The sequence below is a fragment of the Carcharhinus amblyrhynchos genome, chromosome 14 (genome assembly GCF_965287045.1).
Source record: "Carcharhinus amblyrhynchos chromosome 14, sCarAmb.v2.hapA, whole genome shotgun sequence".
NCBI lineage: Eukaryota > Metazoa > Chordata > Chondrichthyes > Carcharhiniformes > Carcharhinidae > Carcharhinus > Carcharhinus amblyrhynchos.
The window spans coordinates 50,505,328-50,576,528 of NC_137337.1; the positions used below are offsets into that span (position 1 = coordinate 50,505,328).

A 71,201-nucleotide genomic window follows, 5' to 3' on the forward strand; every position below is an offset into this window, starting at 1 on the left:
GTCATGCTCTGTGGACCCAGATTTGAATCCCACAATGGTAGATGAAGAATTCAATAAAAATTTGAAATTAAACCTATTTTCAATTCTTGCAAAATTCCATCTGATTCACTAATGTCCTTACCTGGTCTGGCATATAGAATAGAATCAAACTCGTACAGTGCTGAAAGAGGCCATTCGACCCATTGAGTCTACACCAACCACAATGTCACCTAGGCCCTATCCCTGTAACCCTCAGTATTTACCCTGCTCGTCTGACTTACACTCAAGGGGCAATTTGACATGGCCAATCCACCTAATCTGCACACCTTTAGATTGTGGGAGGAACTGGAACACCTGGAGGAAACCCACAGACATGGGGAAAACGTGCAGACATCATCCAGACATATATGTGACTCTGGATACAAAGCATTAAGAGTGGCATAGTGGTTAGCACTACAGCCTCACAGCTCCAGGTATCTGGGTTCAATTCCAACCTCGAGTGACTGTCTGTGTGGAATTTGTACATTCTACCCATGTCTGCATGGGTTTCCTCCAGGTGCTTTGGCTTCCTCCCACAGTCCAAAGATGTGCAAGTTAGGTGGATTTGCTATGCTAAATTGCCCCTCAGTATCAGGGTGATTGGTGTGAACAAAGAACAATGCAGCACAGGAAACAGGCCCTTCGGCCCTCCAAGCCTGCGCCGCTCATGCTTCCAACTAGACTATTTGTTTGTATCCCTCCAATTCCCAGTCTGTTCATGTGGCTGAGTCTTAAACGATCCCAGCGTGTCCACCTCTACCACCTTGCTTGGCAGTACATTCCAGGCCCCCACCACCCTCTGTGTAAAATACATCCCTCTGACATCTGTGTTGAACCTTGCCCCCCTCACCTTGAACCTGTGACCCCTTGTGTTTGTCACCTCTGACCTGGGAAAAAGTTTCCCACTGTTCACCCAATCTATGCCCTTTGTAATTTTATACACCTCTATTAGGACGCCCCCTCATCCTCCATCTTTCCAGGGAGATGTTAACTATGTGCTACAAGGATAGGGCTTGTGTGGGATTATTGTTGGTGTAGGCTCGATGGGCTGTATGGCGTCATTCTGCATTGTAGGGATTCTACAGTTCTTATATCTGGTGACCCTTTGAAACCCTATGGTTTACTCAGAGAGAAAATAAAATCAGTAAACCCTTATAAAACTGGAGTTCATTGAATATGGGGTTGCGATTTGAAGACCTTGGGCTTTCTCTTGATGTTTCCCATCTCGATATGCTGATTTTATTCTACCTTCCATCCTGACCCCAATGAGTTAGTAAAAAAAAATCAGCCATGGTTTCCCATGTGGAAAGCTATGATGCCATTATTATGGTAAAAGATTGTGTGCCACAATAATTACCTCTTTGGCTCAGAATCCAGCAACTCCATTTGTGGGTCAACATTCTCAGTCATCAATCTGATGAAGTTGAAGTAACTCTTACAGATGAAAAACAAAACCATAGTTGCTGCAAGATGTGTTTGATGAATTCCATCAGAATTTCAAATTTGGGTGGAAGAGAAAAATTGTAAGGTTTCACATTGATTGATGGTACATATAGCTATTTGTGAAAGACTTTTGTGCGAAGTTCATGTATCTGTAATGAATCTGATATTAATACATGTGGCAAAATGGCAAGGTTGACTGACTATTGCTACAACATTGAAAGTCTACTAATAAATTCCCAAATGTCTTGAAGCTGCTGCCAATCTTCTTCCATTTGCAATTAGCTGTCACAAAACATCCACCCTTCTTAGGGCAGAATAGGTTAATTCAGCAGAACATCTGAGAATTCAAAAATGTTAAAATTTTGTAATGCTCAAATCCTGCAAAAATAAATAGATCATCAGCTGTGATGAGCTTCAGCTGTCAACAGTCAAGAGCTAATTCTCTGCCAGTTTGAAAAAGGGTGGAGTAAAAGTCCTCAAATGAATGTCATGCTAAATTCTCCCTCAGTTTTAATCTAACAAGCACATAGTCTGTGAATTGTTTCTATTTAACAATCTCTCATTTTAAACACTTTTTTTCAATATCCAATTCAAGAATTTTCCTCTTTGTTTTACCAATTTTGTCGGGACTTAATCTTTGAACCTTACAAGAAGTTTAACCCAAGATCAATCCATCACAGGATTTGTCATAATCATTTCAAATACCCCAAATTTTAAATGATCTCATTCTCACATGTTTGAATTTGTATTCAGATTAAAATTCCCGTATAATTAGAGAAACACCCTGGAATCATGCTTCTAGTCAGTAAACATGGCTTTTGAAAAGAAAGCTTTATACTACAACCTGCGCTTTCACCTATGTACAGTGTGCTTTGTCTGTATTGAGAGCAAGAAACAATACTTTTCACTGTATACCAATAAAATAGTAAATCAAATCTTTATTAATTATACTCCTATTTTATCTGTGACATGGAGATGCCGGTGTTGGACTAGAGTGGGTACAGTAAGAAGTCTCACAACACCAGATTAAAGTTCAACAGGTTTATCTGGAATCATGAGCTTTTGGAGCGCTGATTCACCTGATGAAAGAGTAGCATTCTGAAAGCTCACGATTCCAGATAAACCTGTTGGATTTTAACCTGGTGTTGTGAGACTTCTTACTTCTTTTTAATCCATTCGACTTAATAAAACAAATCTATGAACATGCACATAAAACGAGACACACATGTTCTCACAGCGTGTTTCAAACAATTAATCCTCAACATTCTGTTGCAGCTATGGCTTCTTAAAGCAACAGAGCACTGCAAGCTCACAACCCCTTGATTAAAATAAGAAACAAGATCCGTCATTCTCCCCCATTAAAACCTAACCTTTCATTTTGTCCCATTCAGGCCAATTTCCAAAGTCTAGTTTTATAGGCAAAACACATTCTTTGTTGATTTAAAATCCCAAATATATTCTCACCCACACCATTACCACAGCAATATGCTTGTTCTTTACTTGGGGTTGGATTGACAACACAATAAAATTCTCAAACTTATTTCAAATTCCTCCAGGCTGCGCGTAAATTTCCACATTTAATTGGTTCCCATATATCTGCATTATAAACTAACAGACGCAAGTTGCTAGGCAAATTAAAGCTAATCAACTATCTGCTAAAATGGTTAACTTTTTTAAGGAACCTAAAGGGGAGGGGAGTAAACAGAGAAAATTTGGCACACTATTGTATCATTTTATGTCATTCTAAAAAACTTCACTAACCACACAAATCAAACTCAGTTTTAAACATATTCTATTCATTGTTATATTCCTCAACCTAATTATTTTCATTTTATCATTTTTTGTTAGGGATGGGTAACGTGTTTTTGATTCACTCATTTTTTTGATTTTATATGGGCTCAGGGAATCAAAACGCAGGTTTTATCATCCTTATCCTTCATCTCCTTTCACCACCACTCTGTCTGTTTTGCAGGAGGGTTGTGGGGAATTCCAAGCAGACTTAGTCATCTTATTGTTAAGTTTCTTGTTCTTAGTAGCTAAATGGTGTGTGATGGACGCCTCCGTCCCCACTCCAGCTCTGCTTTTTCACTGGCCATGCTTGGGTAGGATTAGTGATATTAGGATCTACTCTCAGAAGTCTGCTTTTCAGTCCACGTGACTTGGAGTAAACTGTCATTCCACTGTTGGGTTACAAGTCTGTCACAATTCCTATAACAAACTGATGATAAAATACTTCAAAACAATGCCTGATAATACTGCTTAATGAACTACTGAACATAGTTTGTTGATTCGTCAGACCCCCTTTATACAGATTCAGATATCCAAACAACTGAACACCACTGGTCCCAGAATAAGTTTAATTCCAATTTATTATGAGCAAATATAATCACCTGATCCTCTGCCAGTGATGGGTGACTTTTGACATCCTGCCAACTACACCAAGTTGACAGCAAAGAATGACTTAAGATGAATCACTCGACACCCAGGTCTGATCCAATCATCAAATGGATTTATTTTACACTAGTGATGAGAAAGCCACTGGACTCACCTTGCGGATTCTCCATGGTACAAAATAAGTCACACGTTCTCATACATTTACTTCAGCCCTTCCCGACTGGCTACAAACCAATCACTATATTAACTGATTGCAAACATATCCAATCAAGCTAATAATTAGGCATCATGCGGTTGCATGATCAGCTCGTGGGTAGTTCTGAACCATCTCATGAGGTGTACCAGGTTCCTTACATCAACTGTCTTTGGGCCTTCACAATGAATCACTATGTCCAGGTTTTCCTTCTCTCAGACAAATCCTGTCTTATTTCTCCAGCAGTCAGTGCAGCTTCCTGAAGGCCGATAAGAGGGGACCCTTGTGCCTGTACTTGTTGGAGTTAAGAAGAATGAGAGGTGATCATATTGAAACATTTAAGATTCTGATGTGATTTATCAGTGTATATACTAAGAAGCTGTTTCCCCTCTGGGGGCACAGTTTTAAAGCATATTTAATGGTCCCTGGCTGTATTAAGTACTATAAGTCTTGTTTGGTTTACCGCCAGGAGTGACAGAATTGCTCTTTGCTTTGTAGACGTAAGCACACCTCTTGCCCAGGTAAAATTCTGTTTTGTTGTGGCAATAAACACCTTCAATCTTGAGGAAAGCAGTGTGCTCTCTTTGGTTTCGAAGGCCTCGTTTATAGCCAGTAAACACAGTAATCTTCCAGGCATTGCAAGAGGGCTCAGGGTAGCTGGATCGCTGCCCTGGCAACAAAATGGAGGAATTATATTAAGGCAGTCACAGGACTAAGTTGACCACATTCAGGTCCCACATACCTCACATTCAATCTGCATCAAACAATTTGTCAACATCATCTAGGAATTGCAAAACGTTGTGTGAGAGCACAGCAATCAGTCTGTGGCCAAGCATGACTCACAGTACAGAATAAATAATTTCTAACATTCTCAATTGTGACATTGGCATCCAAGAACAAAAAGAACCACTATGACAGTCTAATCTTCCACTAAGGCCCTAAGGCCACAGGAGTGCCTGGGAAATGGAGACGTTTAAACTTAGGGGGAAAGCTTTCCTTCTTGTCACTGATTGCAATATAGTATCACAGCAGAAGCAGTGACCCATTCCCTCCTCAACAGAATTTATGCAAGATGTGACATCCTGTATATTTTAGTGTCCAACAATGGACCACAATTTCCTTATATTTCACAATGTTGCAGATGAAAATGGCTTTATTCATGTACAGTAAGAAGTCTCACAACACCAGGTTAAAGTCCAACAGGTTTATTTGGTAGCACAAGCCACAAGCTTTCGGAGTGCTGCTCCTTCAATTAGGGGCAGTGCTCCAAAAGCCTGTGGCTTGTGCTACCAAATAAACCTGTTGGACTTTAACCTGGTGTTGTGAGACTTCTTACTGTGCTTACCCCAGTTCAATGCCAGCATCCCCATATCTTTGTTCACATAACCAGGTCACCTCACTATGTTCAAGGGAATGGAGAATCTAAGATTAATCAAAGAAAAACCAAGCTCTTCCGAGTTGTTGAACCTCACCACAACAAAATGGTTTTCCATCGTAGTTATTAACAGATTGAGAACACAGAATCTTAATCAAGAACAAAAACTGAAACCCAGTGTCACCACAAATGACCACAAGGGGGTGAACCAGAGTGAGAAATAACAGAGAAGAAGCTGGGCTCAGAACTTCAGTAGCAGGAAAAGAGTACATGTGCTGAAACTCAGCAGAGAGTATGATCTAAGGCCAACAGGAGGAAGGCACAATCATTGAAAAAAACTTCACAATCAAGATCCTCCAGGATTGAGGCAGACCAGCATTCCATAAGGAAAAACCACAGACCCTTAATACCCTTAGAGAGAAAGACTTACTATTCAGATCCTGAAGAAGAAAGACTTACTACACGTTCAACAGTCACCCAGGAGAAGAATCACTCGCACTGACAGAAGGGAGAGTATGAATATCCTCGCCCTGAAAAGGAGATCAAAATAAGATCAAGACACCTCAGAGACTCACCCTGTGAAGTCGGAGACTTTATGAAGAGATGTGAAGATTTTCCGTCAAAATCGTATGTGATATTGATGTAATAGCGATATCAGATCACATGATGGAGAAGTAAGAGATCTGGAAGGACGAGAATTCCAACCTCATGTAGAGATCCAAATCTGGAAATATCAAAATCAAGAGTAATGGTTTTGTGAAATTGTAGACCTGAGCAACATACTTTGGGAGAATAAAGAATCCCTGCTAGATTCCAACTACACCTCAAAACAAATTGTCACCAAATTTGCTGATAATACGAAGATAGGTAGAAATCAAGCTGTGAGGAGGAAACAAAGGGATAAGAACATAAGAACATAAGAACATAAGAAATAGGAGCAGGAGTAGGCCATCTGGCCCTTCGAGCCTGCCCCGCCATTCAATAAGATCATGGCTGATCTGTCGTGGCTCAGTTCCACTTTCCCGCCCTCTCCCCATAACCCTTAATCCCCTCTCTTATCAAAAACCCATCAACCCGCTTCTTAAAAATATTTAGCGAGGCAGCCTCCACCACTTCAACGGGCAGAGAATTCCAGAGATTCACCACCCTTTGAGTGAAGAAGTTCCTCCTCAACTCCGTTCTGAACCGCCCCCCCTTTATCTTGAGGCTGTGCCCCCTAGTCCTACTGTCTTTTTTGAGCGGGAAGAGTCTTTCCACCTCTATCCTATCCATCCCATTCATCATCTTATACGTCTCAATGAGATCTCCCCTCATTCTTCTAAACTCTAACGAGTACAAGCCTAGTTTATTCAGCCTCTCCTCATAGCTCAACCCCCTCAACTCCGGTATCAGCCTAGTAAACCTCCTCTGCACTCCCTCCAGGGCCAAAATATCCTTGCGCAGGTGCGGCGCCCAAAACTGCACACAGTACTCCAGCTGCGGCCTCACCAATGCCCTATACAGCTGCAGCAAGACCTCCCTACTTTTATATTCAATCTTATATCAATTTTATATTCAATAGAGATAGGTTAAGTGAATGGGAAAAAAAACTGCCAGATGGAGTATAATGTGGGAAAATGTGAGGTCATCCACTTTGGCAGGAAGAATAGAAAAACAAAATATTATTCAAAAAGTAGAATGCTGCAGTACAAGGCAATCTGGGAATTTCCAGCCACATTCACCCCAAGACTGGAAAATCCCACCCAAGGTCAATGGACATTTGCATGGCCCGCTACAATTCCCGTGGCAGGAGGGACAGGAAAATTCTGCCCTGGGTGTTTTTGTACATGAATCACAAAAGATTAACATGCAGAAATAGCAAGTAATTGGGAAAACAAATTAAATGTTGGCCTTGATTACAATGAGGATGGGATATAAAATTAGTGAAATCTTGCTGCAATTGTACAGACATTGGTGAGGCCACACCTACAGTACTGCATACAATTTCGGACTTACTCAAGGAAGGATATGTTTTCATTGGAAGCAGGTCAGAGAAGGTTCAGCGAGCTGATTCCTGGGACAAAGGTGTTTTAGGAAATGTGAAATAGATTGGGCCTATACTCATTGGAGTTAAGAAGAATGAGAGGTGATCATATTGAAACATTTAAGATTCTGATGTGACTTATCAGTGACTCTGGGGGCAGTTTTTAAAAAGAATTTCCCATTCTTCTCTCAGAGAGTCATTAGTGTTTGCATTCTCTCCTCCTGTTTATACTGGAGGCTGGGGCACTGAACATATTATTGACCAAGTTAGAAAGATTTTTGACCTACAAGGGAGTTGCGGGGAAAGGCAGGAAGATGGATTTAAGGCCACAAACAAATCAACTGTGCTCTTATTCAATGGTGAAGCAGGCTCGATGGGTTGAATAGCTTACTGCTGCTCCTATTATTTATGGCCTCACCAAGTTCTCCCAGTTATTGAGGTCCAGGAGAGATTTCAAAGGGTGCTAGTTAAAGTGGATTGTTCTATTTCTTCACAGATGCATCACTAATACCGGAGATCCAGATGTGACCATCTTGACTATCCAAACCATTAGCCTGTACAGCTCTTGGAACTCTGAGAATGATTTCCATAGTGGGGCGGGGGGGTGGGGTCATTGGTTTTGGAGGTGTTGCAGGTCTTGGTCAGGGTGTCACTACAATCCATTGCTGTAGTTCGCAGCTAGATATTTGTGAGGATTCATTGGTGATGGGGCAGCTACTTTATCGGATGCATGTACTTCATGTTAGTTATCATGGTACTTTATCCCTCCTTGTTCTATGTGATACCTCTGCTGCCTTTGATACTATCGACCACATCACCTTCCTCTAACTCCTATTCTTCATACCCCAAGGATGTATCAGTGATTTCTTCCTCCCTATCATCCACATATTGTTTCATTGTTTCATCATCTGCAGATACCAGATGCACGTGTACATCAATAATACCCAGCTTTACTTCTCAATCTGTCAGTTTGTTTGTCCTATATCAAGTTTTCAATAAGCCTTAACTCCCTCCAGCTAAACATTAGGATGAAGTGCTCGCCAACAGGAAGGGAACAGTCTTGCCTGGTGATTGTCGAGTGGTGTTCATTCATTCGTTGGGGAGACCATGCAGACACTACGCCAATGTACCATGCCTCGGGACATCCTTTCTTGCAGCATATCAGGTAGACAATGCTGGCTGAGTTGCAAGAGTATATGCTGTGTACCTGGTGGGTGGTGTTCTTCAACAACCAGTTCTTTATCCAGACACACAGAACAGCCATGGGGACCAAATTCACACCTCAATATGCTGACATCTTCATGCATTGGCTCGAACAAGACGTCTTCACCATGCAGGACCTTCAACCGATGCTATACACTAGATACATCGATGACTTTTTCTTCCTTTGGACTCATGGTGAACAATCACTGAAACAACTATATGATGACATCAACAAGTTTCATCCCACCATCAGATTCACCATGGACTATTCTCCAGAATCGATTGCATTCTTGGACACATGCATCTCCATCAAGGAAGGTCACCTCAGCACCTCACTGCACCTCAAGCCCACAAATAACCTCACGATGCTCCACTTCTCCAGCTTTCACCCTAAACACATTAAAGAAGCCATCCCCTACCGACAAGCCCTCTGTATACACAGGATCTGCTCAGATGGGGAGGATCACAACTGACACCTCCAGATGCTGAAAGATGCCCTCAACAGAACAGGATATGGTGCTCGACTCACATTGTCTGCATCTTTAAGAGTTGATTCGCTGTAAAGACTTGCATTCTAATCAGTATTCTGTAATCTGTGTGTGACCAGAGCTATCCATTCACCTGACGAAGGGGCAAACCCCAAAAGCTAGTGGGTTTACTATCAAATAAACTTGTTGGACTTTAACCTGGTGTTGTGAGACTTCTTACTGGAAAAGAAGGAGCAGGTGCCATTCTCTGGAATGGAGGAAAAGATAGTTTGCTCCCCTGTGGAGGAGGGGCAGCACCCTCCCTTTACCCTTCACTCACCAGAGGTTAAACCAGTTCACCACGGCTACCTGTAATTGAGTCAGGCACCCTGGAGACTGAGGATGAAAAGTTCCTTGTGGCTAAACCTCCCTGACAGCTGCCTGACATCTCTGTGGTTCTGCCTGGCCTGACTGGGGACTATGAAATGGAAAGCCCATTCTCTGGGTCACTGGGCAGCGGTAGGGAAAGGACAAAGCCTACTCTATCTTTCTCTGCTTTTTGTGCTGGTTATATTGTTTGTAAATTCAGATCCCACTCCAGAAACACCATGTGATCCAGTAACAGAGCAGGCCCCAAACTGCTACAGCCCTCTGGTCCAGAGCACCTCGAGGTGCCCAGTGAGGGTGCCTTTGTTATTAATTGTGGGTGTGGGATGGTAATGGTGATAAGGCTGGCAAGGACAGACTCGTCCACTGGTCTCAGTTTGATGGGAGACTCAGATGCAGATCCTGAGTTAGGACTATGGCTCTTTTGAGGGTTGTGCTGATGGTTTAGAATCCACCACTGTTGGGGTGGTGGAATCCATTATGACCTCTTCCCACTCAGGCAACACCACCCATTACCCCAATCGAGTCATCCCTTATTCCCCTAGGGGTACTCGATAAGTTTCTGGAAAAAACACCTGGGTGCCCTTGACCAAAAGTTGGAGCTGTTGCTGCTCATCAGATCTGTTAGTTCCACCTTTAAACCCAAAAGACAAAGGCATGAACCAGAGGGAGCAGTACCAGCGGAGATCCTTCCTCACTGTGCTCCTGAGGAAGCAGAGGGCCACAGCTACCCTCACACCTTCTGAACAATAAGCTGTTGGATTGTCCCAGTGTTAAACTCCCTCAGTCTGGGAATGGGAATGTCCCAGTGTTAAACTCCCTCAGTCTGGGAATGGGAATGTCCCAGTGTTAAACTCCCTCAGTCTGGGAATGGGAATGTCACAGTGAGTGTTAAACTCCCTCAGTCTGGGAATGGGAATGTCACAGTGAGTGTTAAACTCCCTCAGTCTGGGAATGGGAATGTCACAGTGAGTGTTAAACTCCCTCAGTCTGGGAATGGGAATGTCACAGTGAGTGTTAAACTCCCTCAGTCTGGGAATGGGAATGTCACAGTGAGTATTAAACTCCCTCCGCCTGGGAATGGGAATGTCACAGTGAGTGTTAAACTCCCTCAGTCTGGGAATGGGAATGTCACAGTGAGTGTTAAACTCCCTCAGTCTGGGAATGGGAATGTCACAGTGAGTGTTAAACTCCCTCAGTCTGGGAATGGGAATGTCACAGTGAGTGTTAAACTCCCTCAGTCTGGGAATGGGAATGTCACAGTGAGTGTTAAACTCCCTCAGTCTGGGAATGGGAATGTCACAGCGAGTGTCAAACTCTCTCAGTCTGGGAATGGGAATGTCACAGCGAGTGTTAAACTCCCTCAGTCTGGGAATGGGAATGTCCCAGTGTTAAACTCCCTGAGTCTGGGAATGGGAATGTCACAGTGAGTGTTAAACTCTCTCAGTCTGGGAATGGGAATGTCACAGTGAGTGTTAAACTCCCTCAGTCTGGGAATGGGAATGTCCCAGTGTTAAATTCCCTCAGTCTGGGAATGGGAATATCACAGCGAGTGTCAAACTCCCTCAGTCTGGGAATGGGAATGTCACAGCGAGTGTTAAACTCTCTCAGTCTGGGAATGGGAATGTCACAGCGAGTGTTAAACTCTCTCAGTCTGGGAATGGGAATGTCACAGCGAGTGTTAAACTCCCTCAGTCTGGGAATGGGAATGTCACAGCGAGTGTTAAACTCCCTCAGTCTGGGAGTGGGAATGTCACAGCGAGTGTTAAACTCCCTCAGTCTGGGAATGGGAATGTCACAGTGAATGTTAAACTCCCTCAGTCTGGGAATGGGAATGTCACAGTGAATGTTAAACTCCCTCAGTCTGGGAATGGGAATGTCACAGTGAATGTTAAACTCCCTCAGTCTGGGAATGGGAATGTCACAGTGAATGTTAAACTCCCTCAGTCTGGGAATGGGAATGTCACAGTGAATGTTAAACTCCCTCAGTCTGGGAATGGGAATGTCACAGTGAATGTTAAACTCCCTCAGTCTGGGAATGGGAATGTCACAGCGAGTGTTAAACTCCCTCAGTCTGGGAATGGGAATGTCACAGTGAGTGTTACACTGTGGTGCTGCGATGTTCCCACTCGTGCCAAAATATTTTTCAAGGCATCCCAGAAATAATGCCCTGGTCAAAGTATTCCCCCTAAATTCAGTGCCCTGATTGGCCATTTCATGAGGATGCTGTGATTGGCCAGTCATGGATTCTATGGAGGAGACGGGGGGTGGGGGAGGGTGGAGAGTCATTTTGGGGGTGAGGAATGGACGAGGGGGTCAGAGTCAGAGGGCAGGGGCAGGGTGGAGGATTGGAGGTGAATCATAAAGCACAGAAACAGGCCCCCCGGCCCAACTACTCTATGCCAACCATGGTGTCTCCCAGCTACTCCCCATTGCCCGCGTTTGGCCCATATCTCTTAATCCTTTCCCATTAATGTACTTATCCAAATGCATTTTTTAAAAAATGTTGCTATTGTACCTGTTTCAACCACTTTCTCTGGCAGCTCATTCCATATTAGCACCACCCTCTGCCTGAAGAAGTTTCCCCTCAGGTCCCTTTTAAATCTTTGCCCTTTCATCTTAAACCTACGTCCTCTAGTTCTCAATTCCCCTTCCCTGGGAAGAAGACTATGTGTGTACATTCTATCTATGCCCCTCATGATTTTATACATCTCAATAAGGTCATCCTCATTTTCTTACATTCCAAGGAATAAAGTCTACCTGTGACACCACTTTCCAAGAACAATGTACTTGTACCCCTAGGTCCCTCTGTTCCTCAACACTCCCCAGGGCTCTACCATTCACTGTGTAAGTCCTACGCTGGTTTGACTTTCCAAAGGGCAGCATGGTGTTTAGCACTGCTGCCTCCCAGTGCCAGAGACCCAGGTGCAATTCCTGGCTTAAGTCACTGTCTGTGTGGAGTCTGCACATTCTTCCCATGTCCACATGGATTTTCTCCAGGTGCTTTTGTTGCCTTCTACAAGTCCGAAAGGCATGCTGGTTAGGTGCATTGGTCATGCTAAATTCTCCCTCAGAGTACAGGAACAGGCGCTGGCATGGCATCTGGGGAACTTTCACAGTAACTTCATTGCTGTGTTAACGTAAGCCAACTTCAGACACTAATAAATAAACTTTAAACACCTTACACTTATCTGTATTGAAATCCATTTGCTAATCCTTCTCTCATTTCCCAATCTGATCAAGATCCCCCTGTAATTTTTGATAACCTTGTTCACCATCAACGACACCTCCTAATTTAGTATTATCCGCAAATTTACTAATCATGCCTTGTACATTTACGTGAATAACGAACAACAAGGGTCCCAACACCAACCCCTGAGGCACACCATTAGTTACAGACTCCAATCAGAGAAACAACCTTCAACCATCACCCTCTGCTTTCTACCATTGAGCAAATTTTGAATCCAATTTGCTAGCTCTGCCTGGATCCCATGCAACCTAATTTTCCAGATCAGCCTGCCATGTGGGACCTTGTCAAAGGCCTTGCTAAAGTGCATGCAGATATCTGCTGCCCCCTACCCTCATCCATCCTCTTGTTTATCTGTTTGAAAAGCTCTAAAAGATTAATCAGATATGATTAATATCTGATTAATATTGGGGCGGCACGGTAGCACAGTGGTTAGCACTGCTGCTTCCCAGCTCCAAGATCCTGGGTTTGATTCCCGGCTCAGGCCACTGTCGGTGTGGAGTTTGCACGTTCTCCTTGTGTCTGCGTGTGTTTCCTCCAGGTACTCCGGTTTCCTCCCACAGTCGAAAGATGTGCAGGTTAGATTTATTGACCATGTTAAGAAATTGCCCCTTAATGTCTAGAGATGTGTAAATTAGAGGGATTAGTGGGTATAATGTGTAGGGATATGGGAGTAGGGCCTGGGTGGGATTGTGTTCGGTGCAGACTCAATGGGCCAAAGGACCTCTTTCTGCACTGTAGAGTTCTATGATTCTATGATGACTTCCCACGTACAAAGCTGTATTGACTGTCCCTAATCAGACCTTGACTATCCAAATGTTGGTAGATCCTGTCCCTCAGAATCCCCTCCAGTAATTTACCCATCACTGATGTCAAGCTCACCAGCTTGCAATTCCCTGATTTGTCTTTGCTACTGTTTTGAAACAATGGAACAACATTAGCCACTCCCCAGTGTTCAGGAACTTCACCAGTGGAAAGAGTTGTTGCAGATATCTCTGCAATTTCTTCCCTATCCTCCCACAGGGGTCAGGAGTCCATTTGGCAGGTGTTGATTATAGGAGTCACTGAGTTTATTTATAGGATAATTATAGTGATAATTTACCCTACATATGACTTGTACATTAACCCCATGGTCATCTGGGGGCGGGGGCGGGGGGGAGGGTGGGGGGAGGTGGGAGGGACCAGTCGCTGGTTGGTAACAGAAGAAAGATAGCGGTGTTGACCAATTGCATGCTGCAGTGGTAACAGTAGTGAAGAGGTAATTGGACTGTGTCCATTGGTAAATCACCAATGTTGAGTTGCTTCATGTTCAACCAATAGAACCATAGAGTCCCTAGTGTGCAGACAGAGGTCATTCAGCTCACTGAGTGAGCATTCCACCCATGCTTTCCCTCCACCATATCGCCATAATACTGTGCATTTACCATGGCTAATCCATCTAACCTACACATCGTAAATACTAAGGGACAATTTAACATGGCCAATCCACCTAACTTGTACATCTTTGGAGAGTGTGACAAAACCGGAGCTCTCAGAGAAACCCACACAGATGCGGGGAGAACATGCAGACTTCACACAGACAGTGACCCAAGGCTGGAATTGAGGTCACTGGCACTATGAGGTAGCAGTGCTAGCCACTACGTTACCCATTGTTCTCAATGAAAGATTGTTTGCTTTCCTGGTTGTGGCTCTGGGTACAAACAAAATCTCCCACATTTGAAGTACATTCGCTAGCTTAAAATCTAAATTCTGACTGAAAATATTGTTAGAACCCAGTGTGCAAATGAAAATAAATGATGCTTTCAAATGGAGATTGGTCTTACCATTGTGTAGAGCTCAGTCAACTGAGTGAGGATAGGGGTTTCTGGCTGGAATCTTGTGATAAACAAAGCCTTGTAAGTGCATGAGTTAGAAATATCATTAAAACTAAAGTGTGTGGTTCCTAACTGCTATCCTCAATGATTGGATACTTCAATAGGCTTGTCTCTAGCTGGATATAGTCTGAGCTGACATCACATGACCTCCTACCCTCAACCTAGACACCTGCCATTGGTGAGCCATCAGGTCAATCATCACCAAGACCTGTCTTCCTAGCACTTCAATGTGTCTTGGTTTTGTGCTCCGATTTCCTCCCACATTCTGAAAGATATGCATTGACCCGAACAGGCACCTGATTGTGGCGGCTAGGGGAATTTGACAGTAACTTCTTTGCAGTGTTAATGTAAGCTTGCTTGTGACTAATAAATAAACTTTAACTTTAATTTAACCTCTTAAGACCTTTTGGAGGACTGTGCCTGGGCAGGTCTGGATCTCCTCCTCCCCTCTAAGAACGATCATCCATAGAAACTGTAACCTCCAAGAGAATGCACCTTGGTAGCACCCGCCCATCCTATATCTCTGAATCTGTTTTTATGGGAAGATAATTTTTCTAAAGCTTCAGTCTCCCTGTCTTTTGCAATTGGAATCATTGGACTGCACTGAAGGATAGTAGTCATGATGTGGAGATGCTGGCGTTGGACTGGGGTAAACACAGTAAGAAGTCTGACAACACCAGGTTGAAGTCCAACCAATTTATTTGATAGTAAACTCACAAGCTTTCGAGGTTTACCTCTTCGTCAGGTGAATGAAAAGTTCTGGCCTACCAGAGTACAGGCCAGAAATCTTCATTCATCTGACGAGGAGGTAAACCTCAAAAGCTTACGAGGTTACTATCAAATAAATCGGTTGGACTTAAACCTGGTGTTGTCAGACTTCTTACTGCATAGAAGGAAGCAGACACCTTTATCAACCCATTCTAAGGGACAAGTAATCATTCACTGTGTAATCCAAGGCTTCTATTGAACTGGCGACTAGGGGTGGGTGTGGCTCACTTGACCTCAATAACAACTCCATCCTTATCAGTGGCAGGATCTGAAAAGGCTGACGCAGGAGTGGCAGGCTCTGCTACTCCCGCTGCTCTTGCAGTCCTGTTTTCTTTCACGCTAATCACCAGAAAAAGCATGGGATGAAGAGATAAATCCATCCCAATGTGTTAATTCAGACAGGCCTGAAAACCAGGGCTGGTTTTGAGAACATTTCAGCCATTATTGCTCTTTGTCAGTTAGGGGAGTTGAAGCCAGGTGAGTGATACCAGCTGAGTTTCAGGAAGGTCAGTCCCCAACAAACACCTGCACCCAGTGTGTGAGAGCAGCTGATTTGGTGTCAATGTCCTTGCACCCACTGAGGGGAACAGCTGATTGGGTGTCATTCCCCTTGTACCCAATGGGTGAGAGCAGTTGATTGGGTGTCAGTGTCCCTGCATCCAGTGAGGGGAGCAGTTGACTGGGTGTCAATCCCCCTGCACTTAGTGGTTGCGAGCAGCTGATTGGGTGTCAGTGTCCCTGCACCCAGTGGGTGAGAGCAGCTGATTGGGTGTCACTCCCCCTGCACCATCAGGGGAGCAGCTGATTGGGTGTCAGTGTCCCTGCACCCAGTGAGGGGAGCGGCCGATTGGGTGTCAGTGTCCCTGCACCCAGTGGGTGCAAGCAGCTGATTGGGTGTCAGTGTCTCTGCACCCACTGGGTGCAAGCAGCTGATTGGGTGTCACTCCCCCTGCACCCAGTGGGTGAGAGCAGCTGATTGGATGTCACTCCCCCCTGCACCCAGTCAGGGGAGCAGCTGATTGGGTGTCAGTGTCCCTGCACCCAGTGGGTGAGAGCAGCTGATTGGGTGTCACTCCCCCTGCACCATCAGGGGAGCAGCTGATTGGGTGTCACTCCCCCTGCACCCAGAGGGTGGGAGCAGCTGATTGGGTATCAGTGTCCCTGCACCCAGTGGGTGGGAGCAGCTGATAGGGTGTCACTCCCCCTGCACCCAGTCAGGGGAGCAGCTAATTGGGTGTCAGTGTCCCTGCACCCTGTGGGCGAGAGCTGTTAACTGGAGGAAGTGCGTGTCCATTGTTGCGTCACGGGTTCCCGATATCACGTGGCGCTAGGAGTCACGAGGGGGAGGCCGCTGTCGGGCCGGCGCAGCCATGATGGTGGGTCTGTTTGCTTCTGGAGCTTTCTACCTTTTCACTCCTGACTCCCCTTCGCTTTGTGGAGGAGGCAGCTGCCGGGTGCGGACATTAGTATTCCTGTTTGCAATGACACTGTTTTCTCTTCAATCAGCAGGAAGGGTTGGATGACGGCCCCGACTTCCTGTCAGAGGAGGACAGAGGAGTAAGTTTCTATGTTCTTAGTTTCTGCTTCTTCAGTCTGGGCCTTCAATGGGAATTCAGTGAGTTCACCCCTGCCCTTTCACAGAGCCCCTCGCCCGCCTCCTCATCTTCCCTCTCACTAATTGTCTCCGATTAAACGCCAGTTAGAATTCTGTAGTACCATTGTTGCTCTTTAGCTTAATTCTCTATTTCTCACAACATCTTAATATGCATTTATACTCCTTTTGCTGTTGGGAGTCAATCACATCCTTAGAAATTTTGCTGTAGATTAACCAGAGAATATTATCGTTTGTATAATTAAGAAACATACTCAAATACTGAATTAGTTTCCTTCCCTGAAGAAGTTTAATGTTTTACAAGGGCTGTTGGAAATCTGGCGCATCAAGAAGTCACTTTTTTTGACTGGGCTTATTTCTAGATGGCTACTGATAATGCCAGGAATTAATGTCATTTTAAGATTGTCAAGTTGTCAGTGTGCTTTATTTTCTATTTCTTTCCCTGTGGGCCCCCCCTGCCCCGCCCATGACTTAGTTTATATCAGTTTGAACAGTTAGCTGAATAATTTTGTGATATGTTTCCAGAACTGCAGCCTGTATGTGAAAGAACTTGCAAAACCATCAAAAAAATCATACCATGTTGCAAGGCTGTCGTATAGTTGAAGGCCTGAATGATATTGAAAACATGTATCTTTACCCCTAATGTGACTAGATAAGTCATACTTTGTCAAATTAGATCTAACATTTTGAATTTTTAAGTTGAAGTGCATAAATTGTGTTGCTGGTAATCTTGTTACTAATAATACCAGTTATTATATCTAAATGTGGTCTGAATGTGTGCAACTTTGAGAGGAATAGTAGACCAAGGTACTGAATCCACCTGATACTTAAAAATGGAATTGGAGTCCCCTGCACAAGTATTCAAAATGTTATTTCGGAATACAACTCGGAATCTAATAGTGATAGTTAAGTTTGACCTTATAGATGTGCTGATATGTGTATCAGTTTCTTAAGTATTTATTCCTGGCTAAAGTGGAAACACTGTTGAAGTTAAACCTGTCAATCAAATATGATTAAAGATGCAGTAGTAGAAATTATTAAACAGCGTGCTAATGAGCCAGCTTTGCTTTCAGTAGCCCTTGGTGTCTCAGCCATGTACAGTTTAATTCGCGACAAAACAAAGTCCATCCATGCCAGCTTATTTCCAGTTTAATCAGCCTGGCCGTTAAGGCAAATTTTTTCCTGACCACTTTGCAATTTAGTAAAGGGGCAGCTTGAATTTTAGCCCTGAATCTGAAAGTTCCATTGAACAAACTGCCAAAGTTCTATATTTTGTCACGTTTATTGTATCGTTGAACTGGACAAAAGAGGCTGAGGGAGAATCAAAGGGTGAGACTCAACGCGTATAGTATTGCAAAGTAGCAGTCAACAGAACAAACAATGTTTGGTCGTGTTGTGAAATTAGTGTGCAGCGTAAGGTCTGAGGGTATCATGCAGAAGTTGTTTAATGCTCTGGTTAAATTTTAACTCGTAGGACATTTGGTATTAGCTTGGTGAAGCTTTAGAGAAGTACTAAGCATGGAATCTGTACTAAGAGGAGCTCAAAGGCTCATTTATAGGATCTGATTTTAGCTGTCTGCGGGTTGATGGATTTTGAATTGGTTAAAAATCGGGCCGCTAATGTCAGGACTGAGTTATGAGGTAAAGTTAGAAAGGCTTGAAAGGTATCGAATGAATTGGAACCTTCTTGAAACAAACAACCTGCATGCATATAGAGCTTATAACAGCCCCAGGATATGACACAGCTCTTCACAATGAACCAAATGCTTTTGAATACTCACTGATGAAGTAAGGAAACTGCAATCAATTTGAGCGCAACAAAATTCAATGAGAAACAAATGTTGCATGGGACACTTGGGATCATGTATTAATATGTTTAAGATACCAAAGTGGACTGGAAATGTTTTTAAGGGCATTTTTTCAAGCTAAATCTTTACTGTCAGGCAAAGGAAATATTGGCGCCAACTGGTAGACAAATTGAGGATTCAAGTGGCACCCCTTTTTGAAATTATGCCCCCTGGTTCTAGACTCCCCAGCCAAGAGAAACATCTAACCTGCATCTATCCTGTTTTGTTTCTAAGTATTTTGTAGGTCTTAATGAGATTATTTCTTGTTCTTTGAAACTTGAGAGAGTACAAGCCAGTTTGCCGGTCTCTCTGTTAGACAGCCCTGCATTCCCTCTATGGTTGTAATATCCTTTTGAGGTAAGGAGACTAAAACTGCACATGGTACTCCAGGTGTGATCAACCAAGCTTCTATACAATTGAAGCAAAACCTCACTACTCAAATCCTTTTGTGATTAAAGGTTAACATTCCATTAGCCTTCCTAATAGTTTATTGCATCTGCATGTTAGCCTTCAGTGACTTATTGATAAGGACATCCAGGTCCATTTGTACATCACTTTCTAATTTACTGTTTAGGAAATACTCGCACATCTTCCATCCGTTCCTTCTACAAAGTGGGTTACCTTATTTGTCCACATACTCCATCTGCCATGTCTTGCTCAGTCACTAAGTTTGCCCAAATCCTCTTGTAGCTGCTTTATATCTTCCTCACACTACATGTACCCCCGTACCCCCATACCCCGCCCCCCCCCCCCCCCCCCCCCCCCGCCCCAACTTCCCACCTCCTCTACCTGGGGGTCCATCTCTGGCCAGAGAACTGGTGGGAGCTGGAGGCCAAAGTCACCGCCCGCCTGGCTCGGTGGACAGGACTGCTCCGAGTGCTGTCCTGCAGGGCGCGGGTTCTGGTCATAAACCAACTGGTCGCCTCCGTGTTGTGGTACCGGTTGGTTCCTTTGATCCCTCCCCTGGCTTTGTCACCAATATCCAGAGAACCCTCATGCGTTTCTTCTGGGACAACCGACTGCACTGGGTCCCTGCTGCAGTTCTGCATCTCCCGATTGAGGAGGGCGGCCAAGGTCTGGTGTGCTTCCGCACGCAGACAGCGACCTTCTGCCTCCTGACCCTGCGGAGATACCTTTAAGTCAAGCCTCCTCCACGACGGTGCGCCCTGGTAACGTATGTCTTCTGCCAGTGGTGCGGCCTCAATTATGACGTGCAGCTCCTGCATATCAATCTGGGGCTTATCCTGTCATCGTTGCGGGAGTTGCTCGTCTTTTACCAGGATCTCCTCACTGTCTGGAACGTGGTTGCCTTGCGACGCAGTTCTCCCCTGTCAGGAGTAGCGGCGCTCTCACGAGAGCCGTTGCTCAGGAATCCGCACCTCCAGCCGTGTAACTTCAGGTGACTGACGGAGAGGGAGGCTGTGGACACTGGGGTGACCAGGATCGGGGACATGCTGGATGGCAGAGGAGCGGGCTGGATGAACCCTCGCGTGCTGGCTGAGCGCACGGGGCTGGCTGTCGGGCGCGCTGCCAAAGCCGTCCAAGACCTTAGGACGGCCGTGTTTGACCCCGAAAACGCATGAGAGTTCGAGGCAGCTCAGGCGTGCGGTGGGATCCCGTCCGAGCGTTCCCCTGTTTGGACAGAATTTCACATTGGCCCGAAGCCTAGACCCCCCCCTCCCCGCGTCAGGTGCCCCACAGCATGAGCCGTCTGGCGGAAATGTCCTCCATGCCTTTTTCCAGCGCACAGAGGCGTTTCCTGTATGGACTGCTGCTGCACACCTTCCACTACCACGTCCTCGCCTGTCGCCCGGATACACCTTGGCGGGCCTTGTTGCCGCTGGGTGGCGGAGGTCCCCGATGGAGGTCGTGCTACGGAGGGATCTCCCCCAATTACATTGGGGACCTGGGGTGGAGGCTGCTGCACGCAGCAGTGCTGCACAACCGTAGGACTCACTGGTTCACGGGTTCCCGAGACTGCTCTTTCTGTGGCCTCAGAGTCCGTGGACCACGTCTACATTCCGTGTTATAGATTGCACACCCTTTTTGTTTTTCTGAAGAACCTTTTATTGATGTTTTGTTTGCACTCCAGTCCCACGCTCCTCATCTACAGACACCCGGTGCAGAGAGGGGAGGGTCGGGTCGGGATGCCGATCTCCTCGTGAACCTGCTCCTAGATGCGCCATCAACAGGTCCAGACTTGGGGGGCTGTCCATCTCGACTGTCTGCCCCTCTACCACGGCTATGTTCGCAGCTGGGTGTCCCTGGAGAGGGAGCATGCGGTGTCCGTGGGCACAGTTGACACCTGCCGTGCCCGTTGGGTGCGTTATAGACCCCGACAATCACATTTTGATTTGATGTGTCTTAAGTTTCCTCTGTACTTTTTGTTTCTGTTCGGGCCGTTCCCCCACCTTTTGGGGAGCTGCCAACACTTTCCCTACTATTGATATAATGCTAGCAGGTCTGTAGTTCCTTGCTCTCCCTCCCTTAGAGGGTGACATTTGTTAGCTTCCAATCTTCAGGAACCGTTCAAGGATCTGTAATGTGCAATCTCAGTAATGACCACTGGGATCTGGAATCCAATTTTTTATTCTTTCACAGGATGTTGGCATTGCTGGTAAGGCTAGAATTTGCTGCTCATCCCTAATTGCACTTGAGAAAGTGGTGGCGATCTGTTGTCTTGAACCTCTGCAATCCATATTGAATGGGTGCACCCACGGTGCCGTCAGGAAGGGAGTTTACAGGTTTTTGACTTTTCAACTGAAAGAGAAGCAAAATAGTTCCACATATGGTTTGGAGGGGAACTTGCAGGTGGTGGTATTATGCGTCTGCTTTCCTTGTCCTAAATGCTGGGGTTGTATTCTGGAAAGTGCTGTTGGAAGGGCTTTAGTGTGTTCCGCAGTGCATTGAGTAAATGATAAAACAGAAAATGCTGGAAAATCTCAATAGGTCTGACAGCATCTGGGGAGAGAATAGAGCAAACGTTTCAAGCTTAGATGACCCTTCAGAGCTGGGAAGTAAATGGTGCATGCTGCTGCCACTGTGCTTTCGTGCAAGGGCCACCAGTCAAAGGGACTGCTTTGTCCTGATGGTGTTGAGCTGCACTCATCAAGGCAAAATGGAAAGTATTCCATTAGATGTCAAGGGGAGTTGGTTGGATTCGGTCTTGTTGAAGCTGACCATTGCCAGGCACTTTGATGTGAATATTACTTGCCACTTATCAGTCTAGGCCTGAATGTTGTCCAGGTGTTTCAACAAATGGACATGGATAGCTCGAGTATCTGAAGAGGTGCAGTTGGTACTGACCATTGCTTAATCATTGGTGAACATTTCCACTTCTGACTTTATGATGGAGGGCAAGTCTTTGAAGCAGCTGAAGATGGTTAGGCCATGGATATTACCATGTGGAACACTGCAGTGATATCCTGGGTTGAGAAGCAGTGGTTAGCTCCGCTGCCTTACAGCTCCAAGAACCCAGATTCAATTCTGGCCTTGGGTCACTGTGTGTGGAGTTTGCATGTTCTCCCCATGTCTGCATGGGTTTCCTCCAGGTTCTCCTGTTTTCTCCCACAGTCCAAAGGTGTGCAGGTTAGGTGTGTTGGCTATGCTAGATTGCCACTTAGTATCCTGGTATGCCTATGTTAGAGGGGTTAGTGGAGTAAGTATGCAGGGTTACGGGGATAGGGTTTGGGTGGGATTGCTATTGGTGCAGACTCAGTGAACTGAATGGCCCCCTGCACTGCAGGGATTCTATGAACAACCACAACCATCTTTGTCTTTGAAAAGGTCTTCCCCCTGATTCCCATTGACTCCAGTTTTGCCAGGGCTTTTTAATGCCACATCTGGTCAAATGCTGCCTTGATGTCAAGGGCAGTCACACTCACCTCACCTGTGGAGTTCAACTTTTTTTTGTCTATGTTTGAACCAATGAGGTCAGGAGCTGAGTGGCCATGGCCAAATTCACTTTTTGTAAGATCTTTTTTCTAAAATATACATTAAAATTTGCAAAAAGAATTATCTTATTTTTAAAAGGAAACCAATGTGCTTGTATTTAATCAGTGTGGGGTACTTTATTGGTAAGCCTGAATTTTGTTGGTGCATAAATTGACATCCTGATATATTTGGATTTTTAAAAATGCTGATGCCTTTGGTTTATTGGTTTGTTTTTCTTCGTGTGTCCAATGGTGGATCTTGTGGTCTTAGCTAAAACTTAAATCTTTTCTGTTTGTTGGACTAATACTCAGATTTTTGTTTCTAAGGTAATAGTTGATCACGTATAATCAGTTTAAGGATTGGATGAAATGTTGCAGCAAAGATCTTGATTGATATGGGAAAACTATTTTGTACCAATTGAACTTCTAAAACTCACTATTACTTGGGTAGAAAGAAAACGATGTTAGAGCACAAATCATCATTTGCACATTTTTCAATGTAATAATGGAACATTGACTTATAGCCATTTATGCTTTGCAGTTGAACTTTTAGACTTTCAGAGATTGCCTTCAAATAAATCTTTGCATTCTTGAAGCTTGATTAGATCACGGACCCATCAGGTCTGTGCTAATATTTCCCGCAAAGGCACCTAGTCTAATTTCACTCTACTAATTCACCATGCTTTTAAGATTTTTCTTTTTTGTTCGGTGGCTACCTAATTTCTCTTAATTTGTAGATTGTCCTTCAACAATAGATTGAGGCCGGAAATTCCACATTCTAACCACCAGCTGCGTAACAAATTTTTTTTAAACTTCCCCTTCGATTCTGTTTGTGAATTTAAGGAATTGTGCTTTTCTGTTTGCCAAGTGGTAGAAATGATCTTTCATTGTTTTACAATTGTCTTTCATCACCTTGAAGACTTGGTAGATCAGTCCTTAACCATTTCAGCCGCAGTGAAAAATCCCTAATTTTGAAAATGTCTTCATAATTACAATGCACCTGGCAATTTCCTAGTCAATCTACCTTAGCTATTTATATAGCTGTTGTATCTTGTAATGGGAGAGCCCAAAACATTGCTCCAATGAATAAAAGTATTGTATGAGTTTAATTTCACTAACTTTTATATTCTATAGCATGAGATGGGAAAACACAAATTGTATCTTACATTTAGTGACCCACATAGCTGCACACAATGCTCCTCTCATTAAGCAATTTAAAATCTTATCATTTGTTTCCTTTCCTCATTCTTCATACCAAAATGTTTTAATTCACATTTGCTATATTTCATATTCAACTTTTTTTGTTGAAATGTACATTGAGTCTTATTTTTCAATTATATTTTCCATTTCAGCCTAGACCAGTCATTGTGGATCTTCAAACAGAAGCCTTTCTTCAAGTTGACATTTCTGATGCTCTTAGTGAAAGAGATAAAGTAAAATTTACAGTGCACACAAAGGTAAAGGGATTTAAAGTTTAAGGTGAAAACTTTTGTTTGTAGTTTTTCTATGGCTATCTGCAACTTAATTATTCTAGTATAATTTTTATAGAATTTGTTCTAAAAAAAAAAATTACCAAGGGTTTGAATCTCTTGCCTGAAGTCCTGCCTCATATTTCAAGGATATTTTCATGAGTGGTGGACTTGTTATATACATTTCTTTTGGAGTGTGCTTATATATTCTGGATGAACTGTTGTATCCTAGTTAGAATCACAGAAATTTTTGTTAATACACTTGCTATGTTTCTTTTGCTTGGCTTTAAGTGCAGTCTTTGCTTAATTACAAGTGGCAGTGCTCAAAATCTGTGGAAATGATTTAGTTGATAATGCTCAGATAAGAGGCAAACTTTATTCCTGGTTGTAGGTCCTCCAGAGTGTTCATTGGCAGTACTAGTCAAAATTGGGAACTTAATCATAAGATACATGGATGCATTGTAGTATGCTAACAGTTTAGTTCACAGCCTACATCTATATTGAAATATCAAACATTGTTGAAAAAGAATTTTGATTATATTTCTAATTCAAATTGATGTGGCTGCATTAAACTAAGGTAGTATAGTTCCTGTGAACTGTAGGTGACCATCTGGTTCTGCAGAAGTGTGCAATTACAATAATTATGGAAACCACAATTGGATTTGGTTCCCCTGTTGGTTCTTGTGTTTTCCATCATCTAAAACCCACGTCCTATGTTGTCAAAAAGTTTCTTTTTACTTTCTGTTCACTTCCTTGTTTAAGGCAATAGACTCAAAATTTAAAGCATTTGTTGACAATTTGTGTGCAATTAGGAAAAATCTATCCACGTTAAAATCATTTCATGGAAACATAGAAATTAGGAACAGAAATAGGAAAATTCAGCCCTTTGAGCCTGCTCCGCCATTCAATCAAATCATGGCTGATCTCTCCCTGGTCTCAAATCCACTTCCTCACCTGCTCCCCATATTCCCCTTTTCCTTTTTCATTAGAAATATGTCTGGTTCCCTTCTGGAACCATTCAAACTCTACCATGCTATGGGGTGGCAAGTAGTAGCTCCTCCTCATCTCAGTTCTAAATCTACCATCTTTTGACCTATACCTGTGTTGTCTTGTTCTAAATTGTCCCATAAGAGGGAACATTTGGTTTATATTTACTTTAACAGTCCCTTTTTAAAATTTTATATATTTCAATTAGATCTTTTCTCATCCTTCTAAACTCTAGTGAGTATAAGTCAAAACTCTCCTTCATCCCTGGAATCAATCTCACGAACCTCCTCTGAACTACATCGTCCTTCAAGTAAGGTAACTAAAACTGGATACGCTGCTCCAGGTGTAGGCTCACCAACATCCTATTTCATTTTTAAATATCATCCTTTTTAGTTATCTGCAATATTCCGTGAAAACTCTTGCTATAATTTATGCAAGGTATTTTGCATAGTTTCCATGGTTAATTCCTAGATACAGCATAGGCCTAGAGACTTAATTGCAGAATTTCTAGTATGCAAATTTTCAAAAGTTTTGTTTTAATGGCAGAACTTTTTGGACATGTTCATAAATATAGTACAAAAACAGAAGCTCAATACATAAGTCTGGCTGTATCTATGGAGAGAGAAACAGTTAACGTTTCAGGTTGACTTTTGGTTCTGGCTTATTTAATTTGATGTTTGTGCATTGACACTGGATTTTTCTTCAGGGCTAGGCAGTGATTTACAAAAACCTATTTTCTGTTTGAGCAATGTAACCCCTTATTGGACTTTTTTAAACCAATAAGTGTCATTTCCTCCTTTGACCTATTTCTGTGCAATTCCTAACAATCTAACTTGTTTCACTTGCTGATGGGTCAGGTTTTCTCCTTGCACCTAATTTCCACCCTTTTCAAATGTTGTAGCAACACTCCAAGCATAATTCAGAAGTCTGTCATCACCTTTGTCCTATGAATATTTTCCTAATTCTTAAGTTCCTGTTTCTTGTCAAGCGTTTGTAATGTTTCACTGTGGCCCAACTGTTGTTTGCTACCTGGCTTGAATTCTTTCACTCTGGCTTCTGATAATTCCATAGTATCAAAACCACCCAGATCAGTCACCTGTAATATTTTGTGGCTCACCATTCTTGCTAACCTTCAACCTCTTGCCTTCCATTTACACTAATGTTCATCTGTTCCTCCTTCAGCACCTCTCATTGGTTCACTTCAGTGGCACCAAACTTAATTACCATTCTACTACATCTTTCTCCTGCATTCATACGTGGTTATGCCTTGGATGCTATACTTGATCCAATCCCACTTGTAATCTACATATTATCCTGCTACAGCTTTTTGAGTGGTAGCATTTTTATGTAACCTGATGACCTTTCTGCCACTGCACTTGTATTATCCCACTACCTATCCAATATCTTTGTTTTCTTACTCTACCATAATTAATTTTTTGTTTAAAACTGGGTGGAATTAAATTGTTATTTAAAGTGTTTTTATTTCTCTGCAGAGTTCCCTACCTAATTTCAAACAGGATGAATTTTCTGTAGTGCGTCAACATGAAGAATTTGTCTGGCTTCACGATGCTTTTGTTGAAAATGAAGAGTATGCCGGCTATGTTGTGAGTGTTATAAAAATATAATGACCTGCTGATTACAACACTAATGTTTCCTTACCAACTGTCATGTTTTAAGTGTCCTTGAAGTTTGTATAGGTAATCTTAAAAAAATTTCTTGATATAAATGACAATGAAGAAAAAAATTGAATTTGGCTATTGAACATTATACTCAAGATTCAGGAAAGAAAGATGTAATTTTCTTCCAACAGCAGTTATTCCACCATTTTAATAATTGAGTTGGTGGTTTTTGCACTAGAATCGGGTATAATCTGATGTTTTCTAATTTACTTTAGTGCAAAATGAAGTACTAGTACTCTGAGCACTTAAAACATTTGCAAAGGTTGTTCAAGTATAGCTTGGGCAAAGGAAATAAAGTGAAATGAATAATTCTTAGATTGCAGGAGTGTCTTAAAATGGGAAGCCAATGTGACAGAAGCCAAGTCATGTCGAGATGCAAATTATAAAATGCTTTTAGTAAATATATACATTTTCCTATGACTGTCTACAAAATGTTGCCTCCTGTAATATTTATGAAAAATCTATAAATATTTAGGATTATTATGTAAATAGTTAAATGCTGTGTAATGGGAAAATCATTCAGTGAGCTCAATGAATTTAAAAAGAAAGTCCATCATCCTCTGACACAAGTTTCCATTCCTAAATAAGGTTTTTGTGACGTGTTCCTAATAACAGATTTTATTTTGTTAACATATTCACTTTTAGTTGAATGTACATCCTCTACCAAGAGGTTGACTTTGGCAATATATTTGGCCAAAGCTGAGCATTGAGTTAAATTTGGTTTTACACCCTGAACATGTGTTATTTCTAATTTCTTGAGTTATCAGTAATGTCCAGTCAGTGTTACTGATGGAATATTTTTCTTTATCTTGGGCACTTATTTCAAACTTATTAGGAAAACGTGGACAAACAGGTTAAATGTCAGTGCTGAAAATGGACATTTGTCAAAGCTTTATGGGATGTGACATTTCATGTCATTTGTTTGTTTAGTTGCTCAACCTTCTATTTTTAAAAAAGGTTCATTTTCAAAACCAGCTAATAATCCCTACCTTTTTAAACAAAAGATTAGCTGTATAGACATGTGACCTCATTTTTAACACCTGGGAATTGGGGGAGATGGGGAGAGGAGGTAACATATATGAAGCTGTTCTTTATCTCATTCCAATTTGACTTCTGTCTTTTATTTAAAATGCATTGTGGAGCAAACTTAGTGTCGTGAGAAAAATGTAGGCTAGGAGGAGGAAAATTTGTTGAAACAACAGGTAATTTCACTTGATATTTGAGGGAATCTATAATTTGATATTAAATTGTAATGTTAAATGACCAGTAAATATAGTCCTAGTTTTAAATGTCAAATAAAGACTTGACACGTAGAATGCGGTAGCATTTAAATTCTACATATTTTTTCTTCCTTTGCCTGAAAGCACAACTCTTGAATAAAAGGTTATGGAATTGTCTGCTAGTTGTTCTCTTTGGTTTAAGTGCCAAGTTAGTACTACCATTTGCTTTTACAAATTTCTAAAACCTGAAACACTAGTTGGGCTACAGCTGGGTATTCTGTGCCGTTCTGGTCACTGCATTGTTGGGGAAATTGACAGCACAAAAGAGGATACATCAAAACTGGGAATAGGCCGTTCAATATGATCATGGTTGATCCTCTATCTCAGTGCCAGATTCCTGCTTTTGTTCCATATCCCTTGATGCCAAAATTTTCCTTGAGTGCATTCAGTGCCTTCACAGCCTTCTGATGTAGAGAATTCTACTGGGTCACCAACTTTTGAGTGCAGAAATTTTCCTTCATTTCAAGTATAAAAAGTTTGCCCTCTATCCCGAGACTATGCCGTCAGATTCTACACTCCACCACTCAGAAAAAACACCCTCCCTGCATCTAGGCTGTCCAGCCCTGTTAGAATTTTATGTTTCAGTCAGGTCGCCTCTTGTCCTTCTAAACTGAAGTGAATACAGGCCCAGTTGAACCAATCTCTCCTTATAGGACAGTCCCAATAACTCTGGTATCAGCTTAGTGAACCTCCACAACACCCTCTCTAAGGCAAGAATATCCTATTTTAGCTAGGAGACAAATACTCTAGCTGTGGTCTCGCCAAGACACTATACAACTGCTGTAGGACATCCCTACTTCTGAATCCAAATTCCCTTGTAATGAAGGCCAGTGTTCCATTTGCCTTCCCAATTGCTTGCTGCACCTGCCCCTCCACTTTCATTAACTCAAGTGCAAGGACATCCAGGTCCCTTAGTATGTCCACACTTGCCAGCAAATCACTATTTAAATAATATTCTGCCTTTTCTGTTTTTTCACACTGAAGTGTGTAATTTCACATTCAGCTACATTGCACTGCATCTGCCCCTTGTTTGCCCACCCATTCAACTTGTCACAATCGTCTCAATCTCCTTGCATTCCCCTCAATTCCATTCGGTTTTGTCATCAGCAAACTTGAAATGTTATTTGATTCCCTCATCCAGAATGGTACGGTGGTACAGTTGTTAGCACTGCTGCCTCTCAATGCCAGGGATTGCATTTGATTCCTGACTTTGGTCACTGTGCAGACTCTGCACATTCTCCCCATGTCTGCATGGATTTCCTCTGGGTGCTCTAGTTTCCTCCTACATTCTGAAAGGCATGCTGGTTAGGTACATTGGCTGTGCTAAATTCTGTGTACTCGAACAGGTGCTGGAGTGCGGCAACTAGGGGATTTTCAAACTAACTTCATTGCTATATTAATGTAAGCCTATTTGTGACATGAATAAAACTTTAAACAGGTCAGTTGTATATCATGAGCAGCTGGGGCCCAAGCATTGATTCCAGTGGTACCCCCTAGACACTGACTGCCACTTTGAAAGAGATCCATTTATTCCCACTTGCCCAATGTGCTCTAATTTTATCCACTAACCTCTTACGAGAGACCTTACCAAAAGCCTTCTAATAGTACAAATACACCACATCCACTGGTTCTCCTTATCTATTTTAGTCATTAAATCCTTAAGGTAAACTCCAATGGATTTGTTAAGCATGATTTGCTTTTCATGAACTCATGCTGGTTTTCTCCAATCACATGAATGTTTTCCAAATGTTATCACATCTTTTTATAATGGGCATCTTCCACACTACTGTCAGGTTATCTGGTTTGTAATTCTCACTTTGTTCTTTCCCTTTTTAAATAGTGGGCTTCATTTACCACCTTCCAATCAGTTAGAACTGCTCCACTAATTTGTCCAATATTTGGAGGGCAAATACTCTGGGGTGTAGATTATCAGGCCCAGGTGATTTGTCAGCATTTTACCCCATTAATTTCCCTGAAGCATTTTCTTATTAATATAGAGGAGATTTGAGTATCTTGCCTGGAAAATTTTAATTACAAGAGAAGATCAGATAGACTAAGCTTTAAAGTTTACTTATTAGTGTCACAAGTAGGCTTACAGTTAACACTGCAGTGGAGTTGCTGTGAAAATCCCCTAGTCGCCACACACTGGTGCTCATTTGGGTACAGTGCAGGAGAATTTAACATGGGCAGTGCACCTCACCAGCATGTCTTTCAGACTGGGAGGAAACCCACACAGACAAGGGGGGAACATGCAAACTCTGCACAGTGACTTAAGTCAGGAATCAAACCCAGTTCTCTGGTGCTGTGAGGCAGCAGTGATAACCACTGTGCCACTAGGATATCATTGAATCCCTACAGCGTAGAAGGAGGTCATAGGCCCATTTAGTCTGCACCAACTCTCCGACAGTTCATTTCACCCAGGCCCACCACCCTGTCCTATCCCTGTTACCCCACGTATTTACCTCGCTAATCCTCTTGACCTACACATCTTGTCACACTAATGGGCAACTTGGCATGGGTAATCCACCTAACGTGCACATCTTTGGACTGAAGAAACCGGAGCACTTGGAGGAAGTCCATACAGGCATGGGAAGAATGTGCAAACTCCACACAGTCACCCAAGATTGGAATCGGACCCAGGCCCCTATTGCTGTGAGGCAGCAGTGCTAACCACTATGCTACTGTGCTGCCCCTCTTTGGAAGTGAGGAGGTTGAGGGGAGACCTAACTGAGGTGTATAAAATTGGAGTCCAGATGGACTGTCGTATTCCCCTTGAGTGTTTTTTAACTAGGGAACATATATTTGGGGTAAGAGGTTTAGAGGGGATTTCACCCAAAGGGCAGGGGGGATCTGGAACTCACTGCATTATAGGATTGCTGAGGTAGAAACCCCCATGAGATAAGCACATGAGATACCATACAAGACTATGGTCCAAGAGCTGAAAAGTGGGATTTGGTAGGATGGCACTTTAGCTTGGACATGATGGGCTGAATGGTCTTCTTCCATGCTGCATATTTTTATGACTCTGATGCAAAGTGGAGCAAAATTCTAAAATATTTTCTATCTTCAAAATCAGCTGGTATTTGTGACTGCTTTAAATGTGGGCTTACAGCTCCTGAGAGTGGTCAAGCATCCATTTTAGTAGATTGAATGGAGGGCAGTGGTGAAAGAGGGGGAGTACAGTGGTGACATTTGAATAGGTTCAGTTTGTGTAATAGTACAGCATGTTAAAATTTGTATTAGATAAAACAAAGTAAACATGTGGAGAAGTGAAAGTAATTTATGACTCCAACGAAGACATTATAAACTCCAGCCTACTTTAAGTAAATGGGAACCATGCGCGCTGAGTTGTGGAAGTCTTTGAATTTCTTGGCAATATACTTGGATTAAATGTTGATTCATTACCACTTTCTGAGAAATAGTATGAAGAAATTGTATGGTCAAATACAAATTGCATTGGAAATGTTTTCTGGTATCTACAACAGAAAACCACAGTATTATATGTCATGCCTTTGACATCCTTAGGGTCACAGATTAGGTTTCTGTTTTCTTTATTTATGTACCCAAGAATTTACAACGTAGCCACTAGCTTCTGTTCAACTTCAAGTCTGTGACCATTTTTAAGAGCTACATTTCTAGTGCAGTCATAAATTTATTGAAGTATGGTATGACTACATGTTTGAGCCTTAACTTTTCATATTGCTGAAAACATTAAGGGTTCAAAATGTATTTAGTTTGCTGTATCTGGTTCAAAAATGTACAAAAATGTTAAGAATGTGGAAGGTAATTTTTTTTCCTTTTGACTTAACACTGATACTGCAATTCACTTTGTTTAGTACTGAACTGCATTTTGAACTGCCTTATCACCTCTGATTCTAGCATTCACCTGAGATCACTCCAAACATTAATTGCCTTTTGAGTGAAGTTTCTTTTATCTTGAGCACAATTGTGCTATGCCATATAACGATAGTAAACTGAATTTAAAAATATTCCCATAATACAATCTAATATATAAATTTGCTGTTCCAGCAAATAAAATTATAAGTGTAGGATTTCTGTTTTTGGTTGCATTTGGAAAATGAGAAAATTGTATTGGTTAAGCTACATAAAGTTCAAATTTCTTCCAAAATATAATTGCATAATCACAAATGCAAAGCTTATCATGAAGTCTGAGTAATCAAACATTGTTTTATTTCCCTGGTGTAGTTTAATTAAAGCTTTAAGTTTCTAGTTCTCCAACTAAAGTACGTATCATCTCAACAGATCCCACCAGCACCTCCAAAGCCTGATTTTGATGCTTCAAGAGATAAACTGCAGAAATTAGGGGAAGGAGAAGGATCAATGACCAAGGAAGAATTCACAAAGATGAAGCAGGAACTTGAAGCGTGAGCACACTATATACCATGCAGTTTAACAAAGCCAGTACATTGCCTTGTAATACTATTTTAAATACTATTGTCTTTAAACTGTTTTCTTGTTACAGTGAGTACTTGGCTATATTCAAGAAAACCGTTGCCATGCATGAAGTTTTTTTGTGTCGTGTAGCTGCACATCCAGTTCTTCGAAATGACTTAAACTTTCATATCTTCTTGGAATATAATCAAGATGTCAGTTGAGTTTACTTTCTGAAGTCTATAATATTTACATTGAAATTAGTTTAACTTTCAACTTATTTATGGTAAACTAGCAGTTAATTGTAAAATGTCTAATTTTCCAATGGCCTGTATTTTGACAAGTGGTGTACTGATTTGCTTTCCTTAATTTCTCCATTTCAAGTATTTGTTTTGCTTGCATGCAACTTGAATGTTTATTGTTCAGTAATGGCAACAAATTAGAAGTTCCTTGCATCAAAGTTCAAAAAAATTTATGGCTTTTAAAAAATTTTAAGGGGACATAATGGTGTGATAGTGTGTTCAATGGACTAATGATCCAGAGACCAAGGTAAATACCTGGGGACCTGGGTTCAAATTCCATCATGGCAAATGGTGAAATTTTAGATTCAATATAAAAATCTAATAACCATGAAACCATTGTTAGCTGTGGTTAAAAACCCATCTGATGTACTAATGCCCTTTAGGGAAGGAAATTTGTCATCCTTGCCTGGTTTGGTCTAAATGTGACTCCAGATCCACAGTGATATGGTTGACTTCTAATGCCCTCTGAAATGGCCCAGCAAGCCACTTGGTTCAGGGCAATTGGGGATCAGCAATAAATGCTTGCCAATCAGCAGTGCCAACATCCTATGCATAAATTAAAAATAAGTTTTAAGATTTCTGCATTACATTAAAACAAATTATGAGATATCTTCACTAATTGCAAAGCAAAGGCTTTGGGTATCTTTTGGGCAGATAGGTTTGGTGTTGTAACTTGATGTGAATCAAGGGACCTTTTTTTAAAGTTGCAGCAGCCTCTGGTTTTCTGAAACTGATCTTCAGGGTGTAAGAGTATAACCATTTCAAAGGACTTGATACTTCTGAGTAAATTCAGAATGGATACCTTTTCTCCTTGATTGACCTAGCTTCATTTAAAATAACCTTTTTCAAAAGTTGACTACATTTTTCATGTAGAACCTGATGTATAATCGAACTTGTAACTAGACTGATACTCATAGTCTAAGTAAAAATATTCAGTAATTTCATTACACTGTATGTAAATCTACTTGTGACAAACAAATAAACTTTAAATATGGAATTAATATTGTTTGTAGCACTACAGCTGAATAATAAATCCCCAGTTAGCATCAGAACATTTTTTTTAAAATTCATTCATGGGACCTGGATGTTACTGGCCAGCATTTATTGCTCATTCCTACTGTCCTGATGTCAATTAAATTGTCTGGAGTAGAATATAATCAGGCTAACATTAGAAGGAAAAATTCCCTGGACTGCCTTTCTGCACATCCTTGCAGCAGGCCACAAATTCAATCAATGGTGATTGGGAAGATTAAGGGTCTCCATGTTTACTTCCTCACCTTTTATGGACTTAACATATCTGAAGATATAAAACACATAGTACTGTTAGTGATGTGGCCAATACCTCTCCCTCAGCAGAGGGAATTAGAAATTCATGAGGAGAAACACTTTCCCCACCCTTCATTGTGGCATTGTATGCTGGCCATTTACTGTATTCTGCCAATGTGGTTTTTTAAAAAAAATGTATTTGAGTAAACTTTCATTTACTTTTGAATATTATTATGGTTCAACTTGTGTGATGCCTACAGAGAATGGGTGATCAGCTTTTAATTTCAACCCCATTATCGTAAATTGTAAATGATGCAAAAAGTTAATAGGATAGTAGCATGCTATCTATTTGTGGTCCTGTTACATATGTTGTTTGGATTGCTTCCATTATTTTTTCTTCTTTTCAAGTGCATGGTAGATACCAGGGATAAGGAACTTGAAGCTCTGCCCTGCCTTATGAGGAAAATAACATTGCAGATGTTTGTTTAAAACTAGAATGTTAACTGAATTATTTATGAGTGCTTCTGTAAGTACTGCACTAGCTAAGATGTTTGTTTTGTTTCATAGCTGAGTATTCGTGGAAAAAATAAAAAGGAAAAACTAGAAGATTTCTTTAAGAATATGGTAAAGACAGCTGATGAAGTACTTGTTGCAGGTGTTAAGGTGTGTTAATGTTAATGCATTTTAAAGACCTAGAGCATTAAATCTGTATTTAAAGTTTAATCTGTAATATTGTCACTAGTGAGAACAGTAGGGAGAAGAATTGTGGGGTGGGACAAAGTTGAGAGCGGCGGGGGTGGAAAACTGGGATCAAGGGTTTTTCAGAGCTTGCAAAATGGTTTCTGAAGTCATTGGGCTTCACCTTCAGGAGGTGCTCCAAAGTACAGCAAGAAAGCAAAACTTGTGCATTTATTGTGGTGCCAGTGAGCTGATACCTGAGTTGTCCTGCAAGAGTTTCCATGCACAATTGTCATTGCTGCCTCAGAGTGGGAGGAGCCCATGATTCCATTGGTCGCAACCTGTGATTGGGAACCCATGTTCTGCATCGGTCCATTCTTAGGATTTGCCTATCCAGTGTTCAGCTACACTGAAAATTTAGCATGGCCAATTCACCTAACCCGCACATTTTTAGATTGTGGGAGGAAACCCATGCAGACATGGGGAGAATGTGCATACTCCACACAGATGTGACCCAAGCCAGGTCTTTACCCTCTCTCGGGTCAAACAGTGATCTGGGTCCCAGCCTGTCCACTCTTTTTTTCCCCCCCTTCCCCAATTCCCACCCCATGAAAACAAAGCAGTTAAAATGGAATTTGTATTTATTTCAGATTGTGTGTTTGATTTTTGCACATATCATTGAAGGAAATTCATAGACAACAAAGCAGGATAGCAATAAGACCAGATGTTGTTCAGCAAACCAAAACACCAGAACTAAAAGAGAAGTAATTATGAATTAAAATGATATGTAGAAAAAGGCAGGGAATCTTCTTAGAACAATGATATAGGGAGAGGAAGTAAATTGGGAGAAAACAATCACCTTGATTTACAGAAGGTCACATACCTGTAACTCTGGGAAAGTTAAGAGCCAAATCCATATAAATCCATTTGCACAGTCACCTTTTGTGTTAAATATTATATCTCAGCGTTAGACTTAAGGCAAACTTTATGCCTCTTTTAAACTGCAGTCTAGTTACTTGGAAAACAGATTTAAATCTCATCTATTTTTCAGGAAATTTTTGTTTATTTGCAGCATTTTCACAATACTGTTGTGGATTTTCAAAAATTTTTCCTACTTAAGATGGGCACAGCTGGAGAAAATTCAGTTTTAAATTGCTAAAACCTCAGCTTTAGTTAATTACTCCATTCTCTTGGCACACATCAAGGATGCTGACAAAATAATCCAAAAACAGTTTGCTGGAGGTTAAGCTAAATGAATTATTTTATTGGCTGCATTGCTGATGCTTTATAGATGGAGTTGTTGTTGTTTTGGGGAGTTTGATCTATAGATTATTAGTTATTATAATTTCATGTGTGAATTTTTTATCTTAAAATGTTTTGCCTGTGTGTAATCAAATTGATCATCTATTTAATAACCAACATTTTTATGCTACAATGGCAGTTGGTTTTGCCACAAGATTGCTTTAGGTCTGTTGTCTCTTTTTTAGTGGAAATATTGCTTCAGGCCTTTTGAAGATTTTTATCTGAGATAGCTGCTGCATATAAAGAAGATATACTACAGTAGACTAGGAAAAAAGCAGGAGAGAGAATTTAGCTACATCAAGGTTTGGCTTAAAGGTCAAAATGATAAATTCAGATGTGGAAGTAGAGAATACTTCGTCAGATTATGAAATTGTCAACTTCACAGCCAGTTAATTAAACTACATTTTTGTATTTCATGTTGTAGTTACATTAGTCTGATGTTTAAGATTAATTAAGATTAACATAATCTTGGACTGCAACTCAAATATTTTCACCTTTCTCTCAGCCTCTCCACATTTTGAAATTCTTGAACATGACTTTATTACCACATTCTGTCTTGACTGATTTATATTATTTCCCAGAATATTCAGTTTAAAATTGTTGTTTCGAAATCCCTGCAGGCAATCTCTGGCATTTCATTTGATTGTATTTCTTTACCCATGTGCTCCATTCCTCTGAGTCCAACCTCCTTGAAGATCCATGAACTCCGCTATTGGTTCAAGAGCATCAGGCTGTCTTGTCTCTTGAAATAAAATTCTCTAACTGGCAATTCGCTTTTCCAACTTGTCAAAACTTGCCCCTTTCGACCAAACTTTTAATCATGCTTCCAGTCACTTTTCCTTTTTGGTCTTGCAGCTGTTTTGTTAAGCATTTTGGGATCTTTCTTTCAGGGTGCCATATAAATGCAAGCTATATACCAATCTATTGAAGTATTAATGAGAAATGTGAAATCTATTATACCTATTTTTAAAAATTGTATTAGACTACTTATTATCCAGATGCTGCTGCATGAATGAAACTTCTTAGGGTACATCTGTCAAGAAATTGCAATATGGCCTCCATTGGTTAACTGACAAAGATGAGCGACTATTAAGATTTAGATCTGAGAACACAAGTATTTATCTAATGGTTGCTGTTTAAGGAAGCAGTGTGTTTTAATTCTGCATTAAGTTGTTGATTTTAAAATAGTTGTGAAATATTTTTAGGATGTTGATGATTTCTTTGAACACGAGAAAACCTTCCTTCTGGAATATAATAACAGAATAAAGGATGCAGCAGTCAAGGCAGACAAATTGACAAAATCGCACAAGAGTAAGTAGCAGTTCTTGTGAGGCATTGAAATGTGAAGCAATGCCATTGAGAGGATATTGGTAGGTTGAACAAAATATTCATTGTCTTTATTGCAACCTTTTATGGTTTTACAAAACGTAGTTAAATCAGTAAAAATATGTAAACATCAACTACCATAAAATTCTTGTCAATTAGCTAGTTACATAAAATAATTACCATTCCAATTTTACATAGTCATTTTATTCATTGTTAAGTAGCATTGAGGTAGAGATCAGTACCTGGATAGAGGAAGGACTTTTACTTTAAAACAAAAAGGGATGTGAAATTTGGCAAAGGAACTAAAACTTGGGTGAGTGTCATGTAGTAACTTTGGGATGGAAGGGGAATGACAATGCATAATATTGCATGTTGAACAGGCAATAAAAAATATTTTTGAGAAATCTTCTAATACACAGCGTACTTTTCCTTCTCAGATGTGGCAGATGACAATAGTAGAATTAGTTCAACATTGCACACTTTAGGAACACAAGACTCAACAGATCTATGCAAGTAAGATTTATGAAATACTTTTTTCTAGATATTATTGTTTGAATTATGATTGAGGTTTCTGACTTGATCCTAGTGAAACATTGAGTTACAAGCCTTGAATGGGTTTTCTATGATTCCCACATTGTGCTCATACAGCTCACTTTATTTGAGGCAATATTTGGGTTGTATAATTAGCTTTGATTTCACTGACTAGATAGGAAAATGTCAGCACGGATGCTTTTGCTTGATATATTTACTTGCCTTGGAAAGACCACATGTGGCAAGCAGAATCTGGTTTGGCTGTGATGCCTCCAGTGAAAAAGCCAACTGATGCTCAATGAAAGATGAAGAAAGATCACATGAGTAAGGTGACCAAATGCTGCCAGTGTCTGGAGATGGATTCTGCAGAGAGTAGGTATCGATGGAGGCTACAGGGGATAGAAATTAAGATAACGTTTTACAACTGGAAAATGTAGGGGGAATAAAATTCAGTCAACAATGTGAGTATTGATTGTGCCTCAACTAGTTTTAATAAACCAGTTTTCCTGTATGTCAATAATATTTTTATTATTCAAACCATCAGCCCCTGCCCCATAATTATTCTGAAATATGCTTTTACTATTAGACTTGCATGATGCTGAAGATTAACAGTTATGCAATGTAATATGTTCTTTGCTTTAGATGTATTTTCATGTTATGCTGCATACCTTCTCTGAAACGAGGATATATATAATGTACAAAATGAATACCCTGAAGAAAAAACAACTGCAGCCAATTTAAGGAAGAGCTGTGGTGTGTCAAGCTTTGCTTGATTACCTTAGACAGTGACCTAAGCCAGGAACACTCTGGAGTTTGCATGTTCTCTCTGCATCTGCATGGGTTTCCTCCAGGTGCTCTGGTTTCGTCCCACAGTCTGAAAGACATGCTGGTTAATTGCATTGGCCACAATAAATTCTACTGGAGTGTGGCAGCTAGGAGCTTTTCACAATAACTTCTTTGTAGTGTTAATGTAAGCTCACTTGTGACACCAATAAACTTTTAAAGTTCAGGAGCCTATGGTTCTGTATGAATTCTCAATCACAACAAAGTTGCAACTTCATTGGAAGTGTACTCCTTCCTGACCCTGTTGGGTTCTCTTTTACAGAATAGCGACTGAATTCTCAGTTGTTCCAGCTGTTTACGTCAGAGGCTGATGACTGTCGTTTACTCTTACTCTGCCTTTCTATTTTATAGACAAAACCTCTAGTCCTACCTTCCCTAACCATTTTGACTTTTTTAAAAAAGCCTGTATTCAGTTCCTTCATTTTAAAAGCTTCCATTATTGCCACGTTATTCCAAAGTAAATAATCTAATTCTTTAGTTGAGGACTTGTAATGGTTTTTATTTTACCTGTATTGTCTGTACTAGTGTTCTTAATTTCTATAACATTAGACACAAGTAAGAATGGGATAACTTGTAAGGATACATCCAGTACTTCCCTTAACATTAAATCAACTACTAAAATTTGTCTCCTCACAACTAATTCGGGATGTTAATTTGTAAACAAAGTCTTAAGTATTTCATGCTACTGTTGTAAGTAGTTATCTTGTGACACCAGAACTGTACTCAGTATAGATCATAGTTATAGCTAAATCTAAAGTGCAACTTCATTATTTTCTGGGCATTGTTTCATCCATTTGCATATCTACCATTCTGGATGGAGCAATTAATGTTCTCAGAACAAAAGGAATGTGTTTTTGTTCAGTTGATGGCTGAATCTGGTAGAACTTAGTAATATGCATGGAAGCTTGGAGCTATGGGCAATGGGTGAGATCCTAAACGAATATTTCCCGTTAGTATTTACCATGGAGAAAAGCACGCAAGCTAGGGAGCTCAAATAAATAGTGATGTATTAAAAAGCGTCTGCTTTACAGAAGAGGTGGTGCTGGATGTCTTAAAATCTATAAAGATAGATAAATCCCTGGGACCTGATCAAATGTATCCCAGGATGTTGTGGGAAGCTAGGGAAGAAATTGCAGAACTCTTAGTTGAGATAGTTGTATCATCATCAGCCATGGGTCAGTTGCCAGAAGATTTGGAGGGAGGCAAATGTGCTGTTATTTAACAGGGAACTACAGCCCAGTGAGCCTAACATCAGTGGTGGGTAAGTTGTTGGAGAGAATTTTGAGGAGATCTATGTGTGTTTGCATTGGCAAGGACTGATTAGGGATAGTTAGCAAGGCTTTGAGTGTGGGAAATTGTTACAAATGTGATTTTTTGAAGAGGTGACCAAGAAAATGGATCAGGGCAGTGTGGTAGACATAGTCTACGTGGACTACAGCGAAAGTTTTGATACTTCATAGACTGATCAGTAAGGTTAGATCATGTGGGATCCAGGGAGAACTATCAGTTGGATTCAAAACTGGCTTGCTGGTAGGATGACTTATCTGAAGAAGGAGCAGCACTCAAAGCTAGTGGCATTTGCTACCAAATAAACCTGTTGGACTTCAACCTGGTGTTGAGACTTCTTGCTGGTAGTAGACAGAGGGTGGCAGTAGAGGGTTGTTTTTCAGACAAAGCCTGTGACCTGTGGTGTGCTGCAGGGATTGGTGCTGGGTCTGTTGTTTGTCATTTATATAAATGGTTTGTATGAGAATATAGGAGACATAGTAAGTTTCTGGATGACACCAAAAATTGGTGGTGTATTTGACAGTAAAGAAGGCTATCTAAGATGAAAATGGAATCTTGATCAACTGGGCCAGTGGGCTAAGGAGTGGCAGATGGAGTTTAATTCAGATAAATTTTGAGGTGTTGCATTTTGGTGAGACAAACCAGGGCAGGACTTACTCAGCTAATTGTATGGCCCTGGGTGGTGGTGTCAAACAGAGACCTAGGAGCGCAGGTACATACATTCTTGTAAGTGGTGTCACGAATAGACAGGGTTACGAAGGCAGTGTTTAGCACACTTGCCTTCATCGGTCAGAGCATAAGAGTACAGCGGCTGAGATGTTGTCTTACAACAGTAAAGACATTGGTAATGGCCACATTTGCAGTACTACATAAAATTCTGGTTACCTTGCCATAGGAAGGAGTTACTAAATTGGAAAGGATGCAGAAAAGATTTACAAACGTGTTACTGGGACTGGAAGTTTTGAATTATAAGGAGAGGCTGCATAGGCTGGGACACTTTTGCCTGGAGCCTCAGAAGATGAGTGACCTGGTTGGCATGGCTGAGTTTTGCTGAAGGTTCTGTTTCTATGCTGTACACCTTTATGACTTATTTAAAGGAGGAGCTCTGGCTGTGAAGGCTATCTGCCTTCAACCTTCCAGCTTTTGGTCCATGTTCTGTAGATTACATCATCTTGAGTGCATATCAAAGTGAGTTGGTATCCTCCTTTGTAATTGGTTCCAAACCCCCACTTCTAGGAAAAGAGAATTGCTTCTCAACTGCCTTCTAACCTTTAAATTACTTTAACCTGTGCCCCCTGATTATTGATTGCTCTGATGGAAATACCACCTTTTTATCCATGTTATTTGGCCAGCTCAATTTTATCCATGTCAGTTAAATCACGCAATCTCCTTTGTTTCAAAAAAAACTCCAACCTACCCAATGGTTCCTCGTACCTAAATTTCCATACCAACATCCTCCTAAATCATCTTGTATCCTCATGTGATCACATCCTTCCTGAAATATGTTGACTGTGCAGTGCTCCAACTGTGGTCCAAGGTAGCACCTTTATTATAACTAAAGATGTGAAGATTGTTAGTGACCATTTTTTGTAAATTAAAGTTTGCTGGGTTGAGGTTAAGTCTCATTTCAGCAATGCTTTTCCACCAACCCCTGAAGAGGCGAATGTATAGGGTAGCACATTCGATAGTACACTGGCTGGTAATGTCCTGGTGCCTGGGTCATGCTATCATTTAACCAAATTGTGGTCAGTATGAGGTGAGTAACTTGTACTGCTAAATCATGCAAAATCTGAAAATTGCAATGGAGTCTGAAATTTAATATTACCCGTTTAACTATCTGTGTAGTCTTTGTAGAGATACTTCACTGCAGCAACAAAAGCTGAACACTGTTCTATAAACTTTAACCTACCAGATCCTTATCTCACCTAAATATGATTCTTTAAGTGGCCCTGGCAGTATAGCCTAAAATGCTTTCTTTGCAGCCAGTTAATACTGATTGTGCATCTTTAACAAAATGTTGACCTTTATTAGTTACTCCTGCCCTGCATTTGTGAACGTTTGAGGCCTTCTGATGATCAATGCCCTTTTGTAGCAAATGTTATTTAACATGGTCAAACGCTTTTGCTTAACTTCACTTGCTGCGCCTGCAGCTTTCTTATTTGGTCTGACTTTCCATTTCCTAGGGTCCTGCAGAACAGGCACTCTTTAGTAGATTTATGGTGAAAATTACGTAGTCCCAATCAATACCTGTCCTGTACAACTGGTATTTTGCCGAGTAAAAATTGCTGCAAACAATATATTGAACTGTTCAGAAAATCTTATTTTCACACAAACCCTGACAAACTTTTGAAAGGATTAATTGTCCTTTTATTCTCTGATTTTTAGCATAGGTTTCGCACAGTATTGCAATTGTCCTGTATTTTGATGCCATTTTGGCATTTTTAATCCAGCAACATTTATTGTACACAAAAGTTATCTACATTAAAATAAAAATTTGAAGAACAGAACTTTTCCTGTATTATTGCATCATGTTAAACATTAATCCAACGGATTTAGATAGCAATTGTTTTTCTTAGTTTATCCTGAAGAAGGGTTATGTCTTTCCACTTTAACAAAACATTAAGCTCATTACAATTGTGGTGAATTTAATGTTATTTTGCACCTTTTTGATGCAGTATGTATTAATTGGAGTTGAAATGTATTTAGTGTATATTTCATGTTGTGGAGTTTCCCATTGTTCCAGAACTCAACTTCAGATTTAAAAAAAATCCAGCTTTTGACCTATTATTTATTTGTCAGGATTTCGTACAAATTGTTCCCTTGGATTAGCTTGCAGGTAGTTCCGTCACTCTACAGACTTTGCTGAAAAGCATTACAATTCATTAACAATTAGTAGTCTAAACATTTAACATAGAATAGGGGGATAAAACAAATGGTGTGTCTATGCATTTGTATATACTAGACAGTGACTAAATATTTTTAATCAGTTTCAGTACAAACATGCATATTCAACATTCATATTAGAGGCTGAACTGGGTTGTAGTGGTCTCTTGAACCTGGAGATTTAATTACACTGTTATAACCATTATAGCCTAAGTCAGTTGAACCAAGCAATTACAGGATAAAGGGCAAGATTTCCTCTGTGCATTATGTGTAATTAAATCATAAAGTCATAAATTATAGAGAACAAGTTTATTACATAAAGCACAGAAGGAATCTTCCCTCAAGAGAGCTACTGCAAAGCCATCATTGCAGATCAATACTGTTACGTGAGTCACAGGAGTGTAATTATGTAAATTTTTGTGATTCTATTAAAGTTACAAAGCCAATGCTCGGAGTAGCCCTGGCAAACCCAATGCCATCTCGTTGCTTGCTCCAAAAAAACAAATTCAAATTGAATCCAATTCATGGTCCAGAAGAGAAATATACAAGACCAAGCTGACAAAGGCATTACACCTGATCTTGGGCTTGATCTTAGCCAAAAGGCTGAGAAATGATAAGAGAAAAGATGATTGTGTTCATTTGTTTGAAATATAGATCAAAAGCACCAATACAAACCTTCATATTTTCAATATATTCATAGACCCACAATTAAGTAGTGAGAAAGATTAGAGAGAATTAAAATCCATGGGTTTTAGCAAGACTGGAATTTTGTTTTGTGGGATATCCAGAGAAAATTAAATGTAACCAGTCAAAACCATTTTTACGAAAGATTTTAAGTTTGAGACATTCTGAATTTTTTTGTAATGTGCGAAATGAAAGCTAAATGACTTAGCATTTCAAATCTGATTTTTTTTCTGAATAAAGAGGACTCTCTCAAAGGTAGTTAATATATATTTATTTGCAAATCCAGGATTAACATGCCAAAAAATATGGCAATAGCTTAGTTTTTCTATTTTTCATGCTCATACTAAAATGTACAAATGTACTCATTTTGAATGTGGAGTTTTGAGTTAAACTGTCCATCCATCCAGATGGCATAGAGAAACTGGTAAAAGTGGAAAAAACAATCTCTATCTTTAAAATCAGTATTTTTTCCTACTCTTGAGCCTTGGTTCAAACTCAGAAGGTTCCCTACCGCACCTGTGAGATTCCTGCTTCCAACAACAACCATGTTATGAACAGTTTTTGGTTATGAATTTATATCCAATGGATTAAGACTCCAAGAGTCCTAAATTAAGAGCAGATTCACTTTCAAACCTTGAGACAGCAGTTTGACCTTGTGGAAAAACACAATTTTCTTTAGTTTTGAATAATAACTTATAAAGTGTGCTTGAAGTAGTCAGTTTAATAAATTTGCTGTTCTCTAAGTACCATATATTTTTGGAAAAAGACTTTACAATTTGGTAATGTGTTCATAATTTTGTTTCAGATTTTTCTTGAAGGTATCAGAGTTATTTGAAAAAACAAGGGTATGTCAATTTTGACTTGCATGCATCTAGTTTGACTAACTTCCCAAAGTTTGAAATTTAGTTGTTAGATCTTTGTTCATCAGCCTATTAATGCTGAATATGGCAGTAGTGTAGACATACAACACATAGAACAACAGGTCTATATACACAGCACCTGTTAACATCAGGTGTTATATGGGTGTTAGAGTAAAATAAACACTGAACCAAGGGAGGAGATATTATGAAGGCTGACCAAAAGCTTGCTTGAAGAAAATGGGTTTTTGAGGTAAACCTTGAAGTATGGAGGAAGAGGGATTTAGGGAGGCCTCACCAGAGTGAGGCCAGGAGAGCTGAAGGTCAATGGTGGGATGAGGAGAAATGGGGAAATGCAGCAACCAAAGTCAGAAGAACTAAGTTTGGGGGAGGTGGGAGTGTTGTTGGGGTAGGAAGAAGCTGCAGCGTTAAGGATGGGTGAGGCTGTTAAGGGACTTAAACACAAGGATGAACATTTTAAGTGTTTAACAATGGGAGATGTGGTTCAGGGGTGATGGAAGAGAGGCTTAAAGCACTGGGGTTTGTATGAGCTGAAGTTTTTGGAGTATGAAGGGAGGAAGGCTAGCCAGAAGTGGTTGATTTGGAGGTGAAAATGGCATTGGTTGAGGGTGAGCTCCCATCAGATGCAAGGAGGTTGGTGGAGTTACAGGAGGGAAAGCAGAGAACAATATGGGATCAGACCCTCAACCCTCAGTCAATTGGGATCTTGAGTTTGCAAAATATCCCTGGATCAGTCTGACAGAATGGCTAGAGAAACAGACGAATTGATGGCAAGAGAATACAGTTTGTGATTGGGTCAAAGATGATGGCTCTAATCTTCCAGTGTATAATTAGAAAAGAATTGAAGCTCATCTACAATTAGTTGTCAGTTTGATAGCACAATCATTAGTGTTAGAAAAGATGGGGGAAGAGATAAATATTAATGACACCTTGTTCTATGTAAAAACTAAACCCATATCTTTGATGCAAAGAAGTAGCACACAGATGAAAGAGGAGTCTGTGTCTAAGATCTTTAAAGATTGTGGATGTATTGCTGGAAGAAAAGGCATGCTGGAGATGTACTGGTTATAATTGAGTAAGTAAGCACATGACGAGTGAAGCTCCACTGAGTTGATACAACAGGGGACAGTTTTTGAGGAGTTGCATTCAGGAGAAATAATTCATCATTGGATGAAAGTTTGAAAGGATCAGATTTGATCAAGGGACGGTGTTCCCAGGAGGGGTTTTAACAGATTTATGGGTGATATTGATGATGGGATGTGAGGGCCAATAGAGCATAATGTATTCCTGCCAAATTTGATGATGGATGGCTAAACTAGTTATGCATTAGATATATTGAACTCTGAACTTTGTGTTTCTCTGAAAATATACTGGCCAGGATTCTCCTATCTCGTTAACCTGCCAGCGAGAATGGAAGAATTTGGCGCTTAGCCAAAATTCCATTCACTGCAGCTGTAGAGTTCCAGCTGCAGGTAAGGTCAAAGAATTCCAGCCATGCTATTTGAGACCTTAGTATTTTACTGAAGGAAGTTCCAGGGTATTTCTAAATTTTGTATTCAAAAAGTCAAGGTAAGCTTTTGTGATCATTCATTTATCAGAAATGGATACAAAAGATTAGTTACAATTATTTGACAGGCATGCCCAAATTTTAATTCAGCTTTGTTAAACTATTCTGTACATTTTTTTAAAAAACGTAGGCTAGTGATTTTGATGATTTGGTCAAAATTTCTCCAGACCTAATGAGCAGAGTTGCTATCATTTTGTCCTTGATTTCTTGCATTTCATTTTCAGAAAATAGAAGCCCGAGTATCAGCAGATGAAGACCTAAAACTTTCTGATCTTTTGAGGTATTACTTGAGGGAATCGCAAGCTGGTAAGGTAAATTATTTTTTAACATTGCTGTTTTTATCTAATTTGGTTATTTTGTGATATTTTGACATGGCGTTTCTCAGGTTTAAACAGTGAATGGTACAAACTCTAATTAGATTAGGAGACTAATTTGAACTGCCAATGGGGATCAGGTAACAACCGGTTTCAGTTAGCTTCCTGAACACCCATGCCAGTATGAGGCCACTGATTTTTAAACAGAACCTCATTAAGGTCCCATTAGTCCACTTCCTGCTTTGAAAGGGTAGGAAGTGATGGCTGCAGAAAATTGCATTCTGCATTTTTCTGGCCCCACAAAGGAAGGTAAATTTATCTGGAGAGCTTAATTTCATATTCGCAGTCACTCCTTTGTCATCTTACATAATCTTGCCCTGCCGTAATAATAGACAAGGCCATTTCTGATCACTTCTTTGTATCGCTCACTGGCCCTCTTATGCCCTAACCCTACCCTCTCCTGTATCCATCCCTGAGAAACCACCATCCTCCATTCGTTTACAACTGCACTTACAACATCCTAACTATCTGACTTTTACCTCTGTTTGCCACAGCTTTCTGCAACTACTAATTTGCTCAGTCATGCCCTCACCTCCAACCTTAAGGTCCTAATTCCAAGGAAGTTGTTACTTTCTCTCTCCTGGGCCATTCAATACGTGAAACACTGGCCCTGCTAAAGCTGTTCGTTATTCCAGGATGACCCTGCATTCTTTCGATTTGCAAGTTCTCCTCGTGTCTGTGGGTTTCCTTTGGGCCCTCCAGTTTTCTCCCACACTCCAGAGATGTACAGGTTGGGTGGATTGGCCATGCTGATTCGTCCATTAGTATCCCAAGATGTGTGGGTTAAGAGAATTGGCAGGGTAAGCAAAGGAGTTGCAGGGGTTGTGTAGGGACCCTGGGTAAGATACTCTGAGAATTGGTGCAAACTCGATGGGCCAATTGACCTTTTCTGCACTGTAGGGAATCTGATTTCTATGATCTCTTCTAATGCTCTACCCTCATCTCCAACAGCAGGTTGACTTCTCAAATTGAGACAAACTTGTAACCGCCTCTGATGCAACCATCTCACTGGTCAAACATTCTTTAATGCTCCCTCCTGCCCTAGCCCTGAACCCTCTAGTTTTTCTCCTATCTCTGTCATACCCTTTGAGCTTGTCTTGACAATAAGACCCACCTTCTTCCTTGATCCTTATCCCACTAAACTGCTGACCACCAAACTTACCTTCTAGACCCCTATATTTGATATTTTTAGTAGCTCTCTTTTTTCAGGTGTTGTGTGCCTCTTTAAAACTGGCGTCATCGCCTTGGTCAAAATGAAATAATCTTTTGATCCCATAGTTCTTGCAAAGCACTGTTCTATTTCCAGTCTCCCTTTCCTCTGTCCTTTATCAGGTTATAGCCTTCCAAAACTCTTCTCATCTTCCCTGATGCTCCATTTCTGAATCCCTCCAGTCAGGATTCTGTCTCTGCCACAGTTAGCAAAGTCACAAATTACATCTTACGTGAATGTGACAAAGATAAACTTTCCACCCTCGTCCTTCTTGACCTGTCTGCAATCTCTGACACGGTCACCACACCATCCTTCCCACAAAGAATGTCCACTGTTGCTAGCTGAGTGGATATGCTCACGCGATTCCATTCTTTTTTTAAGCTTGTCATGGCCAGAGAAGCACTTGCCATGGCTTCTATTCCTGCCATTACCTCTGGTTTTTCCCAGTGATCAATCCTTACTCCCTTCAGTTTCTCATCAACAAGCTGCCCCTCAGTGACATTATCCAAAGACGCAACAAATGCATGATTCACATGTACACTCATGACATCCAGTTCTATCTTGCCACCACCTCCTTTTACTCCTCCACTGTTGCAAAATGCTTCAGATTGCTTAATGATAGCCGATAATGGATGAGCAGAAATCTCCTCCATTTAAATATTGGGTCAGTTGAAGCCATAGTTTTTAACCCTTGTTCCAAACTGTGTTCCCTAGCCATCAACTTCATTCCTCTCCCTGACAAAATCCATTTCCAGTCTTTGAATCACATTCAGTTCTGATTTGAGCTTCTGACCACCTATTCATGCCATCACTAAAACTGCATATTTCCATCTCTGTAATAGTGCCCTGTGTCTGTTTCTGTCTCTCTCTCTGCTGCTGAAACCCTCATTCATGTCTTTGGAATACTCTAGGTTAGAGACAACAATGTACTCCCCAGCTGGTCTCCCACATTCTACCCTCTAAACTTGAGCTAATCTAAAACTTAGTGTATGTTAATAGATTCTTTCATAGAATCTCTACATTGAAGGAGGCCTTTGACCTATCAAGTGAGCACCAACTCTCCGACAGAGCATCTTGTGCAGGCCCTCCACACCTCACTTTTACTTTGGCCAAGCCACCCAACCTGTGCATCTTTGAACTGTGTGGGGCTGGAGCACCCAGAGGAAATCCATGCAGAAAGTGCAAACTTCACAAAGACAGTCATCCAGGGCTGAAATTGAACCCAGATCCCTGGTGCTGTGAGGCAGCAGTACTAACCACTGCCACCCAGGCAGCTAAATCCGGTTCTACCATCTTTGTGTTCACTGACCTACATTAACTCCCTGTCCGGTACCATCTTGACTTTAAAATTCTTATCTTTTGAATTCATTTTCTATACCCTTCTACCTGCTTTCCTCCTTTAAAACACTCCCCAATCAGGTCTCCTCTCAACCGTTGCTGTTTCAAGGGAAACAGCCCCAGCTTATCTGATATTTTCTCATAGCTCAGACCCTCCAGCCTGTGCATCATTCTGGTAAATTTCCTGTGCACCCTCTCCACTGCAATCATGTCCTCCCTATAATGTGGATGACCTTATTCAAATATATAAGATCCTGGGGAAGAGAGGGGATTGAAAGGGTAGATAGTGAGATGTTTTCATGAGTGGGAGAGTCTCGGACAAGGGTCCAGAGCTGCAAGGTAAAGGGCCAGTCTTTTAAAACTGAGGTGCATAGAAATTTCTTCTCGCAGAGGGTAGTGAATCTCTGGAATCTGGCCTAAAAGGTACTGGGGTCTGAATTATTAGAAGTATTCAGAGTGGAGTTGGATAAATGTTTGCCAGATCGAGGAGTAGAGGGCTATAGGAGAATGGCAGAGAAGGAATTGAAGCCAACATATAGATCAGCCATGAATGGCTTGAAGGTCCTAGTGGCCTACTCCGACTTCTAATTACATTGTCTCAAGGGGAAGGATAGAGTATACAGGAAGAAACTGTTCTTATTGGTAGAAGGATTGAGAACCAAAGGGCACAAATTTAAGGTACTTGGCAATAGAAGCAATGGTGACATGAGCAAATTTGTTTCAAGTGGTAGTTCAGATCTAGAATGCCTGCTCGATTCTGGTGAAGGAGAGTCAAGTGAAGCTTTCAAGAGAGAATTGGGCCATTATTTGATAAGATTTACAAGGTGTTGTGGTGTGATGGTCAGTTGCTTACAGACCTTGTTCCCCTTAAGTGAACAGATGAAGAATCTTGGATTTTAAAATCAATGCTTATTTACGAGTTAAAGCAAGGGCTCCAGTATAGCTAGCTGGTGGCACAGTCCAGAGCATTGCATACAGAGTTACACAGATATGCTTCCAGATTGATATGTGCTAATTACTTGTAATCCAGTGAGATATACATTTGTATAGAAGCTACCTATATCCACTCAACTAGTAATTAGGTTTACAGCATGCATAAGATATGAATGCCATTAACCAAACAAAGTGTGCACATCTACTTAATATGCTACCTGGATTGATTTATCACTGACACAAGTTGTCCTTAACGTGTATCTGACTTGTAGATGTCAATTATCCCCCTATGTTCAAGACCCTTAGTGTTTGTTGATTTCTCTCAGGCTAGGGATGTTCGGTAGATAAATAAACCCTATGTTCAAACTGTAAACATTGTTGCCTCCCTTTTTGGTTGTCTGGGCAAATTGGAGAACTTTGTTTTATAGTCTGAGGTGCTTGTGATGTTTCTGCCTGAGAGCTAATAGCTTGCAGTTTGTGACCTTGGGTACTTACACTCAGCTAGCAGTGTGTATGATTTTTCAGCTAAACTGAATCTTTTCATCTTTTCAGTGAATAAAATTATTAGTATAATTACTAACCCCCTTTTACAGGGCTATGGTTTGAAGGCTAGTGGGAGACATGAGGTGAATTACTTCTCCAGCGGGACATGACAGGCCAAATAGCCTCTTCCTGTGCTATAACATTTTTGCAGTGTTCTGTGGTCACATTTACCTGAAATTTCTCTTGTAAGCTGTTCTTCAGTTCAGCCACAACTTATTGCTACATGACAGAGCAGCCACCTGCAGCATTGCCAAGTTGTCAGCTGAAGTAACCTTACCTGCTGTACCTTTAGGGTTTGGGTACCAGTGGGTCACGTTCAGAAGATCCCTCTGGTGCTAATTTACCTGGTCTGTTGTGGTTTTCATAATTCTTCAGTTTCTCCTTCAAATGAAGAACATCCCAGGCAAACCCCAATATCCTGAGGTTTGTCTCCACCTTTCTCCACACAAGTGCCTTGGCCAGTGATCTCAAAGAACTGACTAAATGAGACTGCCTTTAAATAATTTACAAGAATTATTTTTCCTAGTCCCAATGCCTCTTATTGAGACGTTCTCCTTGGGCACTAATGAAAGGAAATGGCTCAAGCTAGCAAATCCTGAATGTCTTATGTTCTTTGCATTTGGTATGACCAACATTGTGGTGTACACCCAGTGGGGATGTTTACTTCCACTGATCATCACTGAATTGCCCAAAAACCTTGCTAACCATTGTAGGCATCATTGTTAATTGTAGTTGCATGGAAATACAGAAAATAGGAGGAGGAGGCCATTTGGCCCTTTGAGCCAGCTCCTCCATTTATTATGATCATGGCTGATCACCCAACTCAATAGCCTAATCCTGCATTCTTCCCATAACCTTTGATCCCATTTGCCCCAAGTGCTATATCCAGCTGCCTCTTGAATGTATTCAATGTTTTGGCGTCAACTACTTCCTGTGGTAATGAATTCCACAGGCTCACCACTCCTTTTGGGTGAAGAAATGTCTCCTCACCTCTGCCTTAAATGGTTTCCCCTGAATCCTCAGACATGACCTCCTGGCTCTGGACTCCCCCACCACCAGGAATATCTTTCCTGCATCTACCATGATTTGTGCTGTTGGAATTTTGTAAGTCTGAGATTGCCCCCCCCCCCCAAATTCATCTGAACTCCGGCAAAAACAATCCTAACCTAGTCAATCTCCTCATACATCAGTCTCACCGACCCCAGAATCAGCCTGGTAAACCTTTGCTGCACTCCCTTGAGAGCAAGAACATCCTTCCTCAGAAAACCAGAGACCAAAACTGCACAATACTCTAGATATGGCCTCACAAAGGCCCTGTATAATTGCAACAACACATCCCTACTCCTGTCCTCAACATCTTGAAATGATGGCCAACGTGCCATTTGCCTCCTTTACTCCCTGCTGTATTTGTATGCTTACCTTCAGTGACTGATGCACAAGGATACCCAGGTCCCACTGCACACTCCCCTCTTCCAATTTACAGCCATTCAGGTAGTAATCTGCTGCCTTGTCTTTGCTTCTAAAGTGAATAACTTCACGTTTATCCAAATTATATCTGCCATTGATTTGCCCACTCGTCCAACCTGACCAAATCATTTTGAAAGATCTCTACATCCTCATCACAATTCACTCTCCCCAACTTGGTAGCATCTGCAAACTTTGAAATGTTTCATTTTGTTTTCTTATCCAAATCATTAATATATATTGTGAATAGCTGGGGTCCCAGCATCGAGCCCTGCGGCACCCCACTAGTTACTGCCTGCCAATTTGAAAAGCTATTAATTCCTACTGTTTCCTCTCTGCCAGCCAGTTTTCTATCCGTCTGTATCCCCAGTCCTATGCACTTCCAATCTTGCACGATAATCTTTTGTGTGGGACTTTGTCAAATGCTTTTTGAAAGTCCAAATATGCCACATTGATTGCCCTCCACCCCCCACAACCTGTCAACTCTACTAGTTGCATCTTCAAAGAATTCTAACAGATTTATCAAGCATGATTTCTCCTGCATAAATCCATGCTGACGGTCTGATCCTGCCACTTCTTTCTAAATGCTCTGCTGTAAAGTCCTTTCCCCACTATCGACATTAAGCCTACTGGCCTATAATTCCCTGTTTTCTCTCTACCTCCCTTTTTGAACATTGGAGTGACATCAGCTACCTCCAGACTCTGGAACAGTCCCTATAGATTGTAGAATCCTGGTAGATGACCACCAGTGCATCTACTATTTCTCTGGAGTGTAGATTATCAGGTCTTAAGGATTTATCTGCTTTCAATTCAAATTTCCCCAGCACCATTTCTCTACTAATGTTGATCTTCCTCACTACTTTCCTCTCAATTTTGTATGACTTAGTTGAATGATGGTCATTTGGACAAGATAACTGGAATGCCAGGTAACTATGGGGCAAACCCTAACACTGAACAGATGCCTAAAGTTGGAGCTGGTGAGGAACACATTAATGTTACCAACATTCCAACAAAATGATTGTGCTTTTTTACTTAATGCAAGGCAGTTGTAGTGGAAACATTCAAAATTGATATGCATAAGTTCAGTTTGTATGATCTTGTATAATTTTCATGGACTTTATATACACTTTTTAAATAAAATTATTCGTGTTGCCTGACTGTGTAGGACCTCCTTTATAGACGAGCAAGGTCATTAGTTGATTATGAAAACGCAAACAAACTATTGGATAAATCGAGAGCAAAAAATAAAGATGTGCTTCAAGCTGAGACCAATCAACAGTTATGTTGTCAGAAATTTGAGAAACTTTCAGAGTCAGCAAAACAAGGTAAATGTTCTAGTATAACTTTCAGAATTACCATTTCAACTAAGTGTTTTCTGACAAATGTTTTGCAAATGATTGAGCTATGTTTCAGAAGAGAGTTGTCAATCTCTTTCTTTTGCCTATCAGTTGAATAGTGGAGCAGCACAAAACTAGAAGCCAAGTGTCATCGTCATCCCCATTCCCCAGGTCACCACGCAATCTTCCAATGTGGTGGAGGGCCACGTGTACTAGTAAATGCCAGCAACATCAGGACTAGGTCCTTAATTGGCCATTTTTGTGACTGTCCTCCACGTTCTCCACCACTGTTAATATGGCACAGCAGCACAAAGATGATGTAGTGTCTTACAGATTGGACAAATCTAATTAAATCAGGAATGGAATGTATATTTGAGCATCTGTCATTTGTTGTCTTAGATACAGCTGCTTTTCTTGAGATTATGTAGCCTTGATAATTAAACTTTGTTCCTAGAGCTTATAGACTTCAAAACTCGAAGAGTCGCAGCATTTAGAAAAAATCTTGTGGAATTGGCAGAATTGGAACTAAAGCATTCTAAGGTAATGTTTTTGAAATATTAAATCCATTTAAAATCCTTCAGTTTAGAGTTTGTTAAATATGTATTTGTATTTTAATGCATTAAATTTTGGTCCTTGTGCTTTAAACTTATCTTCCACTATAACCTTTAGCAGACTTTCGTAAGTATCTCAACTATTGTCCCACTCTTCCTTGACCATGTTCTGAATTATTCTGAAAATTTCTAAACTCCCCTGTTCAACAAACCATATCCTATCTGATATTTTTTCCCTTCTGGGAAATCTTGTTCATCTGATCTATTAGTAAATAAGGTGTTGCTGAAACAAAGCTCTTACTATGTATCATTTTTATTTACTCTATTTTCTGCTTGCTGCATGATTATGATGTGAAGTTGCTGACATTGGACTGGGATAGGCACAGTAAATAGTCTCAACACCAGGTTAAAGTCCAACAGGTTTATTTGGTAGCACGAACTTTTGGAGCACTATTCCTTCATCAGGTGAATTGGAGTCACTCATCTGATGAAGGAGCAGCGCTCCGAAAGCTCGTGCTGCCAGATAAACCTGTTGGATTTGATCTGGTGTTGAGTCAACTTACTGTGTATGGTTATGGACCTACTTGACCTTGTCTATAAATTAAAATCTGGTTTATTGCAAGTAAAAGATAGGTAGTAGCAGAAAATCAGTATAGCTGATGTCACTAACAGACTTAGCTCGCGCCTCCTCTAGGACAAAACTATAACAAAATATGCAAAATTTTGCAACTTCTTGTAATATCAGATGGCATCAATAAATCAAAACATTGACTTGTGATACTTCCTTAACTTGTTTCCTAGAAGACGTTTCCCATTCCACAGAGGTAATCAGTCTCTCAAATGGTTATTGCTTTAGAGCTCTATCCCTTCTCATTTTTCGCAACTTGTCTGCAGCCTTTCACATCCTAAAATCATAAACAGAGTCAGGCATAGGGAGTTCAGCTCATTGAACCTGCTCTGCCATCCTGTAAGATCATGGCTGATCTGATTGTGGCCTTAACTTCACTGTTCTGTCTTCTACCTCCCTCCTCATAATCCTTGATTCCTCTATAGATCAAAAATCTGTCTAGCTCAGCCTCGAATATATTTAATGATCTGGCCTACATTAGCCTCGGAAAGAGAATGACAGACTTAACGACCCTTTGAGGGACGAAATTATTCTTCTCAGTCTTAAATAGGAAACACTTATTTTTAAAGTGTGCTTCTAGGTTCTGGTTTCCACCATGAGGGGTAACATCCTTTCAGTAACTACCATTCAAGAATCCCTCCTTTAACAAGGAGACCAAAAGTGTACTAGGTATAGTCTCACCAATATTCTGCACAGTTGTAGCATTTTCCCACTTTTATATTCTGTGCCCCCTTGCAATAAAGGCCAACATTCTTAGATTTGCAATTCATTTACAAAGATACCCAGGTCCCTCTGTACCACAGCAATCTTCAGCCTCTTTCCGTTGAAATATTTTTTTCCTATTCTTCCTGCCAGTTTGGACAACATCACATTTTTTCACATACTCTACCTGCCAAAATTTACTCACTCAACCTACTTATACCCCTTTATGAACACTTTAATTGCATCACAACCTGGTCCCCCAGCTATCATTTTATTGTCAGCAAATTTGGCTATAATACAGTCAGTCCCCTCATTTACATATTTGGGGCGCCAGCGCATCCCTCTGGCATTCAATTGTTTAGTTTTCCAGTCTGAAAATGATCCATTTATCTTGACTAAGTCTGTTAGCCAGCTAATTCCCCCATTAATGCTAATACATCATCCCCAACTCCACAAGCTGTCATTTTGTGCAATAATTTATTGAATGTCTTTTGGAAATCCAAAAGCATTACATCCACTGATTTCTCTTTCTACCCTGTTTATTACATCCTCAAAATTCTAAAAATTTGTCAAACAATTTCTTTCACAAAACCTCTGCCCAATTGTAATTTAACTTTCTAACTGTCCTCCTATCTCCCTAATAATGGATTCTTGCATTTTCCTAATTACAGATGTTAGACTAATTAGCCTATGGTTTCCTAGTTTGTCTGTCTCCGTTTCTGAACAGAGATGTTACATTTGTGGTTTCCCAATCTGCTGGGACCTTTCCAGCATCTAGGGAAATTTGGAAAATTACAACCAATGCATTAATTATCTCAGCCACTTCTTTTTAAGACCCTAGGATGCAGGGAGCCTGTCAATCTTTTTATCCTATTATTTTTCCCAGTACTTTTCTCCACTTAAGTTTTAACCTTAAACGTTCACTCCCTCCACCATTTAATTACTACTCCACCACTACTGACCCAGTTGAGAGAGGGGTAAACTTGAAACTCACCAATTGCCTATCATCTGCTCACCAGCTTCCAGATCTTGCTGTTTTTGGTTCCTTTTCAAACCATTGCTTTTTTGTAAAAAATCTTTGCAACAGCACCTCTCTCCTCACTAACAAATTGCCCAGCTCATCAAATTCCCAGAGTTAAGCATTTGCCATTTTGCAAGCAGGCAAAACTACACCACCTTACAACCCCTATCCTCTGCTGCCCAGCTGAATCAACTGTCCTTGCCTGGTTAACTCTTAGCTTTTCAGTCGTACCCAGAGAATCTCCTGCAATGGCATCTCCTGTATTATTATTTCTGGGGTCAGCCAAAGTTCTGATCCTGATTTCCCCCACCCACTCCTCATCTACATGTTGCGCCTTGGCAACATCATCTGAAGACAGCAGCAGATTTTCGCATGTGCTTTTGACACCTGACTGTATGGAGAGAAAGAGTTGATGTTTAAGGTTGAAGATCTTTCATCAGAAGCTCTTAATGATCTGTAGCTATAAACAATGAGTTTTCTGACAAAAGTAACTGTTTTATAACATCTATTTTGCCATTTCTTAATCCCCTGTTCCTTTCCTTGCCTATTCCAAAGAACATGCTTTATTTGTCACCCCTTCACACTTGCTCTTTTCCTTACGCCCTGCAAATCAAATTGATGGTAGATGCTTTAAACCTACTAACCTAAATGGAAGGAAACTACAATTAGTTGTGTTATGATCACAATGTACTTTTGCTCATCATTCCAAATGGTCCTTGCATTTTTTTAAAAGCAACAAGTTCCACCAAGATTTCTAAACCAAACATACTGGGAGATGGTAAATGACACTGGCCATAACCCACAAATATTGTTTCCATTTTGTTGCAAAGACTTTCACTTGAGTAAACTAATGTTGACTTCAATAGTCAAACTGTTAATGTTAGAAACATCTGCAGTTCTTGCATGAGTTTCCTGTATGGGTTCACCACCTCTGTAGAGGTGACCAGATCATGGAGTACTAATTACATGTTTTAAGTTAAATTTCTCGTCAATGAAACTTGCATGGTTTTTGTCATAACTCAAGTACAATTTAATTTAAATGCTTCCTTAAATTCCTTGGTTTTTTTAAAATTTTGTCATTTAGTAGGTGATGCAATCACAATTTTATCTTTTCGTATTTATGTTGGTGCCTTTGGACTTGCACAGAAGCAGAATTAGAAGAATTCACCAATATCCTCAATAATGATCACCCTTCCATTAAACTTGAAGCCACTTCACACAAGGAAAACATTAATTTTCTAGACATTACAGTATTTAAATTGGCAATAGATAACAGGACTAAGTTAGCAACAAACACTTTTTTCAAAAATAACTGACACTTCTACACGTGTGCACACGACCGTCACCCTAAACACACTGGACTGGTGAGGTCACAACTATTGCATTTTCACCACATCTGCACAAACCATTTGCACAAAGATTTTAACCAAGCAGTTTTTACCCTTTACTGCTACGCTGATCTCTATCAGGTTGAAACTTAATTGATCTGGCATTGATATTTAGCATCAGTTGCTGATTGTGGAATAGAGTTCCAAACAGATATTACCTTTTGTGTACAAGTGTTTGTCCTAATTTTTAGATTATGCTCTCTAGATCTAGACTGCTTTGTATTAATTGATCATTTATGTCATTGCATTTCCTTCAATACAACTGTAACTACACTTCCAAAATATTTCATTGACAAAGCATTTTAGGATGTCCTAGGTTTATAAAAAAAGCAAGTCTTTCATTACTGTTTGGGATCTCAGTTTCTGTAAAATGGTTGCCTATTTGGCTCAACATTGTCACTATACCTCCAGTAATTCACAGCATATGAAATAAAAAATCTTTCTTATAAAACTTTGGTATTAAAATATTCAATTGTTCATTATTATAGTACCTGTTACATTTTTCTAGCTTCTGAACATATGCATCCTTCAAACAACTAGAGACTCCACAGTCATTTGCGAGGAATGCATTTCCTCAGTGACACCAAGTTTTCTTGGATTCCAGATGGCTGAGAATTTTTTAGTGGGTTTTATATTGTTCTCCTCCCCTTCTGCAGCCTCTTCTCCAGACAGTCTCACTTCCACCACCACCACCACCACCACCACCACCACCACCACCCTGTCCTGAGCAGCCCACCCTCACTACTGCCACCCAGAGCTGACGCACTACCTTCACCTTCCTGCTGCTAGCTGCTCCTCAAATCACAGGCTCACAGCCTGTCAGCAGTAAGCATAGGAAAGACACTGGAGTTTTTGGGCACTTTTGATGGCAGATTTGCTTGACCATCCAGTTGAATTTTAAATACTGATCTTAAATACCTGTATGAGTCTCAGTTCCTTGTTATCTAATCTCAAATGTCATGACTATTTTAGACAAACTACATTGTAAGTGAATGGCACAAAGAATTGGCAAAATGCTGTGGATGTTGGAATCTGAAACAAGTGCAAAATGATGGAAAATCTCAGCAGGTCTGACTGTGTCTTTGGAGAGAGAATAGAGCCAATGTTTGAGTCAGGATGACCCTTTGAAGGGTCTTTGAAGAATTGCCTAACTCTTGCATGATCAGCAAAATGTATATTCAGATCCTGTATGATTGCATCAAACCAGACGTTATATTTCAAGATTCTAGCAAAGTGAATTTGTTTTATTTCCTCCACAGGGACACTTGCAGTTGCTGCAGGGCTGCCTTCTGGCACTTAAAGGTGACAGCTAACTGCTTTATGGTTGTTGCATTAACAAGGGCTGTAGACACCATGTCAAAAAAGGAAAAAGGTTTTCATGGCTCCTTGGAGAAGGTTTACAGTCAGGACGTTACTCGTGTTTCGAAAGAAACAGCATCACTACATCTGACCAGAAAAGAAACTTCAATGCAGAAAATCCAGTTTTGTGATGTCACATAGCACGTCATTTGTTTTTGTCCAGAAACCAAAAGATTTTCTTCAGCAGTTGCCAATATCTTTGAAATGATTGTATATTTGGTTGCCAACTTTATTCATTTTTACAATTATCAAAGGCCGAATTACAATTTTTTAAAGAAAATGATCCAATCATATAGATGTATTCAATATTGTCACAATGCATTATTTGATCTTTAGTGCTATTCCAACATTATGACAATTAGTCTTCATTTTTATATTAACACTTAAGTTTTCAACTAAGATTTATGTTATAACTGAGTATAGTTTCTAAATCAAATTATAAGTATAACTGCCTTAAACTTGTAGAATGATTCCTAACCATTGTAAAATAAACTGGTAAATGAGAGGTTATTTTCATACTTTGATTTATTAACCTATTTACTGGGTAAACATGGTTTCCCGTTCGTTGTTACTGATAATTTATCAACAACGTGCAAAACACACAACTCCTCCTGCAGGATACTTTTGAATGTACTCTGCCCCAATTGAAAGAATAGCTGTTGGACGAGTTTATAACCAAAATGTGATTTTGATTTTCATTGAGCTATGCAACTCTACTTCCATCACCCTATCTTTGCCTTTCTAGTAAGGCCTAGAATTTGACAGCCTCAGTCCAGACTAGCAGCTCTTCTGTTAAGTACTGTCTGTCAAACCATGAACTTCAAACTAAATTCCTAGATGCTAAAGTAGCTGACATAGAAGTAATTTTGTTGTACTGCAATATAAGTAATTGTGTCTCTTTGAACGTTAAAGCAACATGTTGTCATCTGTTAAACTTACCCTCTTAAGGGAGTGATGTACCAAATAGATGGTGGAAGAATGATGTACACTTTAAACTTGTATTTAAGAAAGTGTACATGTTTCTGGTTTGTGACTATTGCCACAAACCTCCACCTGGTGTACAGTTATACAAGTCAAAATAGCCTTGCTAGATGGAATCAAAATTTGGAAGGAGAAGCTTTAGTTTTAAAGTATTGCTGGATGTTTTTTAGTTTGTGGATGTAGCAAGACATGTTTCCTTCACAAACCTAGTGATGACACTAGCTGTAACACTTAGGTGTACTGTCCAAGATTCTATCTCAAGTATAGTTTTTATTATAGCTGAAAACTAATATTGAATCCAGAATTGGGGAAACTTCAGAGCAATTCCTGAAGGGCAGAAATAAACTGGCAAACATTGAGTAATTACTACAGTTATAATACTTTGAACTTGCCTTGTACACTTAATATCCCTCAGTACTCCCTCTAATTCGAGGCTAAATATAACAGTTACTGCATGGGTCACTTCAGTGGTACCTTGCACCATGATTGCAACACAAATGTAATTTTGAAAAAAATCCTATTTTGTTCACAAGAGTTCAGCAGTGAGGGCAAGTCCAGTATTAATTTCCCATCTCTCATTGCTCTTGAGGGTAGTAGTGAGCTACATTCTTCAACCACTGCAGTCCATGTGGTGTTAGGTACATCCACATTACTGTTAGTTCTATGTTTTGACCCAGTGACAGTAAAGGAATGGTGATATAGTTGTGTAGCTTGGAGGGGATATTAGGTGATAGTGTTTCCATGCATCTGCTGCCCTTCTAGGCTGCAAAGATTGCAAGTTTCAAAGGGGCTGTGTTTGGAGCCTTAGTGAATTGCATCATGTAGATTAATTAGCCTATACAGAACAGAGTGGATATTGATTTAGCAGTCTTTGTCCTGAATGGTGTCAGGTTTCTTGAGGCATTGGGGTCTGAAGGATTGCCAAATCTGCAAGAGATTGAATTAGAGCAGTGTTAAAGTTTAAGAGTTAGGATAAAGTTTTAGAAACATAGAATGAGAGTAAAAGTTAAAATTAGAAGGTATGCTGGGCATAGTTTGCAAGAAGTTGTCTCACCGTGGCTCCAGCATGGAAATATCTCTTACTGAAGGAATTTTAATCTGTGGTAGCTTCATGAGGAGACACTTGGTTGCACAGAATAAACACCTGGTCCACACATTCACCTACCACAACCATACAAGAGTCAGCAAGGTACCTCATCAAGGACCAATGATGCTGCACCACCCTTGCGCTCCTCTAGAGATGCTGGGGAAGGGACACAGTGCTTGTTATGTAAGTGGCAGAGATTGAGAACTGGGGTGTTAAAAACCAAGGGGTGTCTCGTATTCCCTGCAAGGTGCAAAGCTGTAGTTCCTGGAAGTGGCTGGGATTAAGGGAGGGACAGGGGTGGGGGAGCAGGGAATGTAGGGGTGTGGTGGAAGAACAAAGTACAGCCAATGGAATTTTAACTTCTAGCTCATACAGTTGATTGTCACTACCATGCAGTCAAACTCTCTCATAACGTGCAATAATGCTTCCCCAGAAGCTTTCAGCGGATATTCTTCCTTGCCTGCAAGACGAAGACTGCTGTCTTTCTTTTGTCCTATCACTGATCCTCCTGACATCTGTCCCTCTTTGCTGAGGAGACCACAATGCTCTAGGATTGAGTTGCAGGTCAGGGTTATAGGCAGGACCATGAGGTTGATGGACATAAGGCCACCAAATGTCCAGCATTTTCACCAGATCATGAAGCATTCCATAGGTGTTATGAAGCAAGGGATGATGGGACATGAGGCCATGAAGCAAGATGATGAGACCGTGCAAGCTCACTGCTTGAACAACAGCTGCAGTAAATCGTCACCATGCAGGGGGAATGCTCAGGGTTGGTCAGCCGTCCACAGGGATGAGGGAAGACACTGACAGTAAAAAGATGGGTAACATTGCTATCTGTCTTTCTCATCTCTTCCCCCATTTTCCCCCCCCTCCTTTTTGCACATCCTCACAGATGGAAGATGAATTTTGCCTTAATGTTGCTGACTGACACTGAGGCAGGAGTTGGTGACTGCACCAGGAATGACCCTCCACCACAGAAACCAGACCCAGAAGATCATGGGACTGGCTGAGGCTGAGGAGGAAGAAAGACAGTGAGACAGTAGATGCCAGGTCTCAAGCAGATGCTGGCATTTTGAGGAGCTGTTAGATCATGTGTTGCAAAACACTTCACCTTAAAAGGGGGACAGTGCAGCACCTGGGGGCTTAATGGAAGCGACAGGGACTCCAGCTGATACTTAACCGGGATGCGTAACTCTGGCTCACATAGCTTCTTACTTGAGGGCAACTCTGTACTGCCATTAGGAAGATGAGGTCAGAGCCGGAGACAGGAAAATCACCTACCCCCATTCCACCATAGATCAGGCCGACTACACAAAGTGAAAGACTACTCCGGCTAAGAGTGAAATGAGTTTAATGGTGGATTTGAACATTTGGTGCCCCTTCTCCCTGACACACTAAAACTTCGCCCTTGCCAACACAGCTCCTAAACTTAATTTTTTTAAAAGTTTCACCACGCCTTTTAGGTGTTCCCCCAGGCTATGTATCGAAGGTGGAGCCGGCCTTGTGCTTTCCACGCTCTCTGCTCTGTGATGCTCTAGGCAGGAAGCCTCGGATTCCTCCAGATGCCTTGCACTTGCTGGAAGGTAGCTGATGCCCCCTTCTGTAAAGTCTGGCTTTGCTTTCGCACCTGCACCAGTGCTGGGATGAGCTTCTCTAGAGGCTTGCCTGGAAGTTCCTGTCTCTGTCCAATGGGCTCTGGTACTCCCCAGGAGTTTGACTAACATTTCCCACCAAGGCGTGTGTCTCTGTGCTGGTGGATGGTGACAGCAGTGCTGAGAAATCTGTGAATTTTCTAGAGCTATGGTCAGGGCTATTCTGAGGGGTAGACTGGGAAGAAGAGGTATGACCCAAGATGGACCAGCCTCATCTGATGGAGATCCTGAAAGAGGAAGGACATGGGGTCAGCTGTTGGGAATCTCAATGGTGTGGAAATTGGTAGACTCTCTTGCTCGGGTGAACCTGAACTTTCAATCGGACATTTTGGAGCTCGTCCTTCTACAACATTGGCAGGAAGTCTCTTACCTACCCTTGGGAATCAGGCAACCTGTCACTCCTCAATGGCATACAGCATGTGGTTCACATCAGCATTGAGGAATCATGAGGCTGCTCTTCTCCCTGCTGTCTTCATTGCTACTGTGAATGTTCCTGGAGAGCTTATATACTTCTCCTGCTTGTTAGTCCTGGAAATGAATCCCAACTCCAGTGACTCTGTTGCTGCTGGAGTCGGAGCATCTGTGTGTTTTGCATGGAGGTGGGCTGGCCCAAACAAACAGGCTGGAAGCTTTCTGTTGAGTGTTGTCAGTGCAAATCACTTCCATTTTCACACCACTGGGTGCACTTAGACAGCAAACTGGAGAATTCTGCCCTTCTTTACTCTCATACTCTAATCATAGCTTCCTTCTGCACTGTTGGATTCTATTTGACCCATCAAGTCTGCACCAACCACAATCTCATTCAGACCTTAATTCTGTGACTACATGCATTTACCCTAGCTAGTTCCCCTGAACCTAAGGGGCAAATTAGCATAGCCAATCCTCCTAACCTGCACATCTTTGGACTGTGGGAGGAAACCAGAGCACCTGGAGGAGATCCACGCAGACATGGGGAGAATGTGTAAATTCCTCCCCACCCCCACACACAGACCCAAGCTGGGAATCGAACCTGGTCCCTGGCACTGTGAGACAGCAGTGTTGGCTACTATGCCATCGTACTACCTCTGATCATTTTGTAACAAAAAGGGGGACACCATTTTTCTTCCTTATTGTTGGCTTTATCTATATGTGAACTTTCCATAATTCATGTACAAGGATAACCAGGTCCCTCTGAAAGCAAACATTACACAGTCTCACAATCCAAAAAAAATATGCTTTTTTTATTTTGTTTTCCTAACATTTTCCACATTGTATCCATGTTCTTGTCACTCAGTAAACCTGTCTATATATCTCTGCAATGTCTTCGCATCCTCCTCACCAATATATCTTGATTTTTTTTCATTAGCTGAAGGTCCTGGTTTGGGTGAATATACTAAAATAACCCCACATATTTCAAAATGACTAACTGAAATAAGATCAGACAGTTGAATGCATGATGCGTGGATTTGTGTGACAGAAATGGGTTTCAAGTTATGGGTGACTAGCACCGCTATTGGGGAAAGAGGGAGTTGTACCATTGGGATGGTCTTCACCTGAAGAGTGCTGGGATGGATGTCCTGATGGATCCTATAACTAGGGTTGTGGAGATGGCTTCAAACTAAATAGTGGGAGGAGAGTTCACAAGGGACAGAGCATACAAACATAAGAGTGTACCAGCAATACAATATGAGTAGGAAAGATAGCAAAGAAGCAGAATTTAAGGCTTTTGATTATTGTAGCCTTGTTTCCCTTTCTCTAAAGTTAGGATGTTAGAGCTGAGACTTTTTTTTTGAAACCTGTTTTTTTTCTAATAAGGTTTAAATAAACTACTTCAATTGAGCATCACATATTTAACTGATAACAGAAGAAATGTGAGTAGCTGGTGAGTTTTTTAAATAATGTTTTATTATCTATTAGAGCAAAGGCAGGACAGCTCAGACCATAGAACCATAGAAAATTACAGCTCAGAAACAGGCCTTTTGGCCCTTCTTGTCTGTGCTGAATCATTTTTTGCCTAGTCCCACTGACCTGCACCTGGACCATATCCCTCCACAACCCTCTCATCCACAAACCTGTCCAAGTTTTTCTTAAATGTTAGAAGTGACCCCGCATTTACCACTTTATCCAGCAGCTCATTCCACACTCCCACCACACACTCCGTGAAGAAGCACCTCTCCCCCAATATTCCCCTTTTCTCCCTTCACCCTTAACCTATGCCCTCTGGTTTTTTTCTCCCCTAGCCTCAGTGGAAAAAGCCTGCTTGCATTCACTCTATCTATACCCATCAAAATCTTTTACACCTCTATCAAATCTCCACTCATTCTCCTACGCTCCAGGGAATAAAGTCCTCACCTATTCAATCTCTCTCTGTAACTCAGCTTCTCAAGTCCCGGCAACATCCTTGTGAACCTTCTCTTTCAACCTTATTTACATCCTTCCTGTAACTAGGTGACCAAAACTGTACACAATACTCTAAATTCGGCCTCACTGATGCCTTACCATAACTGTCCAACTTTTATACTCAATACTCTGATTTATAAAGGCCAATGTACCAAAAGCACTCCTTACGACCCTATCCACCTGTGATGTCACTTTTAGGGAATCCTTTAGCTGTATTCCCAGATCCCTCTGTTCAACTGCACTCTTCAGAGTCCTACCATTTAGCCTGTATGTTCTACTTTGGTTTGTCCTTCCAAAGTGCAATACCTCACACTTGTCTACATTAAATTCCATTTTTTCAGCTCATTTTTCTAGTTGGTCCAAATCCCTCTGCAAGCTTTGAAAACCTTCCTCACTGTCCACTACACCTCCAATCTTTATATCATCAGCAAATTTGCTGATCCAATTTACCACATTATCATCCAGATCATTGATAAAGATGACAAACAACAATGGACCCAACACCGATCCCTGTGGCATATTACTAGTCACAGGCCTCCACTCAGAAAAGCAATCCTCCACAACCACTCTCTGGCTTCTTCCATTGATCCCGTGTCTAATCCAATTTACTACCTCCCCATGTATACCTAGCAACTGAACCTTCCTAACTAACCTCCCATGAGGGACCTTGTCAAAGGCCTTGCTGAAATCCACGTAGACAACATCCATCGCCTTCCCTTCATCCACTTTCCTAGTAACCTCCTTGAAAAACTCTAATAGATTGGTCAAACATGACCTACCACGCACAAAGCTATGTTGACTGTCCCTAATATTTATAGATTCCATACCTTATCACACCTTCCAATAACTTGCCCACCACTGACGTCAAACTTACTGGCCTATAATTTCCTGGATTTCTTTTGGAACCTTTTTGAAACAACGGAACAACATGAGCCACCCTCCAATCATCCAGCACCTTCCCCCGTAAATACTGACATTTTAGATATGTCTGCCAGGGCTCCTGCAAATTCAACACTAGCCTCCCTCAAAGTCGGTGGGAATACCCTGTCCGGTCCTGGGGATTTATCCACTCTGATTTGTCTCAAGACAGCCAGCACCTCCTCCCCTTTAATCTGTAAAGGTTCCATGACCTCCCTACCTGTTTGCCCTATTTCCATAGACTCCATGCCCGTTTCCTCAGTAAATGCAGATGCAAAAAACCCATTTAGTATCTCCCCCATCTCTTTTGGTTCCATACACAGTCTACCACTCTGGTCTTCAAGAGGACCAATTTTATCCCTCACTATCCTTTTGCTCCTTACATACCTATAGAAGCCTTTAGGATTTTCCTTCACTCTGTTTGCCAAAGCAACCTCATGTCTTCTTTTAGTCCTCCTGATTTCCGTCCTAAGTAGCTTCTTGCACTTTTTATACTCCTCGAGCATCTGATCTGTTCCTTGCTGCCTGTACATTTCATACAACTCTCTCTTCCTCTTAATCATGGTTACAATCTCCCTCGAGAACCAAGGTTCCTTATTTCTATTTACTTTGCCTTTAATCCTGACAGGAACATACAAACTCTGCACTCTCAAAAATTTCTCCTTTGAAGGCCTCCCACTTTCCATTTACATCCTTACCAGAGAACAGCCTGTGCCAATCCACGCTTCCCAGATCCCTTCTCATTTCATCAAATTTGGCCTTTTTCCAGTTCAGTACTTCAACCCGAGGACCAGATATATGCTTATCCATGATCAGGTTGAAACTAATGGCATTATGATCACTGGATCCAAAGTGTTCCCTCACACTCACATCCATCACCTGCCCTAACTTATTTCCCAATAGGAGATCCAAAATCGCATCCTCTCTAGTTGGCAACTCTATATACTGATGTAGAAAATTCTCCTGAATACATTTTACAAACTCTACCTTGTCTAATCCTTTAACAGTATACGAGTCCCAATCTATATGTAGAAAATTAAAATCCCCTATCACAACTTTGTATTCCTTGCAGTTGTCAGCTATCTCTCTGCTCATTTGCTCCTCCAATTCTTGCTGACTATTGGGTGGTCTATAATACAACCCCATTAATATGGTCATACCTTTCCTGTTTCTCAGCTCGACCCATTGGGCCTCTGTAGACAAGCTCCCTAATCTGTCCTGCCTGAGTATCACTGTAACATTTTCCCTGACCAACAATGCCACCCCCCCACCTTTTATCCCTCTGCCTCTATTACGCCTGAAACATCGGAACCCTGGAACATTGAGCTGCCAGCCCTGCCCCTCCTGCAGCCAAGTTTCACTGTGGCTATAATGTCATATTTCCACATGTCAATCCACGCCTTCAGCTCATCTGTCTTCGCCACAATACTCCTGGTTTTGAAGTAGACACACCTCAAAAGATTATTTCCATCACACTCAACCCTTCCATTTGTGATTTTGCTTGAACTAACCTATCTTTTTACCCCCATTCCACTATCTGCTCTGGCACTCTGGTTCCCATCCCCCTGCAAATCTAGTTTAAACGCTCCCCAATAACACTAGCAAACTTTCCTGCAAGTATATTGGTCCCCTTGTAATTTAGACCCTGGAGCGTATACCCTGTTCCAAGTTACATTCCCTATGTCTTAGATAACTATATGTGTAAGACGCGTCATTAGTTGCAGCAGTACGACCTCCGGGTTTCAGAGCCTAGCGGCAGCTGCCATCAGTACGAACCATCCACGAGATTGGTGTTCACCCCATAACTTTAGTGAAAGAGGGAATAGGTGACCACTAGGCAATCAAAAATAAATAAGCAGATAGTGCAGGAGTTCCCTGAGCGCATCTTACTTTCTAACCAGTTCTGAATACTGAAAGTGATGGTTCATCTGGATAGTAGAGCCAGAGCCAAGTGCATGGCACCATGGCTGTTTCAGTGATACAGGCAGGCAGAAAGAAAGCTGGGAGGACCACATATCCCAGAGGGGTCAAACACATTATCTATTTGGCTAGAGCTAAGGAACCGAAAAAATGCAATTACATTGCTTGGTGTATTCTACACTATAGGATGCTAACTGGTGGGAAAGATGCAGAGGAATAAATTTGCAAAGAAATTGCAGAGAAGTGCAAGAATCATAAAGTACTTATTATGGGGACTTTATCTGGATATAAGCTGAGATGATTGTAATGTCAAAGGCAGAGGGACAGGAATTCCTGCTGTGTTTTTAGGTGAACTTCCTCTGCATTATGTTCCAGTCTTACGGGAAAGGAGGCAGTGCTGGACCAGGTTCTTTGGAATGAGGTGAAACAAGTGGATCAAATTACAGGAGGACAACATTTAATGGACAGTGATCATTGCATCATAAAGTTTAGGATAGATAAGGAAAAGGACAAGGAGCAATCCAGAGTAAGATTAGTTAACTGTGGGAGAGCAACTTCAAAGGATAAGATTGGATCTGGTCCAGTTAAATTGGATTCAAAGGTTAACAGTGACTGAACAATAGATTGCCTTAAAAGAGAAAGTTTAGTACAGTTGAGATATACTCCCACAAAGCGGAAGCAAATACAGAACCTCCTGGATAATGAAGGAGGTAGAAATGAAGACGAAAGCATGCTTATGACAGATGGCAGGTGGATAATACAACTTAAAACCAAGCAAAAAGACAGAAGGTTCAGAGGGGAATTGAAATATAAAAAGGAATCAAAAAGAGAGTACGAGAGGAGAGCGGCAGTTAACATGACAGGGAATCCAGAAGTTTTCAGCAGGCATATAAATAACAAGAAAAGTGGTGTGCCCCAGGGGTCGGTGCTGGGGCCTCAGCTATTTACCATTTATATAGATGATCTGGAGGAGGGAACCGAGTGTAGGGTGTCGAAATTTCCTGATGACACCAAGATTGGGGGAAAGGCAAATTGTGCGGAGGGTGTGGAGAGTCTGCAGAAGGATCTGGATAGGCTGGGCGAATGGGCCAGGAAATGGCAAATGGAATTTAATGTTGGCAAGTGTGAGGTGGTCCACTTTGGTAGGAAGAATGGTAGGAAGGACTATTACTTACGTGGCGAAAAACTGCAGCAGGCGATGGTGCAGAGGGACCTCGGGGTCCTTGTGCATGAGTCGCAAAAACCCAGCCTGCAGGTGCAGCAGGTGGTCAGGAAGGCAAATGGGATGCTGGCCTTCATAGCGAGGGGGATTGAATATAAAAGTAGGAAGGTCTTGCTGCAGCTGTATAGGGCATTGGTGAGGCCGCAGCTGGAGTACTGTGTGCAGTTTTGGGCGCCGCACCTGCGCAAGGATATTTTGGCCTTGGAGGGAGTGCAGAGGAGGTTTACTAGGCTGATACCGGAGTTGAGGGGGTTGAGCTATGAGGAGAGGCTGAATAAACTAGGCTTGTACTCGTTAGAGTTTAGAAGAATGAGGGGAGATCTCATTGAGACGTATAAGATGATGAATGGGATGGATAGGATAGAGGTGGAGAGACTCTTCCCGCTCAAAAAAGACAGTAGGACTAGGGGGCACAGCCTCAAGATAAAGGGGGGGCGGTTTAGAACGGAGTTGAGGAGGAACTTCTTCACTCAAAGGGTGGTGAATCTCTGGAATTCTCTGCCCGTTGAAGTGGTGGAGGCTGCCTCGCTAAATATTTTTAAGAAGCGGGTTGATGGGTTCTTGATAAGACAGGGGATTAAGGGTTATGGGGAGAGGGCGGGAAAGTGGAACTGAGCCATGACAGATCAGCCATGATCTTATTGAATGGCGGGGCAGGCTCGAAGGGCCAGATGGCCTACTCCTGCTCCTATTTCTTATGTTCTTAAAAGGAGCAGGGGAGCTGATTAGGGGACCAAAAGGGTAATGGCAAATTACTGCGGATGCTGGAATCCATAATGAAAACAGACCTTTGATTGAAGCGTCATCCAAAATGAAATGTTGACTCTATTCTCTCTCTACAGATGCTGACAGACCTGCTGAGATTTTCCAGTACTTTCTGTTTTTATTTCAAGGACCAAAAGGGAGTTTGTACATGGCTGGGGTATTAAATGAACATTTTGCGCCTGTCTTTATTGCGGAAGAAGATACTGCCCAGGTGATGGTGAAAGAGGAAGTAATCCTGTTATATATTTAAGTTGTTCCATGATTGCTTTAAGAGCCAGTCACATGATTTGATGGCGATGTCATTGGGCCATTTCACAGTCTCCTATTTAATTTCATTTTTCTATTCTGTACAGGCAACAGCTCCTCAATAAACCTTGTTGTTGTTATTCTGAATCTCCATGTGCAAACCATATCTTTTTCATTTTATTTAAAACTCATAACTCCTAACATAGTTAGGAAATTACCAAAAGAAAGTTGGCAATGAGTCAGGATTTTGTTTCATTGAGAACGGTAGCACAGTGGCTAACCACTGGGTTCAATTCCCAGCTTGGGTCACTGTGTAAAGTGTGCACGTTCTCCTTGTGCCTGCTCGGGTTTTCTCTGGGTGCTCCGGTTTCCTCCCGCAGTCCAAAGATATGCAGGTTAGGTCGATTGGCCACGCTAAAAATTGCCCCTTGTCCTGAGATGTGTAGGTTAGAGAGATTAGTAGGATAAATGTGGGGATATGGGGGTAGGGGCTGGCTGGGATTGTGGTAGGTGCAGACTCAATGGGCCAGATGGCCTCTTTCTGCACTGTAGGATTTCTATGATTCTGTAAACATAAAAAAAATCCTTAATTTAGAAAAAATCATGGGTCCTCACACTTCAAACATTAGAATGCCAATAGACTCCAGATCAGAGGCTGACTACAGATTCCAGATCAGAGGCTGACTGACAGACTCCAGATCAGAGGCTGACTGACAGATTCCAGATCAGAGGCTGACTGACAGACTCCAGATCAGAGGCTGACTGACAGATTCCAGATCAGAGGCTGACTGACAGATTCCAGATCAGAGGCTGACTGACAGGCTCCAGATCAGAGGCTGACTGACAAGACTCCAGATCAGAGGCTGACTGACAAGACTCCAGATCAGAGGCTGACTGACAAGACTCCAGATCAGAGGCTGACTGACAGATTCCAGATCAGAGGCTGACTGACAAGACTCCAAATCAGAGGCTGACTGACAGATTCCAGATCAGAGGCTGACTGACAAGACTCCAGATCAGAGGCTGACTGACAAGACTCCAGA

General features: G+C 41.2%; 1 protein-coding gene across 2 annotated transcripts; it reads left to right on the forward strand.

Moving 5' to 3' along the window:
* The first annotated feature begins 16,681 nt into the window (after positions 1 to 16,681).
* snx6 (sorting nexin 6) lies at positions 16,682 to 59,490 on the forward strand. Of its 2 annotated transcripts, none has more exons than XM_080202851.1 (14): positions 16,682 to 16,768; positions 16,902 to 16,949; positions 24,136 to 24,240; positions 26,733 to 26,843; positions 32,462 to 32,583; positions 32,682 to 32,805; positions 34,726 to 34,821; positions 37,344 to 37,449; positions 37,902 to 37,977; positions 44,498 to 44,537; positions 46,362 to 46,448; positions 53,165 to 53,324; positions 53,791 to 53,876; positions 58,886 to 59,490. In XM_080202851.1, the coding sequence occupies exons 1-14, from the start codon at positions 16,763 to 16,765 to the stop codon at positions 58,937 to 58,939; spliced, it is 1,221 nt and encodes a 406-aa protein (XP_080058977.1). In that variant the 5' UTR covers positions 16,682 to 16,762; the 3' UTR covers positions 58,940 to 59,490. The 2 variants fall into 2 exon arrangements, with proteins under 2 accessions (XP_080058977.1, XP_080058976.1); XM_080202850.1 differs by having other exon boundaries at positions 16,727 to 16,768; positions 16,899 to 16,949.
* Positions 59,491 to 71,201: the final 11,711 nt, after the last annotated feature.

Coding starts and splice junctions, on each gene's coding strand:
- snx6 (XM_080202850.1), top strand. Junction 34,822..37,343: donor TACTTGTTGCAGGTGTTAAG/GTGTGTTAATGT, acceptor AAATATTTTTAG/GATGTTGATGATTTCTTTGA. Junction 37,978..44,497: donor GACTCAACAGATCTATGCAA/GTAAGATTTATG, acceptor ATTTTGTTTCAG/ATTTTTCTTGAAGGTATCAG.